This window comes from Nelumbo lutea, chromosome 6 (genome assembly GCF_056320005.1).
Source record: "Nelumbo lutea isolate HS-2025 chromosome 6, American lotus-T2T, whole genome shotgun sequence".
NCBI lineage: Eukaryota > Viridiplantae > Streptophyta > Magnoliopsida > Proteales > Nelumbonaceae > Nelumbo > Nelumbo lutea.
This window is the reverse complement of record NC_142689.1, coordinates 36,867,592-36,939,680: the sequence shown is the minus strand read 5'-3', so window position 1 is coordinate 36,939,680 and position 72,089 is coordinate 36,867,592. Positions and strand designations below refer to the sequence as shown.

Below are 72,089 nucleotides of genomic sequence, written 5' to 3'. Positions count from 1 at the left end.
GGAAGCCTAACTGGGCAGCAGTTAGGAAGGTTAAGTGAGCACATAAGCTTGATGGGCCTGAAGCCCATTTCGAATTGGGCTATTTATTTAGTTAATTAAAGGGGCGAATTTTGAGATGGATTAGCAGATAGGATAGGGCCTTAATCCTATCTACTCAGAGAGTCCAGATCTGAATGTGATTCAGATCTAGAAACCTCCTAATGGGATTAGGATAAAGCTAATCTAATCTGCAGATAAGATAAGGGTTTATCCTTATCACTAGAAGAGAAGGCTAATCCAAATATGATTTGGATAAGCACCTCCTAATGGGATTAGGAGCTGATCTTTTCAAGTTAACAAAAAGAAGGAGGGGGCGGCAGCCTTGAGAGAGACCAAGAAACACATCAGATCCTCTTTAGTACTGAAATCAAGAAGAGAGAATTCTGCACCCTGCGAATACTCTCTTGCCGCCTCCCTGCTCTTGCCGCCCTGTTTGCCAGTTCGATCTCCAGCTGTGGGAGAAGTCAAGATTGGATCTTGACATCAGTTCTTTGAGAAAGGATTGAAAAGGAAGCTGTACTCACGTTCCATCCTACTGTTTCTTGCGAAGGACAGAGTTCTTGGGGAAGAACACTGCTGATTCTGCTCCATCCTGCACTGCGCCATCTTCAGTGGGAGCAGTCTTTGGATCCTTTCTTGGGCGTGAACACCTTCGTTGGGAGATATTACTTCTCCGTATCAGGTATTATTCTCTCCCATTCCTTTTGGTTCAGATCTGGTTCAGTTTAAGGTTCAAAATTGATCCTTGAAAATATGATTTTCTAAATAAGGAATGTGATTCCCAGTTGAAGGGAGAGAAAAATTTTTGAAATTCGCCCCTTATTCCGCAATCTTTGGGCATCCATGGGATGGATCTCTCATCGTTTCAGGTGGATTGTAGTTGCTCCCAGAGCCTAATGGCCAACATGCCGAGCTAACAAAAGACCTCGACACTATAAGACCCAGTCGCCTCTTTGGCATGGGCGAACTCCAGAAGAGGGTGGATTGTAATTGCTCCTAAAGCCTAAGGGCCAACATGCCAAGCTAACAAAAGACCTCGGCCCAATAAGACCCATTCGCGTCTTCGGCATGGGCGAACTCCAAAAGGGGGTGGACTATAGTCTCTCCCAGAGCCTAAGGGCCAATACGCCGAGCAAACAAAAGACCTCGGCACTTTAAGACCCAGTCGACTCTTCGGCATGGGCGAACTCTAGGAGAGTGGAGTATAAGTCACTCCCCCAGCCTAAGGTCTAAAGCGCCGATCTAACAAAGACCTCAGCACCGTATAAAACCTAATCGCTTCATCGGCATTGTCTAAGTATTAATACCAAAGGCGCAAGCAGCTCGAGTGTGAATCCTATGATGCATAGCCCACCCACCCCGGTATACAAGTTGGACCCGTTAGGAACAACCGACTTCAACTTCAGTAACCCAGGTGTAGACAGGTCGGGCATATGCCTTACTATGTTGCTCACCTCGGTGTACCTCATAAAATCACCCCTACTAAGTACGGGGAGACAGCTCGGGGGGAGCTCGAGCAAACAAAGCGATGGCGCAACCTCAAAACTGAAAGCAAGGGAAGTTTATGTAAAAAAATGAGGCCTGGGAACCTCCTATTTATAGCCACTACGCCCGAAAGCCAACGGCTCCAATTAAAGTGAATCCAACAACTCACAATGAAGACGACCACACGTCTTCTGAAACTGAAGGCAGTTTGGCACATTTTTTAGCACCTGAAAAACCTGAAAACCATGCGCGGTCGGTCAAAGTAATTTGAATTACGGGTCAAATCCACCCGTCACTTCATGAACTCCCTGTGCTAGAGCAAGACCCTTAGCACAAGGAGTGGGGGGCAATTGATGGGGGGTGATTTGACCCGACCTCCTAACCAGGTGAGACATAGACTTGACTCGACGTAAGTGACAGCTCAGCATGACAGCTTGGCTACAACTCGGCATAATGAGCCCACTAAAACCCAGCATGAATAACTTGCCAAAAGACAGCTCACTACAGCTCACTACAGAATGGCTTGCTGCAAGGCAGCTCACTATTGGATATCGCTATGAAGGAGTTCGCTACAAGCGAGCTCGCTACAAAGGAGCTCTCTATTAAGTAACCCAGAGTCTTCGGGAAACTTTTTATTCGACAAGACCGTGCCTGTCAAACTGCTCCCACGTCCCTTGTCTGGCGACGTAGCACCTGCCAGTCTAGAGGACTACGCCCACGTCTCACGTCAGGCGGCATCATGCACGCCAGATCTGCATAACGTCTCTGAACTGATAGGACCATCCTCTGCGATGGATACCTGCACTAATCAAATCAGCTTGGCAAATAATGGCTGTAGCAGAGAATCGGAGGCGGTTACACCCGATTTGACAGAGCATCAGTATATAAAGGCCCCGATTTCCAAGGGGGATAGAGGTAATTTTTTAAGTAAGTGCGCATCTCCACTCTTAGCACATTTTCCTTTACAACTCTCTAAGCTCTCTACCGAGTTCTAACTTAAGCAATGGAGTGTTCCCGTTGGGCGAGCTCCCCGAAAATCCTTCATCTTCTTCTCCTTCTCAGGTGTTGTCAGTTGCCAGCTAGGCGTGACCAGATCGCGCTACACCAATAGTGATATACATCATCATAAATATTTTTAAAATATAAATATTACAAATAGTTCATTCTAATATTTCAAAATATTAGAATTTTAAAATATAAATATTTTATATTTTTCAAAATATATTAAATCCATGTTTATCAAGTGTTCCAAGGTGTGATATACATATTTTGGAACATAAAAGAACGCATATTTGTTATGACATGCTCAGGAATTAAGGCTGAGTTTGGAAATATGTATCGTGCAGATACATACAAAATAATGTGAAATATAAGTTATGAAGGGTGATTTGGCCCAACCTCCTAACCAGGTGACACGTGTGCGTGACTCAGCATTTACAACAGCTCAGCGAAGGCGGACCGGCACGTGGACATGACTCGACGCAGGTGACAGCTCAACAAGTATCAGCTCGCCACAGAGCGAACTCGAGCATGCCGATGTCCCGAGCTACACTCCGAGTTAAGTTCATCCCAGTTCCCAAACTAAAACAACAAGTTCACTCCAGGCCTAAGCATGTGGGCCACCTCGAAGACAACTCGCCTTAGACAGAATCACCTCACCATGCCACCAATAGCTCATCACAAAGTAGCTCGCTACTCTTTAGCTCGCTATGGGGCGGCTCGGCATTTCACGGGAACTTTCTCACCTAACAAAGTTGTACCTACCAGACTACTCCCGCGTCCCTCGCGTGACGGTGCAACGTCTACCAATTCAGAAGGCTGCGACCCTGTCTCCCACTTGGCGGCAGCATGCCTGCAGGTTGTCCCCCAGCTGGCGGGGTCGTACCATGCAACGGTCACTGTAGCTCGCCTGCTCTCGGCCCTGACAATAACGGCTAGCCACTCCGAGGTATGACCTAATAGCGGATCGTCACAGCAGGGATTCTGGATCAACCCCACCAAACCTGTCAGATGCCAGTATATAGGCACTCCGACCACTCAAAAGCAAAGGAATCGCATATTCACCACTCTCTAGCTTTCTCATCTTCTTGCAACACTTACTCTCTCTCAGCTCGCTACCGAGTTCTAACTTAAGCATCGAAGAGTCTCCGCCGGGTATTCAACCCCAGGTCCCTTCGTCCTTCTTGTAGGTATCTCTTGCCCATCGCTAGCTAGAAGCCTCGTTACTTCCAGTTAGGAGTGGCCGGATTGCGCATCATCAATTGGTCCCTTCTGTGGGATTATGTTTCAAAAGGCTTCTCTACCAAACTTTCACCAGCATCAATGGCGTCTTCTAGGAACGTCGGGCTAAACAACGGAACAAACACCTCTAGGGAGCACCTCCTAGCTTCCATTGTACATATCAGACAGTTTACTATACCCCTCAACACCTTTGGAGTACCCACACTGGACCTACCCTAGGTCACCATAGCTGTGAACGCCCCACTCCCTTCTGCAGTAAACACCACCTTCATTGAACTCGCCGTGTTCACCCCTCGATGGGGCAGAGCCAGCTTGGTGACTTAGTGCAGTGCGTATGAGTCATGCAAGCCCAGATGTAGCAAGTCCAGCAACTTCAACATTACCAACAACAAGTCTTGTTTCACTTCTACTAGCAGCTTTCCAACGCTGCAACAAAACCAGCAGCCAGCCTAACCACGGTGCCCCATAACAACACTGAACCAACAGTCGTTCGATCACCACTGAAGTAGCCAACCTCTCTACAGGGGGGAGACCTCGTAGGCCTCATCCCACGGCAGGAGAGGACCAATAGCCCCCGCCGCCTCGCAACAACAAGGCAGGTCGGGGAGCACCCGTCCCACCAAGGCTGGTCCATCCCAAAATGTGCAATCGGAAGCCTCATTGACGGGCAATCAGTTCGAAGTTCTGGCATTGAACTCTAGGTGAAATCCTTCAGCTCACGAAAGCCAGTTCCAGTCTGACTCTCACCAAGCCAAGGCCCGACCTAGTAGCACCGAAACAACCAACACTAGCACGAACTCCGCCAAAAGGCAATGGAGGCGGCATTCCAAAGCATGTCATGCACTAATCCCTGAATAGCTCACGGAGTTCAACCAGCCCGAGTAGCCCGAAGGTAAGGCAGGAGCGGACCCGGGAGTCACAAAGGCCGCGCCCCTCCTTTTGGTACCATCTCTCCTCTCTCCTGACCTCCTAACGGATCCCATGCCAAAAGGCTTTAAAATTCCCCCTCTGGACAAGTATGATGGGTTGTTCGATCCGAATGACCATGTGGACTCCTTTCAGTCCCAGATGCACCTTGCTGGATCTAGCAAAGCCTACATGTGCATCGCCTTCTCCATGATCTTCAAAGGAGTAGCGTGCATATGGTATAGAAATCTCCCATCTGGGACAATCCGGAGCTGGGTGCAGTTCATGCAAGCGTTCACCTTGCGCTTCATCACTAGCAAGAAGTGTCCGAGGTTGCAAGAAAGCCTTCTCAGCATCTCCATCCGGAACTTGGACCCTGCGATGAAAATCATTGCGGCCAAAAGAGGAGTCACTCACAGGGAGTTCAAGTGGCATGTGGTAGCGAACAAGCCTAAAGACATCACTGCCTTCCTCAAGCTCACCGACCAGTTCATCGAGACTGAAGAGGAAATAAACCAGAAGACCGGAGCCCCAGCGGAGAAGAGGAGGAGAGATGATGACAAGTCATACCATGGAAACAGTAAGAGGAGGAAGAGAAAGTCCTCGACCAAGGGAGACAAGTCAGGTTGGCACCCCCGAGCTCCTCCAATTGAGAGGACGAACTACACCCCTCTCAACGCAAGGCGAGGGGAAATCTTAATAACAATTATAGATGCAGCATTTGTGAGGTGGCCACCCCAGCTAAAGGGGGACCCCACCACCAGGAATAAGAATGTATATTGCCATTTCCATAAAGACCACGGTCATAGTACCGAAACTGTAAAAGTCTCCATGACGAGATTGAAGAACTCATCCATCATGGGTACTTAAAGAATTTTGTACAGAAAAATAATAAAAACTAGGCAGATCGGTAGGGGGAGCAAAGGAGAGACACCCCCGAGTCCAGTAACAGGCGAAACGAGCAGCAAGAACTGCCTGAAGAAAGACCAGTCTACGGGGTGATAAACACAATTATCGGCAGATTCATCGTCACGGGCTGCACCTCGGTGGCAGGGAGGACTTCGGTCCATCAACTGGAGCATGAAGAACAGAACCCGCCAAAGCGCCCACGGCCTGCAGACCCTATATCTTTCACCGAGGATGATCCGCGATGAGTCCAGTACCCCCATGACGACGCGCTGGTTATAAGGATGAAGATCAATGACTTCGAGGTCAGACGTGTCTTGGTAGACTCAGGAAGGTCAGCCGATATCCTTGTTCAGAAGCACCCTTGACAAGTTACAACTCTGGGAGAATGACCTCCAGCCCACGAGCACCCCCCTAGTGGGCTTCAGTGGAGAGGAAGTTAGGCCCCTCGGTCGAATATCGTTGCTAGTAGAGATTGGGAAGTGGCCCAGCGTCGCAAGATTTGAGCACACCTTCCTGGTGGTAGCCACACCTTCCCCGTACAATGCCCTTATAGAAAGGCCCATCACCCACTACTTAACGATGAAGTTCCCCATGGACTTCAGCATAGGAGTAGCCCGAGGTTATCAACTCGAGTCCCAAAGGTGTTACGTGGCAGCCCTCAAAGGGAAAGCCAAGCAAACGGAAGGTGTTGAGCTCAAGCGGCCCGTGGAATACCCTAAAGAATGAGCCACGCCGATCGAGGAAGCAGTCTCCATCCCAACTTCAAAGGAAGACCCGACCAGGACCCTCCAAATTGCAGCAACAGTAGTGGAACCCCTTTGAACATGAATGGTAAGTTTCCTACTCCAAAATTTAGACATATTTTCATGGTCTGCAGCAGAAATGCCCAGCATAGACTCAAAAATAATTACTCACAAGCTAAATATTAATCCCCTAGTCAGGCCCGTTAGGCAAAAGAAACGCAACCGCACCCCAGAGCATTGGAAGATAGTCGACGAGGAGGTAAAAAAACTTCTTGCAGCCGATTTCATTATGGAAACCCATTACCCGAACTGGGTGGCTAACCCCATTCTAGTTAAAAAGGACAACGGTAAATGGCGCATGTGCATCGACTATACCGACCTAAATCGGGCTTGCCCAAAGGACTATTTTCCACTCCCCAAAATTGACTGTCTGGTGGACACGACCTTGGGTCATGAGTTGCTGAGTTTCCTAGATGCGTACTTAGGCTACAACCAAATCAAAATGGACCCCACAAATGAAGAGAAAACCGCTTTCATTACTGAATTGGGCCTGTACTGCTAAAAGGCCATGCCCTTCGGGCTAAAAAATGTAAGGGCAACCTACCAGAGACTCGTAAATCAAATTTTTGAGCCACTGATTGGTGACAAAGTTGAATGTTATGTAGACGACATGGTCGTCAAGACCCGACTTTCAAGCTATTTAATAAGTGACCATGCAATACGTGTTTGAAATCTTGTGCAAGTATAATATGAAACTAAACCCGAACAACTGTGTCTTCGGTGTCACCTCGGGAAAATTCCTGGGCTACATAGTTCGGCGTGGCATCGAAGCCAACCCTGAAAAAATAAAGGCCATCCTAGATATGACCCCACCTCGCAAATTAAAGGAGGTTCATAGACTGAATGGTCATATAACCACCCTGAGCCGCTTCATGTCGAAGTCGGCAGGTCGCTGCTTGCCTTTCTTCAAGGACATTAAGAAAAGTAAAGACTTCAAGTGGACTGAGGAATGCCAGTCTGCCTTTGACAAACTAAAAAATTACCTAAACAGCATCCTGGTTTTAACCCGACCCAAGGAGGATGATGTTTCCAAGCTATACCTCTCTGCAAGCGATGAGGTAATCAGCTCGGTACTGATGAAAGAAGTAGATCGGGTCCAATGACCTATCTACTATGTGAGCAAAGTTTTGCAAGATGCCAAAACTAGGTACCCAGAGATCGAGAAGCTGGCATATGCATTGATCACAGCAGCTTGGAAATCCGGCCGTACTTTCAAGCCCACATGATCGTTGTCCTTACCAATCAGCCTCTGAGGCAAGTACTGCTCAAGCCCGAGGTATCTGCGAGGTTGACAAAATGGGCTATAGAGCTCAGCGAATATGGCATTCGGTACGAACCCCGAACAGCAATTAAGGCCCAAGCCTTGGCCGACTTCGTGGCAGAATGCACTTTCAGCACCACAACACTCGAGCTTATGGAAATCAAGTACATGAAGGAAGCCTACACCAGTGCAGAACCAGCCCCAATTAGAACAAAGTCAACTTGAGACGAAGAGCCTTGGATCCTCCACGTAGATGGTTCATCGAATGAGCAAGGAAGCGGTGCCGGAGCCATCCTATACGGATCAGGCAGAGCAAAGCTAGAGTATGCGCTCCGCTTCGAGTTCACAACATCCAACAAAGCTGAATACGAGGCACTAATAGCCAGACTCATGATAGCAAATGAAGTACAAGAGAAGCACCTCGTCATCTGCAGGGACTCACAACTTGTGGTTAACCAGGTAACCGGCGATTATGAAGCTCACGACCCCACGATGGCCGCTTACCTTGCCAAAGCCAGAAGGTTCTACGCGGCTTCCAATAGTACTTCATCAGGCAAATTCCAAGATCTGAGAATTCTAAGGCTGATGCATTATCTCAGTTGGCCAGCACAAGTAGCAATTCCATAAGGACCGTGTTTATAGAGAACCTGCCTTGGCCTAGCATTCTCGGGGGGGCAGAGGAGGTATCTCCTATTACGCAACCGGAGCCGAGCTAGATTGATCCATTCGCGAGCTACACACTACACGGGACCCTCCCTAAAGATCGCAATGCAGCCAGAAGGGTAGAGTGACAGGCAGCCAAGTACGTCATTATAAACAGATGGTTATACAGAAGATCCTAACGCTCCCCTACTTGTGTTGTTTACAGCCCTCAGAGGTCGAGTTCGTTCTCCATGACACTTATGAAGGGTTATGCGGCAGACACCTGGGGGGCAGGGCCCTCACCTAGAAAGCATTACGACAAGGATATAGTTATCCAACAGTGAAAGTAGATGCACTCGAGCTCGTCAAGAAATGCGATAAATGCCAAAGGCACGCGAATATCCATCACCAACCCATTGTTGATCTAAAATACCTCACCAACCCATGGCCCTTCGCACAGTGGGGAATCAACATTCTTGGACCATTCCCACCAACGACAGGACAAAGAAAATTCTTGGTAGTAGCAGTGGATTACTTCACAAATAGGTAGAGGCGGAACCCCTAGCAACAATTATAGCTCGAACTGGTGCGTCAAGATGGGGATACAATAGAACTTCACCTCGGTAGCACACCCTCAAGCGAACGAGCAAGCAGAAATCATGAACAGAACTATACTCCGTGGACTGAAGGCCTGCTTAGCCCGAGCTAAAGGGTTATGGGGGGACGAACTACCCAGTGTACTATGGGCCTACCAAACTACTACCAAGACTGCCACGGGTGAAACCCCCTTTAACCTCACCTAGGGCACAGAAGCAATAATCCCGGCTGAAATCGAAGTACCCACGTTACGCTTAGAAGCGTATGACAAAGAGGCCAACAATGACGACCTCCTCACCAACCTCGACCTAATAGAAGAGGTACTGGACCTCGCGTATATCCAGACTGCAACATACTAGCAAAAGGTGGCTCTGTACTATAACAACGTGGTCAGGAAGCGGCACTTCCGTGTAGGCATCCTGGTCCTTCGGAAAGTAATGTACCTGAGCCCAGAGTGGGCAAACTGAGGCCGAACTGGGAAGGTCCCTACCGGGTAAAACAAATACTCGGGGAAGGCACATACGAGCTCGAAACATTGGAAGGAAAGCAAGTACCCCAAGCCTGGAACGTTAGCAATCTAAGGCAGTTCTACTTGTGACCGTTGGCCTAGAGTGGACACCAAGTCGCTCCGCATGAGTGAACTAAGTCCCAGTCGCCTATATGGCATGGGCGAACTAAGTCCCAAACGCCTTTACGGCATGGGCGAACTAAGTCCTAGTCATCTCTACGGCATGGGCAAACTAAGTCTTAGTCGCCTCTACGGCTTGGGCAAACTAAGTCTCAGTCGCCTCCACGGCATGGGTGAACTAAGTCCTAGTTGCCCCTACGGCATGGGCAAAGCTTAGCAGTGGACTCTGAGTCGCTCACAGAGCCTAAGGGCCAATATGTCGAACTGATAAGGACCTCAGCACCAACCAAGCCCCAATCGCCTCTACGGCATGGGCAAAGCTTAGGAGTGGACTCCGAGTCAATCCCCGAGCCTAAGAGCTATGAAACTGAACTAACGGAGGCTCCAAGCAGTGCGTAGGACCTCACCCCCTCGCCCGCTAGAGTCAAAAGTGCAGACAGCTCGGGCATCAACCCTACGATGCCTACACCACCTCGACAACGATCATGGTTCGGGTCCATCAGAGGACATACATTCAGACAGATAGTCCACGCAGATGAAGCCGATCTCTGCCTAGGACTGTAGCATTTCCCACACCCTAATATCCAAGCTAACGCCCAGATCCTAAATGTTAGCCCTCTAGTGGGTCGAAAAGGGCCACCCTTTGGGATTACGAACTACAAAATAGCCTTGCTTCTAGGTCGTGATCCTATTGGGCAACTCGTGAAGAAGCTTGAAGCCAGGACAGGGGGAAAATAATAAGAGTGCTTGTTCATAGGAGCTCCAGGGGAAGCATTCTTGATTGACAGGATGGAGGCGAAGGTATCGAGATAAAGGGGATCTGGTGTTGGACAATTTTGTGTGCCCTTAGCTTCAATCAGAATGATGTACATTATGAGTTTATTGTAAATGAATAAAAGTACATATTTGATTCATGTTCCCTTGGTATGTTTCTGTGTAATACCCTTAAACTAGACACTTAATGAGACTCATGTTGGTTTAGAATGTTCACAGCCAGTGGGTCGGTCTGGGGAGACCTATCCTGATAAGGCTGACACTGATGTGCCACCAAGTCGGTTAGGGTGGCCTGTCTCAGCCGCCAGGGTGAGACCCTAGGCACATACAGTGTAGGATCAATTGAATCTTTGAACCGGACCATATTTCCAGTATTGCCCTGGACCTTGGAGATTAATGGGAAAAACTGGAAATTTACACCCAACCCCTAGACTCGATTATGATAATGCACTAGGTGTCGGATTGGGCTGTCTTTGATGTACCAATCAGTGAGATCCTTAGCGGGGGTCAAAACCTAGGTATGTTGGGATAGTCTGATAATTCATCTGAGTGGGTGATCATAGTGACAGGATCAGCCCCTTTGTCAAACAAAGGTAATGATCGGGGATGCACTCTCTCTGATGGAAACCAAGACTATCGGTAGCCGATTTCAATCGTTGTGATTTGTCTTGCAAAATATATTTTATATGAGATATAAAAGTATATATACATTATGGTTTCTAAAATGTTTGCAAAAGGTTTTAATTCTCAGGATCCAAATAAGCAGAGAGTGCAACACTGTTCCTTGCAGCCGAGGGAGAGGTCCTCTCTTGTCGGACAGTGTTTGATCGTTATGGGCTGAGAGGTTAAGTGTAAGACCATTAAGGATAATAGCTAACGGGCTAATCTTGCATCTGCCCACAGTCCCTGGGTGTTACAAGGTGGCTTGGCCCAGGGACCACTTAGGGTAAGTGTTGGGCCCATAGAGCCCATTTGATGGGTTTCAGGGGTGCACTGTACATAACAGTGTATTCAGCCAAGCCTTGTTACAGAGGCTGGGCTGAACCCATGTGGCTGATGTGTAGATTAATGCTTGGGTCCCATGCCATACAAGGATGCCCAACTGGGTAGCAATTAAGAAGGCTAAGTGAGCACATAACCTTAATGGGCTTAAAGCCCATTCTGAACTAGGCTGTTTTAAGTAGTTAAATATGGGGCGAATTCTGGGATGGATTAGCGGATAGGATAGGGTCTTAACCCTATCCACTCAGAAAGTCCAAATCTGAATGTGATTCAGATCTGGAAACCTCCTAATGTGATTAGGAGGAGGCTGATCTAATCTGCAGATAAGATAAGGGGTTTATCCTTATCACCTAAAGGGATGTTTGATCCAAATAAGATTTGGATCAGCAACTCCTAATGGGATTAGGAGCTGATCCTTTAGGGTAACAAAAGAAGGAAGGGGCGGCAGCCTTTATAAGACAATTGGTCACATCCTCTTTAGAGCTGAAATCACAGAAGGAAGAATTAAGCAACCCTGCGAAATTCTTTCTTGCCGCCTACCTTGCCAGTTCGCTCTCCAAAATCAGTGGGATAAGTCAGTATTAGATCTTGATATCAGTTCCTTGTGAAGGGACTAATAGGAAGTTGCGCTCACGTGCCATCCTACTATTTCTTGCGAAGGACTAGGTTCTTGGAGAAGAACACTACTGATTCTGCTCCATCTTGCACTGCGCCATCTTCAGTGGAAGCAGTTTTTGGATCCTTCCTTGGGCGTGAACATCTCCATTGCGAGATATTACTTCTACGTATCAGGTATAATCCTCTCCTACTGCTCTTGTTCAGATCTGGTTCAGTTTATGGTTCAAGATTGATCCTTGAAAATATGATTTTCTAAATAGGGAATGTGATTCCCTGTTGAAAGGGAGAGAAATTTTTTTGAAATTCGCCCACCTTATTACGCAAGATTTGGGCATCCATACGATGGACTTCTCATCCCTTCAACTGGTCTATGGTAACATTAAAGTGAGTGAGGACCTCTACTATAAAAGGGTGCAGGGGAGGCGAAGACCAGCCACGAGCAGCTCCTTGAAGATCATGATTTCATCATGGTCATGCTCCCAAGGATAATTGCCAGTCGGAAGGCTGTAGGTAAGCTCCCTTGGGAGGTCATATTGGAAGACCAGGGCCCGGAGTCTCTCCATCGACATGGAAGAAGGGCCAAAATTGTCCGACTCTCGACTTCGGGAGGTGGAAACCAGGTTACCAGAGGGTTCCCAAGCCTCTAAAGACCGCCCCTCGGGAAGTCCTCGAGCTCCCGCTGAGCTCGAGGGGGCTTCGCCCCGACTACCAGCTGGGGAAGGGACACCGTATGGATACCCAGGCATAATTGGATAAGGTAGAAAAGACTTACGAAAGAGGATGGGCTGAAAAGAATGACGCGAATGTGGAGAGCTCGAGCAAGCAAGGCGAAGCGCGATCTCAGAGCCAAAAGCAAGGCTGGTTGGTATAAAAAAATGAGGGCTAGGGCCCTCCTATTTATAGCCACTATGCTCGAAAAATAATGGCCCCGATTAAAACAATCCAATGGCTCACAGTAAAACCGGTTGCATGTCCTCTGAGACCGAATATAGTTTATCGCATTTTTTGGTGCCTGCAGAATCTATAAATCATGTGACGTCCGCGCATGCACCTCACGCGGTCTGACAAGGTAGTTTGAATTATGGGCCAAATCCACCCGTCAGTTCATGAACTCCCTGCACTAGGGTAAGACCCCTAGCTCGAGGAGTGGGGGGCAATTGATGAAGGGTGATTTCACCCGACCTCCTAACCAGGTGACACGTGTGTGTGACTCAGCATTTACAATAGCTCGGCAGAGGTGGACCGGCACGTGGACATGACTCGATGCAGGTGACAGCTCAACAAGTATCAGCTCGCCACAGAGTGAGATCGAGCACGCCGATGTCCCGAGCTACACTTTGAGTTAAGTTCATCCCAGTTTGCGAACTAAAACAACAAGTTCGCTCCAGGCCCAAGCAAGTCGGCCACCTCAAAGACAACTTGCCTCGGACAGAATCACTTCGCCATGCCACCAGTAGCTCCTCACAAAGAAGTTCACTACTCTGTAGCTCGCTACGAGGCGGCTCGGTGTTTCACGGGAATTTCTCACCTGACAAAGCCGTACCTGCCAAACTGCTCCCGCGTCCCTCACCTGATGGCGCAGCGCCTGGAAATTCAAAAGGCTGCGCCCCTGTCTCCCACTTGGCGGCATCGTGCCTGCAAGTTGTCCCCCGGCTGGCGGGACTTTACCATGTAATGGTCACTATAGCCCGCCACTCCGAGGTACGACCTGATAGCGGATCATCACAGCAGGGATTCAGGATCAACCCACCGAACCTATCAGACGCCAGTATATAGGCACTCCGACCCCTCAGAAGCAAAGCTATCGCATATTCGCCACTCTCTAGCTTTCTCATCTTCTTGAAACACTTACTCTCTCAGGTCGCTACCAAGTTCTAACTTAAGCATCGGAGAGTCCCCACCGGGTCCCTTCGTCCTTCTTGCAGGTATCTCTTGCCTATTGCCAGCTAGAAGTCTCGTCATTTGCAGCTAGGAGTGGCGGGATTACGCATCATCAATAAGGTTTTGTACTCTACATATTTGCATTTGTACTTTATCCAAACTGAGCCCAAACAAAATAAAAGAAAATGAAAATTGGTCACAATACCAAACACCACATCAATATGCTGATTGAGTGCTAATCGTTTTTTCGGTAAACCTGTTTATGGATGGACGAGGGTCGGACTTGGTTTTTATCAAAATTTAAATGCATCCATCCCGAAAACCCAAGCCTGAAACAGTGTAAAGTTGGGCCTAAAATCCAGCATGTGAACAGGTCTAATGGTCGGGGACAAAGCAAGGAACACATGAGGTCCACTAACTTCACGATAAAGAATCTATGAGAAAGATGCCAAATGACCCGCTGAGCTACTAGGTCATTAGAACTCAACCCATGATCACCAAAAGACGGGAGGCTTGTTAAGGGAAGATGGAATTATGATCCCAAAATAGGTATTTTATGAAAATGTTTTTAACAAATTTTTCTCCAATATATGTTTTGAATTTGATAAAAATACCTTTATTTATAAGCACTAGATTTAATTTTAATTTATGTTTTTTTATATTAACTTTTTCATTTATCAACTTATCCATTTTAATACTTTATCACATCTAGATTCCACCCGCCAAAGTCATTTCAAATTTATTTTTTAATACAAAAAAAAGAAAAAAAAATCCTTAAACCTCCTCCCAATATAATGTATACCATTATAAAGTTGATACATACCTTGATTTTGGTGCAGGTCATAAAAGTTATGTCTAATTTATGTCTTTATCCTGTATTAAGCATATACTAGTACTATATAAAGTAAATACTTGTTTCGGAGTTCTATGCAGGTCATAGTGGTTAAATCCAAATACCATATATCATATATATAGGTAATACTTGCACTCATCTCTTACATTAGTTTTAATAAATATTAAAACCTCCATATCATTATCCTTGAACATCCCCTATAAATCCAATACCTAAAATGCCCAACTTGTGGGTTTGCAGCTTGATTTTTGCCATGGCCAAAGGTTAGAAACGTACTCAGTCTACCCCTCCCAAGACCCCAGATATATAAAGCTGGACTAACATTGGATTGGATGATGGCTTTATGATAGATCAAAACCATTAATATCGAGTTTTGGGCCCAATCCAAGGTTCGCATGTAATATAAAGTTTGATGTTTACTTTTACAAAATTTCAATAATGAACAAAAAAAAAATCATTGGATGGCATGTGGCTAATGGGATTAATTTCTGAAGGTATATTTGGCGATCGATCTTCCAAGTTAAGAAAAATAATTTGCAAGTTCACTTTCTCTTGACTTGAGAAGTCGGATTTTTCAATGAACATTTAAACTATGCATGTTTTCTTTTCGGTAAGTTACTTACCTGGGTAAATGCACTTACCTGGGTAAGTACTCCCTAAGAAAGACTTATCCGAGTAAGTGCATTTATCCATGTTCTTTTATTTCCAAAGTAAAAAAGGCAATGACCATTTTAGCCATAAAAAATCCATTACTTTTTTTCAAAATCGGTTCAGGGGGCGGTTTAAGGCTCCTCCTCCCCCTGAACCGGTCATAACCCCAATGCACCCTCTATAGGGGCATATTGGGGTGCTCCCGATACATGTTAATACTTTGAACCATGCTTATCCAGGCAAGTGATGCCCAAGAAAATAAACTTTCCCTATTCCCTGCATAAATCTAAAAAAAGAACATGAATTTCTTGGTCAATGAGAATCAAAATCCCATTTGACCAACTTTCCCCTCTCAAAATCCGAAAAAAGAACACCCCCTTAGAAATATTAAAAGTAAGTCACAATAGGCATTTTGGTCCATTTGATAGCAACTAATAGTGGAACAAGTGAAAGGTGAACTTTGCCTGGCCAATGCGATGTCATTCAACAACTTGAGATGTCTTAGTATTTATAAGAAACGTTTAGAGAAGAAGCCCAACTACAATACCAAAATACATGAAATCTAAAACAATTGATAACCCATCACTAGACCTGTTCACGGGCTGGTTTTTGTGCCCAACTTTACACTGTTTTGGGCTTGGCCTTTGGGCCAGGCTCATTCAAAAATTTTGGCAAAAAACAAATCCAAACCCATCCCATGAAGAGCTCTCTGTTCATCACCCATTATCATAAAAGTGGTAACCACTAACCAATCAGCTGGTATTTATCGAAATCCACACATGGGGTTTTGATTGGTCTATGTTCTTCCATATATACCCTTCTAAGTTCCAGCATGTTGCTCAAGGGAAGTTTAAAGATTTCCCCGTTTTAATAATTGGATTTAATTTGAATTCAAATATTAATGATCAAATTTTTGGAATCTTATTTTTGGTAATAAATTACAAACAGCAACCTTGTACTTTGGATGTAGTGACACTTAATCCCTCCCCCCAAACTTTCATTTATAACAAAGACGTACCCTAAACTTTCAAATTCCAACACTTTGCCCCTATCTCGTTGATACTCTTGATGTTAAAGGTAAAATTACTAAAATGTCCATTTAAAGTCCAGGAATGAGAGAACAAAATATCAAAATAACAAAAATAAGTATGTTAAAGAATTATCTTTTTGTAATTTTTAGTTGTTTTTCTATTTTTAATTTGTTTTATTTTTTATATTTTCCATTTTTCTTTATTTCGTTCTTTTTTCTCTTTTGCTTCATTTTTTCTTGCACTTGTATTATCTACAATATCCTATTCCTATTTTTTCTTTTTTTCTTTTTTTGCATTTTACCAATTTTCCAGCAAAATGGTCTCATAAAATGCCAAGGGTGGTTCGAAGTTTTAGAAATGTTTAAATATACACAACAATCACATGGGGATATTTTTACAGTTAATGTTGATGGAAGGGACAAAATGCTGAAATCTGAAAGTTCAGGGAGGTATTTGTTGCAAATGAAAGCTCTGGAGGCTAAGTATCAATACCCCAAAGTACCGAGTGGTAGTCTCTAATTTATACTCGGCAAATAACAAAATATATTATAAAACAACATCAAAGCTCCTACATGAATACTTTCGATATTTATGGAATACTAGCAGAAGGGCACATGCTATGCACGTGTATATATATTGTGAAATATATATAATAGTAATAATTATTAATATGAAAGATAATTTCTTAAAATAAAACTATGAAAAAAAGTCACATTATATGATTTTTTTTTCATAATCCTAATGTACATTAGATTAATACAACTTCAAAGAGTAATTGATTACATAATAATTATCTATCTTGATTAATAATTGCCAATAATATATAAAAATACAAAATCTAGAGAGTAGAAAATCACTTTTGTTACATTAAAAAATAATGTTATAATAAAGAAAAAATAAAATGTAAGCATGAGTTGGGTAAGCACTATTTGCGTGTCTTTCACTTTCTATTCCTTTCATAGAGTTTTCTCTTGGCAATAAAACAGTAGAAATGGGGTGAGGTGTGAATAAATAAGAATAGCAATATACACAATGAGAAATATGGTGTTGGTACATTGACTCCTTTGAACATAGATTGGAATCTCATAAGTAGATCAGTTTTGGATTAGATTCAGCAAAATCCAAATCTGATTCAATTATTAAAAACTTGCATCAGAATCTGATCCAAATTTCGATTGGTTTAGAAGACTTCATATTCAAATTCAAATCCGATCAGTTTTGGATTTAATCCGATTTCACTTTAATTTTTAAAATGCAAAAAAGATATAAAAGTTACTTACTTTCAACATTTTATATTTAATAAATTAATGTAAATATAATATACTGAATTTATTATATATATATATAGAGAGAGAGAGAGAGAAATATATTTGTATATAATATAATATATAAACCATTCCAAGTCAAATGGACCAATCCATGTTGTCACAACTAAACAATACAATTAAAAATAGATAAAATAAAAAATATATATAGAAATTAAAAAATTTAGGAACATTTTTAACATTATTTATTTGACATATTAAACAATAATAAGTATAATAAATAAGAAATGTTTTTATTAATGATGGAAATGGAATATAAATTTAAAACCAATCAGAATTAAAACTATTTTCCTATTCTCTCTCATTAAATCTCATATTAAGGTATATTCTCTTATTAAATCCAAAAAATTAATTTTAATATTATAAAAATAAATTTTTTGAAAAAAAAAAACTATTTCCTTCCCTCCCAATGGTGAGTAAGAAATTCAACCATTTTGGGCTAAATGGGTTAATAAATAATGTCATAATTAAATAATAAAAATTTAAACTATATAATACAAAAAATAAAAAGGATTAGACATATATCTAATATTGCATATGAAATGTAAGAAGTAATTTTGTTAATGATGAAAATGGAATGACAAAGTTAAAATCAACCTATAAATGAAATAATGTCATAGTCAAATAATAAAACTTTAAAAAATAGGAAAATAAATAATAAAAAAATAAAAATAGAAAAAATTTGGACACATATCTAATGTTGTATATTTATAAAAATAAATATTAGGTACATCTCTAATAATATACATTCATTATCAATGATGGAATTGTAATATAAAATTTAGTGTCAACATAGAAATCAAATTATTTTCCTTTTTGGGTTGTGGATTAGTGGTTTGGGTCAAATGCATTCACCGATGATATGATAGTTAAACAATAAATCTTTAAAAATATAACAAAGTACAAGTAATCAAAAGAATATATAAAAAATTATTTATTAATTATGTCAAACAAAAATTAAGTATGATAAGTAAAAGTTATTTATATAATGTAGATGATATATAATTTAAAACAAATCCGAAAGTAAAGCTATTTTATTATCTAGATGGTAGATCAATGATCCAACTTTTCAAAGAAACACATGTTGTCATAATTGAATAATAAATATAAAAAAAAAAGATAGAACACAAATAATGAAAAAGTAAAAAAATTCTATCGCATTTGGGAACATTTATAAGGTTATATATTCATCATAATAAATAAAAATAATTATTAAAATAAATTTTATTTTTATTTATGTTTATTATTGTAATTTAAAATTTTCACATGCAATAAATGTGCACATTTACTATAAGGATTTGAGTTTATTTTTAATCATATTGTTACTTTTGTTAATTTTCAATTTTTATCTTAATTATGAAATATCTAAAATTCAAGTAATTAATATGAAAAAAAAAATTCTCACATCCAACCCACGTGCTTAATTACTAGTTAAATAAAATATATGATGGTAAATAATGATTAAAGGAACAAAATCCCGATTTGATCAGTTATATAATATTTATAGCAGTTATTTTTTTAGAAGTTTTTCTAAAGCATGATATCCTTTTTAAATTGCTTTTAATTTAGTTATTGAAACAAAAAGCAGTTCTAGTTCCATGGAATTGGACTTCATAATTAAGGGACTTCTCCAAGTCCGCTGAATTTGTGACAAGTGGACAAGTGGACTGTTAGAGGCTGGTCTATTTTTGTAAAATAGAAGAGAAAAAGATAGAAGCAAGTATGTGGGTGTGTCCAATGTGGAGCTCGACACCCTAGGAGAGAAATTTATATTAAAAAAAGCAAAAGGACCAAATTGTCCTTAGAGTACAAGAGAAGATAGTGTACAAGAAGAAAATAAAATACAACAAGATGTAAATTATAGAAATAGCCCTCTCAGCCAACTCTCTTTATCACTACATTCCCCCTCAAATTGATGCTTAGGAATCAACATCAGTTTGTCCATAAAGAAAAAGTGGTGTGCCCACATCATAGCTTTTGTCAAGAGATCTGCAATTTGAAGCCAAAAGACACATGGGGAAGAGAAATAGTGCTAGCTTGAAGATCACAAGTAAAGTGGCAATCAACTTCAATGTGCTTTGTGCATTCATGGAAAAAAGGATTAGAGGCAATCTTGATGGCATTGACATTATTTGCAAAGAGGGGAGCTGATGGTGGTGACTCCTGTACTATGTCATGTAGCAGAGCCCTAAGCCATATAATTCACTACATACAGAAGACATGGCTCTATATTCAACTTTAGTAGAAGATTTTGAAACTGTAGATTGTTTCTTACACTTCCAGGCAATGAAAGAGTTACCAAGAAAGACACACCATGCCGTAGTAGATCATCTAGTGTCTACACAACCAACCCAATCAGCATCAACAAAGGTAGTAAGGCTGGTGGATGATGACGAGGAGAAGTATAAGCCATGAGATAGGGTTTCCCTTAGATACCTAATAATCCGATGAACTACAGACATGTGAGGTTGTCGTGGAGATGAGACCAATTGGCTCACTAGTTGGATTGTATATGATATATCCAACTGAGTCATCATGAGATATATTAAGCTACCCACCAGCTATCGGTTCAGAGTAGGATCTTGAAGAGGAGAGCCCTTATCCTTAGTTAATTTCAAATTAACCTCCAAGAGAGTATCAAAAGTCTTGGAATCACTGAGATTAGCCATTTTGACAATATTCATTGCATACTTATGATGGTTAACAAAATAGCCATGGGAATTATGACTGACCTCAAGTCCCAAGAAATAGGTTAAAGGTCCCAAATCGTTCATCTTAAAAGAGTTTTTTCAGACCAGTGATTCCCTCCACATCATTCCCCATAATAATTATATCATCAACATATAGGAATAGAAGGGTCATACCCTGAATCCAATGCAAAGTGAAAAGAGAGTGATTAAAAGAGCTTTGAATAAATCCTGCATCAATAATCACAGATCTATATCTCTCAAACCAGGTTGTGAGTACTTGTTTTAGGCCATGTAGAGACTTCTTGAGACAACTAACAAGCTCTGGATATGTGCCATATCCAGGGGAGGTTTCATGTAAATCGTTTCCTTCAATTCTCCATGAAGAAAAACATTTTTCACATCTATCTGATGAATTGTCCAATCTTTAATTGTAGAGATGCCTAATAGGATTCTGGCTGTAATCATTTTTACCACAAGAGCAAACGTCTCTTCATAGTCTATCTCATATTCCTATTTATAGCCTTGCACAAGAAGTCTAGCCTTGTACCTATCTAGGCTTCCATTTGACTCCAACTTTATTGAGTAGACCCAGTGGCTTCCAATGAGACAAGCTTCAAATGGAGCCTTGACCAATTCCCAAGTGTCATCTTTCCAATATGGGATAACTACAGCCTATTGATAAGTCTTGGGAATGTATGTGGTGGATAAGATATTAGAAAAGGAACTATGATCTAGAGAGTAACCATAGTGGTTAGGTGGGCGAATAATTCTAGAAGAGCGGCACAATGTGGGGGCAATGGGTTCAAGTGGTAGGTTAGGAGAACTTACAAAAGTGAATGGTGTAATTGGATCAGCAACTAATGTTGGAGAATGCAGAAGGGGCATAGGAGCTGATGTAGACTTTTGTCTTCTGAAGTAGGTCTAAAGTTGTTGTGCATGTGATGTTGGAGCATTTGGAGGATCTATGGAACCCAAGATATGCAACAAAAAGACAAAAGGAGCAGGAAATTTAACAATATGCTCAAAGAAAGATATGTGCTCAAGAAAGATGACATTATGAGAGATCCTAATATGATGAGCTTCGGGATCGTAACACAAGAATCCCTTGTGGTCAGGGCTGTACCCACAAAAGCACATAATGTTGCCTATGCAATCAACTTGGTGTGTTCATGGGGTGGAAGATAAGTAAAGCAAACACAACCAAAAACTTTGAGCAATGATAGGTTAGGAGATTTGTGAAACAAAGACTATAATGGAAAGGTACTTTTCAAAATAGAATATGGAAGATGATTTATTAGATACACAGCAATGCTGGCCGTCTCCACCCAAAACCAAAAAGGAATATGAGAATCCCATAGAAGGGTCCGAACTACACTCAAGATGTTTCTATTCTTTCTTTCTACTACTCCGTTTTGTTGTGGAATACTAAGACATGATTTTGGGGATTGGATTCCCTGTTTTTTAAAATAAGCCTAAAAATCCCCATCAAAGTCTCTTGACTTTTCCAAACAAGATAAAGACGAAAAGTATACAAGAAAAAAAACCCAAAATACATAATTCTTCGTATATATTCAAATAGGACTCATAAGCTGAATAAGGCAGGCCAAGCCTTACACTTTAAACAAAAAACACTATAAAATTTTGTCTTCGAATTTTTTTCAACTTAATTCGTTGCAGATTCAAAAAAACTAAAAATGAGTAATATCCTTAAAAGATTAGAAAAATGAAAAGCAGCATAGTACAAATTAATGGCACAAAGAGTTGTGAGAGCACATGAACTTCTCCACTTTATTTTTGATCAGTGAATTGAAGTTGGGTCTAAACCTTCCAAATAAAGTTAAAAGGATGATGGTTCCTTACGATTAAAGAATAGGCCAGAAGGTCCACCATCAGGGAGCAAAGCCAACCTCACTGCACTTTCTGCACCTTCTTCAACAGTTAAGACACCGGTATTGTTGTTGATATCCGTTTTCACAAAACCAGGACAGACACAGTTTATGCAGAAATTGGGAAGCTTCTTTGCTAGAATCCGTGTATATGCATTGAGAGCCGCCTTAGAGATTATATAGGCAGAAAAAGAAGGCCAGCCTCTAGATTCCAAAGAACCTTCCCTGAAATCCTTTAGAAACTCATTTATCACTTCATCCACTTTCTCTTCCGTGATGCCATCAATATCACTCAACACCTCTTTAGCTCTTTCATGGGAGATATGCTGCAACATTGAGAAAACCAGCGTCAATTATTGGGTAATGCATGCACAGCCTTCCACTCATTTAAATTCATGTAAATGCAATAGTGCAAATAATAACGAGTGTAAATTTCTGATTTACTTTTGCTTTAAATTTGACTAGTTTATCAGAAGTAAAATCATGGAGTATGAAGCAAAATGATATGATCTCCATATATATAGAATTGTGGTAGGAAAGAAGGATAGGTGGTGCAAATTTTGCATCAGCTTTTTGAATGCAAGATTTATACTGCTAACAGGTGCAAATGAGGCAAAAGATAACACTTTTGTATGAAATAATAATACAAATCTTAGTTGCAAACAAATATAAAACTGAACTAGATCAAAATTGCATTCGATAAGATTTGTACTGCAAGCCAAGGTTTTTAAAAACCAATTTAGAATCTGAACCATTTTGGCCACCAGTTTTTGGGTCGACAATTCGATCATCTGGTTCGAATGCCCAGGTTGGTAGGTCACTGACCAAATCAACAGTATTTTACCAAGGATCAGGTTAAAGGTGAAACGAAACCGATTGCCTTGACGGTTCCCAGGCCGAACACCCCGACCATATGAGTGAAGGGAATGAGAGATCCATCATATGGATGCCCAAATCTTGTGGAATAAGGGGGTGAATTTCAAAAGTTTTCTCTCCCTTCAACTGGGAACCGCATTCCCTATTTAGAAAATCATATTTTCAATGATCAATCTTGAACCAAAAACTGAACTAGATCTAAACCAAAAGGAGTAGGAGAGGATTATACCTGATACGGAGAAATAATATCTCCCAACGAAGGTGTTCACGCCCAATGAAGGATCCAAAGACTGCTCCCAATGAAGATGGCGCAATGTAGGATGGAGCACAATCAGTAGTGGTCTTCTCCAAGAACTCTGTCCTTTGCAAGAAACAACAGGACAGCACATGAGCACAGCTTCCTATCAATTTTTTCTTAAAGAACTGATGTCAAGATCGAATCTTGACTTCTCCCACAACTGGAGATCGAACTGGCAAACAGGGCAGCAAGAATGAATTCTGCAGGGTTGCTTAATTCTTTCTTCTGTGTTTTTTAGCACTAAAGAGGATGTGAGTATCTCATTCATCTAAAGGTTGCCGCCCCTTCCTTCTTTTGTAAACCCAAATGATCAGCTTTTAATCCAATTAGGAGTTGCTTATCCAAATCATATTTGGATCAGCCCTCTCTTTAGGTGATAAGTATAAACCCTTATCTTATCTGCAGATTAGATTAGCTTTCTCCTAATCTCACTAGGAGGTTTCTAGATCTGAATCACATTCAGATCTAGACTCTCCGATTGGATAGGGTCAAGACCCTATCCTATCTGCTAATCCATCTTAGATTTCGCCCCATAATTAACTAATTAAATAGCCCAGTTCGAAGTGGGCCTAAGCCCATTAAGCTTATGTGCTCACTTAACATTCCTAACTGCTACCCATTTGGGCTTCCTTGTATGGCGTGGGACCCAAGCATTGATATACGCATCTGCCACATGGGTGTGGCCCAGCCTTTGTTACAAGGCCTAGCCGAATACACTGTTATGGGCAGTGCACCCCCTGAAAACCCATCAAATGGGCTCTATGGGCCCGACACTTACCCTAAGTGGTCCCTCGGCCAAGCCACCTTGTAACACACAGGGACTGTGGGCAGATGCAAGATTAGCCCATCTGGTATTATCCTCAATGGTCTTACACTTAACCTCTCAGCCCATAATGATCATACGCTGCCGGAAAAGAGAATACCTCTCCCTCGGCTGCAAAGAACAGTGTTGCACTCACTACTTATATGGATCCCGAGAATTTAAACTTTTTTGCAAACATTTTAGAAACCATAATATATATTTTTATATCTCATATAAAATATACTTTGCAAAACAAATCTCAACAATTAAAATTGGTTACCAGCAGTCTTGGTTTCTATCAGTGAGAGTGCATCCCCGATCATTACCTTTGTCCGACAAAGGGGCTGATCCTATCACTACGATCACCCACTCAGATGAATTCTCAGACTGTCCCAACATGCCCAGGTTTTGACCCCCGCTAAGGACCTCACTGATTGGTTCATCAAAGACAGCCCAATTCGACACCTAGTGCAATATCATAATCGAGTTTAGGGGTCGGGTGTAACTTTATAGTTTTGCCCATCAATCTCCAAGGTCCAGGGCAATATTGAAAATCTAGTCCAGTTCAAAGATTCAATTAATCCTACACTGTACGTGCCTAGGGTCTCACCCTGGCAGCTGAGACAGGCCACCCCAACCGACTTGGTGGCACAACAGTGTCAATCTTATCAGGATAGATCTCCCCAGACCAACCCACTGGCTGTGAACATTCTAAACTAATACGAGTCTCATTAAGTGTTCATTTTAAGGGTTTTACACAAAAACATACCAAGGGAACATGAATCAAATATGCACTTTTATTCATTTACAATAAACTCATAAAGTACACAATTCTGATTGAAGCTAAGGGCATACAAAACTGTCCAACAATGGGTCAATGGGAAAACACTGCTACAGACAAACATAGCCTTACTAAAAGTAAAATATATACAAAGTAAAATTCAGTTAATGGGGTAAAAGTAATAATTTGCTTCATTTGATAGTAGAGAAACCACCAAGACGCATGGGTCAGCTAGAATCTAAGAGTAGGAATGGCAACGGGGCGGGGATCATATTCCTCATCTCCGCCTCCGATTTTGAAATTAGTCTCCATCCCCGATCCCTGACGGAGATGATTCCCCACAGGGACCCGAATCTTCGAAATTTTTTAAATAACAGTATTTTTTTTTGAAAAATGAATTTACTTATTATAAATAATGTTTTAAATATGGTTTAATATACATACATATATATATATATATATATAAATATAATAATATATATTTAATATAAATAGCATTTTATACGGAAATTCCTATTAATCCCCATCCCCATTCCCAGTACCCCACCAAAACAATCCCAATCCCCGACCCTATGTCGGGGATAGGAAAAATTGCCATCCCTATCTGAGAGAAGCTAAATTGTCGTTGCCTTCACATGCCACACGCAATTTCTTTCGTATAATACAAGTAAGGATTTCCAATTGTTTTGATTCGAAGGAAGATTTTATACCTGAAGTTTCCCCATGGAAGAGGAAACATTAACAATTCTTGCTGAACCAGATAGCTGAAGGAGGGGAATAAGTGCTTCACTCAGTCTTTTAGCTCCATAGTAGTTTGTTTGCAGGCATTCTTCTGTCAATTCGTAAGTTTCGCTTATTACTACTTCTTTCCAATTTGGTTTCTCATCTTTTCTCTGCATCAATGTAACAACCTCAGTCTGTTTGGCAGCTAATAACACTATGGCACCCACATCCTCCACAATAATAAAATTTTCTCTTTGACCCAATAATTGTTTATCTATACAACAATTCTGGTTAGCAACTCTGCTAACAAGTTATATGGCTCACTAGGTTCAGCCGTTGAGATAAAGTTAACAATCGTTAATATGTTAAATAATAGATTCAGCTATCGCCTTGTGAGAAGCTTGATGAAAGGACTAGGTTGCAGAAAAAATAAGTAGGTTGATAAATGGCGAGATTATACTCTACCTCAATAGTCAGAAGTTTCAGGAAAGCATCAAGGTCTACTATCGCTCCACTTATCCCAGCGTTGTTCACCTGCAAAGGATTCGATTTCTCTTTCATGTATTCATTTCATTTTGAAGATTTAAAAAACATGTATTATAGGGCTGCAAATGGATCGGATTGAATCGAAATCAGATATAGGTATATTCGAATTTAATTTGTTATATTTAGAATCGGATCATATCCATCAGATATCTAGCGACTTCAAATTGAATTGGGATTCTAATTGGATCATGTTATGAACAAAATGAATCGAAATTTATTTATACAAAACTTGAGCCTATGACATCAATTTAGTGAAAATAAAACATGCATTGAGACCAACTTCAGTGAAAGATATAATATAATTTTTAAGTTATACATGAACATATATATTTAAATCGAATTGAATCAGAGTATATCGGATCAGAGGGGTAAATCCATATTTGATCCAATTCTAAATGGGTCAAATTCATATCACCCCTAATAGGATCAAATTCAAATTCAGATAATATCAGATAATGTTTGCAGCTAGCCCTAATGTATTTTTTGTTTTTTTAACAAAAACCAACTCGTCTCTGCTTTTCAATGCAAGGACACAGTTAAATGCAATTTTTTTTCCAAGGTGGCAATTTAAAAAAACAAACGAAAACAAAAACATTCATGTTGTAATTTGAAAAATACTCCCTTTTCAGGGGTGTTCTACAACATGTTCATGCATATTCCATAAATCATATAACTTTTATACTAAAAACATTGTTTTTGTTTTAAAAACCAATATAAAAAACATATAATATTTTTTAATTTGAAACAAAACCAACTTATCTTTGCCTTGGAAAACAAAAACAGATACATTCATGTTTTTGTTCTAAAATAATGTTACCAAGATATCAAGCTTCCCAAAATGGGATTTGACAAAATCTCCCACAGAAGCAATACTAGAGGGATCCATCACATCTAGCTGATGAAAAATCACATTACAGAGTCCGGTGGCTTTGAGATTTTCAACAGCCTGGAGACCCTTCTTCTCATCTCTAGCTGTTAACACCACCAGTACACCTTTAGATGCTAACTGTCGACAGATCTCCAGTCCAATCCCTTTATTGGCTCCTGTAACTACTGCACACCTGCAAAACAGATCCACAATCGGAGATGTTGGAGGATTCGATCAGAACGTTTACAGGAATGATTTGATTAATCTTAAGTAGCAAACATATCAACTACCTCTTTGTGGCAACAGTAGGACTTTCGATTGTTTCCGCCATTCCGATGAATTTGTCCGGAGGATTATAGCCAAAGATCTCTTCTTTTTGGTCTGCAAGCGAAGGAGATGAGATATAGATCCTTACTGTCTCGTATAACCGCCGGATGTAGGAACCAGAAATATCCGTCGCCACGTCATGCCTCATATTTTCCACATACTTTCCTCTCTATCTTCTAGAACTCACCATCGTTTGGAACTTAAAAGAACGCATATTTGTTACGACATGTTCATGAATTAAGGCTGAGTTTGAAAATATGTACTATGAAGATACAAACAAAACCCAGCATGTGAACAGGTCTAATGGTCGGGGACAAAGCAAGGAACACATGAGGTCCACTAACTTTACGATAATGAATCTATGAGAAAGATGCCAAATGACCATCTGAGCTACTAGGTCATTAGAACTCAACCCATGATTATGAAGTAAAATATGTGAGACATGTGTTCATTGTTTCACTCTTATTTACCTATTGACTTGTACCACCACCTTTGATCACCAAAAGACAGGAGGTTTGTTAAGGGAAGATTGAATTATGATCCCTGATGTAGTGCGATCTGGTCATTCCTATCTAGTAGGGGCCTCACTTTTAACTAGCAACAGAAAGCACCTGAGAAGGAGAAGAAGACGAAGGATTCCCGACGAGCTCGTCCGGCGGGAACACTCTGATGCTTAAGTTAGAACTCGGCAGAAAATTGAGAGAGTTACGAAGAAATAAATGCCAAGAGTGAAGATTTGTCATTTCCAATTACCTTGCCCTTTGGAAATCGGGGCCTTTATATACTGATGCTCTGTCAAATCGGGTGTAACCGCCTCTAATTCTCTACTACAATCGTTATTTGCCAGGCTGATTCAACTGGTGTAGTTAACCGTCGCAGAGTACAGCCCCGTCAGTTGAGAGATGTTACACAGAGCTGGCGTGCACAACGCCGTCTGATGTGAGACGTGGGCGTAGTCCTTTAGATCGATCGCCAGACAAGAGAAGTGAGAGCTATTCATGTCGAGTTTTTAGCAAGCTCATTACGCCGAGTTGTGGCCAAACTGTCATGCTGAACTGTCATTTACGTCGAGTCATGTCCACGTATCCCCTGGTTAGGAGGTCAGGTCAAATCACCCTCCATCAATCCCAAAATAAGTATTTTATGAAAATGATTTTAACAATTTTTCCTCCAATATATGTCTTGAATTTGATAAAAATACCTTTATTTATAAGATTTTAATTTATGTTTTTCTATATTAACTTTTTCATTTATCAACTTATCCATTTTAATACTTTATCACATCTAAATTTCACCCTTCAAAGTCATTTCAATTTTATTTTTTAATACCAAAAAAAAATTCTTGAACCTCCTCCCAAGATAATGTATACCATTATAAAGTTGATACGTGCCTTAATTTTAATGCAAGTCATAAAAGTTATGTTTAATTTATGGCTTTATCCTGTACTAAACATATCTACATAACATGTGCCCTTATACAAGTATTATATAAATTAAATACTTGTCTCGGAGTTCTATGCAGATCATAGTGGTTAGATCCAAATGTCATATATCATATATATAGGTAATACTTGCACATCTCTTACATTAGTTTTAATAAATATTAAAACCTCCACATCATTATCCTAGAACATCCCCTATAGATAATTTTACTGCTAAATGAGAGAAATATCAATGGTACCCTTACAGGATTTCGGATGTTTAAATCCAATGGACTAACATTGGATTGGATGATGGCTTTATGATAGATCAAAACCATTAATATCGAGTCTCATCCTCTAAATACTACCTATAAAATTTGGGCCCAATCCAAGGTTCGCATGTAATCTAAAGTTTGATCTTTACTTTTACAAAATGTCAATAACGAACAAAAAAAAAATCATTGGATGGCATGTGGCTAATGGGATTAATTTCGGTGATCGATTTTCCAAGTTAAGAAAAATAGTTTGCAAGTTCTCTTGACTTGAATTTTAGTGCTTATTTCCATTAGTTTCATTTTTAGATTTTGGTGTTCCATTTTATTCCCAGTGAAATTGCCAAAAATTAGAAAATAAAAGAAAGTTTTTCACCTATAACCTTCCATGTCGAATATGTTGTCCCTCTTGCCACAAGAGAAGCCGAAACAATTAATGTAGCAATGACGAAAGACTCAAAGTTCTATTTTGGATTTGCCAATCATCCATATCCATATGACATGGTCTGCAAATTGCAATGCATTGCATTGAATGCCGAATGCTTGCCTCTCCAATTATTAGAATTTTAGCTAAGGAAACTTCAGAGAAAAAAGGTCATCCATCTACACAATCCTACAAACAGTCATAACATACTTCTTAAGGTCTCATGGTCATGGTTGTTTCCGGCAACATTGAAGACTTTCCATCTTCACCAGTTGATTTCTACAGTCTATTAAATATTCTCAATGATAATAGTTTCATTGAAAATTATGGTACTTTGCAATAGACACATTAAGATCACCTCAGATAATTGTTTTCCATTTCAAATTATTACAATAGCAGAAGAATTGTGCACAGGTGTCAGTTTTAGATGAAATATGTAGCTTATTCAAATTACAAAGAATGCTTTAGGTGCTTAATTTGCTTACTCCGTGCACTCCTTGATTCCATTCCAATAAACACCTTAATACAGGCAGTGGAAGCTGCTACAAAAGTCTATACCCATTGGCCAATTGGCCTTCAACATAGAATATATTCAATGCTGGTAACCAATGGCACTTTCATAGTTTTGATCCCTAAACAACGTGGTGCTTGTCGCCCTAAGGACTTTTGACGAATTAGTTTGGTGACAAACCAATACAAGATATTGTCCAAGGTTCTATCCTATCAGGTAAAAAAGGTTCTTCCCACAATTATCTCTCAACGTCAAGAGACGTTCATCCAAGAGGGACAAATATCATATATATCAAGTGCTAATAGCTAATGAGTGTATGGACTTAGAAGATCAAAGGGAAAGGGCATTGTATGTAAGTTGGATCTAGAAAAATCTTATAATTTAATAGATTAGGGGTTTTTCATTGAGATCTTGAGGAAATGTGGGTTTGGTGAAAAATGGTGTAAGTGGGTAAAAGGGTGCTTACAATCTTGCCATTTCTCAGTGTTATTAAATGGGGTGGTCAAAGGCTTCATTGGAGCTTTAAGAGGAGTTAGACAAGGCAACCCCTTATCTCCTTTTCTCTTTACTATCATAGTGAAGGTTTTTAGTAGATTGATATTGAAAGCAAATGAAGTGGGCCTAACAAAAGGGTGGAGAGTAGGAGGGGATGGGATAGTGATAACTCACCTATAGTTTGCAAATGATCATATTATACTCTTTTGTGAGAATGAGGGAGATGAAGGAGCTACTTTTGAGTGTGTAACAAATTTTAAGATTAATCTAATCAAAAGTGTAGTGACTGGGGGTCAATTTAGACCAAGAAGTGATTGAGATGTGGGCAAGGGAATTGGGATGTTTAACAAGTGGCTGGCATTTGAAATATTTAGGACTTCCGCTAGGTGCAAACCCTAGATCTCTCAACTTTTGGGCTCCAATAGTGGAGAGATTTGAAAGGAAACTAGCAAGGTAGAAAAGAAATTGCATTTCATTAAGAGGGAAGATCACACCAATCAAATCTACTTTAGCAAACCTCCTTGCATATTACCTCTTGGTGTTTAGCATACCTTTAGTCATTGCTAAAAAATTAGCAAAGATAATGAGGAATTTTCTGTGAGAACTGGGAGAAGCCAAGAAAAATAATCTAATTAGATGGAAAATAGTGTGCAAGAGGAAGGAATGTGGTGGACTGGGATTAGAGAAACTAAAAGAAAAGAACTTAACTCTATTAGGAAAATGGATGTAGAGAAATGCCAAAAATTCTTGTTGCTTTAGATAACATCTTTTTGTATGGCAACAAGAAATGATGTAAAAATCCCATAAATTACTTTTGCTACAGATAATACTTTCTTCATTGATAATAAGAAATGATGCTAACATAATGAAAACGAAACTCTACTTTCTGGAGAGAAAAAACAAAAGCAAAATGAGTGAGATAAGATGGACGAAAAAAGACGTGAAACTCTCTTTTATTTTGAAAAAATTCCCAATTAGTACCCTTCACTTTGAGTCTAATGCCACTTTAGTCCCCAAGCTTTAAAATGCGACAATTCAGTACCCGAACTTTCAAAACATGACAATCCAATATCTATCGTTAACTAGCTGTTAACCAGCTGTTAAGTGGCATTTGAAAAATACACAAATGCCCTTTGAGTGTCATCTAATTTTCTTTATCAACTATCCAAACATTGACAAAAAATTAACAGTCTCAAATCATTGCCTCTTTTATTCAAAAAAGTTGGGACCACCAGAATACCCATACAAACATGACCCTAACTTGTTTGAATGGAACAGGTAAGGATTTGAGACTATTAATTTTTTTGCCAATGTTTGGATGATTGATAAAGAAAATTAGATGACACTCAAAGAGCATTTGTCTTTTTTAAATGCCACTTAACGACTGGTTAGCAACTAGTTAATGGCAGGTACTAGATTGTCATATAAAGTTTGGAGACCAAAATGGCACTAGACTCAAAGTAGAGGATACTAATCAAGAATTTTCCGTTTATTTTAACTATATAGTTATGCAACTGCTATGCACAACTAATGGATAAAATATAAGTTTGATATCATAAAATTAGATTTGACTTTTAAAATCAAGGTAAGTATCAGCTTTACAATAGTTTTAGATGCTCAAAATGATACAAGATCAAAATATTTACAAATTACAATTGCATCACCCCCCCCCCTCAAAAAACAAAAACAAGGCAAAATAAAACAAAAATAAAAACTACAAAACAAGAAGAAAATAAAGCAAAAAGGTAAAGGAAGACGCAATACTCTTTCACTCCAAACACTGAAACACGTTTCAATCACGGAAGCCAGGGAGGTTTTCCTTTTTATTAGCTATAAATAAACTCAGCTCTCTTTCTTCATCCTCATTTTCTAGAGATGAGGTATCAGTTTCTGAGTCACTCAAACAAATTACATCAATCTGTCGTTCTATAACCTCTTGACGCTTGCCTGCTTTGACAGGAGAAGGGCTTAAGAGATCAATGACTTCTGGTTTGTTGATTTGTAATAGATCAATTACTTCTGGTTGGGTGCTTCCTGAGAGATCAATGACTTCTGGTAGGACGTTGCTCGTACACCCTTGGGGATAATAAACGATAGCATTACAGATATCATTTCTCCCTGGTTCTGCATCAAGCAACAAATTTTGCAGCTTTTGATCAATTTCACTCACAGCAGTGTTATTTCCTGCTTTCTTTGACCTTGGTTTATGGTTCTTTTTCTTCCCTAGGGCTCTTCTGTTCTCAAACTCCACTAACTTTTCAGGGCAAGCACTGGAAGATTAAAACAAGGAAAGATATTTTCATGCTTAAAGAATCAAATTCTATAATAAATCATTCGACCATAAAGAAACTTTTTGGTAAGAAAAAAAATGATTAGTAGAGGTTAGAAGAAACAGTTAGACACACTTCAATCGGAATTATCAACAAATATGAAGTAAAGCATTCTTTTAATAGATTAAAATCATAGCTGCCTCATCTGTATCACTAAAAATAGAGAGGGTTTTAACAGCTAACAGAAAACAACATTTTCAAACTTCAATTACCTTTCTACAAGATCAGCAGGGACTATAGAAGTTTGTAGCCCATCCCGTTCTTCCCAGGTTACTTCGTAATAGTCTCTTCCCCGCATTCTTCTGTGCTTGATAATTGCAGAGATAGGGCAGATAACTGGTAACTGTGAAACCAAAAAAGAATATAAATCAATCTCTGTAAAAGCTAAGACTGATCCAAAATGGAATTTGTCCAGAAAGAAAGCAAATCAACTTCAGAGTCGTTACAAATAGAAATTAAAATATTATAAGAAACGTTAAGGAAACTAAACCATAGCATGTTCATAAGATGGGTTTACACTATGTATGAAGTCATTGCCCAAGATTGATCATTTTCTAAGCAAAAAAATAACTCAATTTGGACAAAGAAAATATGAATAAATATATCATGGCCCATATCAGAATAGGATTAGTGCTGCAAATGAATTGGATATTAATCTGATCCAATTTGAATCCAATTTGTTTATACTGGATCCGGATATCCAATTGATATTAACAAATTGAATTAGAAGCCTTATATATGATTCGATTATAAATTGGGTTGAATTCAGATATACCCTGATTTGATCCTTTATAATCCAATTCGATTCGATTAAATAAAATATATAATATTTATAATATATAATAGATAGCATAATAATTACATATAAGTATACAAATATTCCCTTCATAGAAATTTAAATGGCCATAAATTTATGAAAGAATTTTTTATTAAATAAAGGGTATTTAAGTCTTAATGGTTAACATAAAAGACAAAAGCATTAAATGGATGTTGCCTATTCGGTGACTTAATGATTAACATAAAAGACAAAATTGAACAAAAGTAGCCAATCAACTTTCATCTCTCCTCGTTAACTAACCATTAACTCATTAATCCATTCCATTAAAACTCTCCTCCAATAACTCACTCCACTTATTCTCTCTCCTCTCAATTATTCCATTAAATTGCTTAAAATTAATGTAGTCTTAATTCATCAAAAAATAATAATTTATTTTTTTCCTTTTTATTTTTCTTTCTTTCCCTTTTTATTTTTCTTTTTTCCTTTTTCCTTTTTTATTTCATTCTCTCTCCTCTCCTCATTAATCTAATAAATCAAAAGCAATTTGCTTAGGGGCAATCATTTCAGTCTGGCCCAGGCCCGGGTTCGCATCAGGCCCACAAATTTCAAGGCCCGCATGGACTCAACCCAGCCTGTAAACAAATAATAGCTTAAAAATTAGTTAATAAAAAATCATAAAAAGTTAAATCACCTAAAAATAATGAGATAATTCTAAGACATAAGTCCCACCCCATCTATCATTAACCTATTTTAGCATAATTCTATAGTCCTCTTCCATTATTAGCCTATTGTATTCCAAAGAGAGAATTTTACTCTCATCCAAATTCCATTTATTTCATATTCAAATCCTTTTTAATTGGTTAATTGTCAAGAAACTGTAATTTGAAACCTAATAACAATAATTATTAAAAAATTATTAAAATTAATAAAAAAATTAAATTTTAGTAAGTTTTTATCTAGCAACTATTAAAAATGAAGTAATTAATAAATTGTTCATAAATTAAAAATTAAAACACATTTGAATTCTATTTAAAAATAAATAAAAGTAATAGGGTAATTAAAATTAAAAAATATTTAAAATAATATAGTAAACCATTTTCATTCCATATAAAAATTATAAGAATTAATAAAAATAATAAAACTAATAGTGGCCCAATTAGAAATGCCTTAAAACTAATAGCGGCCCAATTAGTTAGCCCAACCCAACTAGACCCATAAATTTCCAGGATCAAGCAACTATTTTCTTCTAACCTAGGTCTAGCTTAGATTTGTACCAAGCTCACACATAATGCAGGCAATAAGACTATAAACGTATTGGATCTTTTGCATCCACATTCGATTATGAAATCTCGAGATTTGTATCTGCATCCGATTGTTATGTTGGATTTTGGATCGGATTCAAATTTAATCCACACCATTGTATCATGTTTAAAATGACCAAAAAATTAAAAAAGTTTTAAGAACTTAATTATTTTTAAAGTATATATGTATAATAGATGTATATAAATATAAAATATCAATTTTATCAATTATCAACTTTATATAATTATACATAATATATATACTTAATTATATATATAATTATTTTTAAAGTATATATGTATAATAAATGTATATAAATATAAAATATTAATTTTATCAATTATCAACTTTATATAATTATACATAATATATATACACTTAATTATACTACATATATACATAAAATAATAATTTTTATTGCGCTTGGATTTAGTCAGATTGGATAGGGTTAAATCCGCATCTAATCCAATTATTAATCCGATGCACGTTCTAACATTCGAATCCAATATCGAACTTTCGAAGTCCATTGATAGCCCTAGCGACTAAGGCCCAAGCTAAGCTAAGCAAACCCTAAGCTTTAGCTAGAACCTAGAAGTTATACACATATATATTTAGATAACAAGTTTTATGTTAATACATAGACAAAAAAATTTATACATTTTTATAATAGACTAAAATTAAATAAAAATTTTAATTTGTAAAAAAAATCAAAGTTTTATAATTAACGCGGGCAAGCCTATCCTAGTTCCAGGCATAGATAAATATTATTATGCTTAGGTTGTGGTCCAAGCTATAGGCCAGGTAACCTTAAAAACTCTTAATACAGTATCAAAATCTGACCCAAGATCCTTTTTTATTTTTTTGTTCATTAGGCTACACAATGGGGTAGCCCATACCCTGTAGTTCCTTCAACAACAATATATATAATTTTCATCTAAAAAAATAGTTAAAAATAATGCATGCATGGGTTGTATTCAGTTTGGTTGAATCTAATCATGAGTATCATAGCACTCTTATGGATGCAACTTAGGGGGGTGGGTTAGGTTGAGGATTAACCAAAGCCCAACCCAAAGTCTTAAAACTCAAGCCTCAGCTTACATTAATTTAATTACGACTAAAAATGTTAATCTATAGATTAATTTAGTTATAACTACAACCTAGTTTTATATATTAACTAATATTGAAGTATTTTAAATATTTAAGTAATATTTACAAAAAACAATTGTAACATTTATTCATTAATATAGTAAAATAAATAAAATAGAACACTAATAAATAATATGAAAAATTTTATTTTATTAAGTAATTAGTAGTAATTTATTATTTTTGTTAAAAAGTATTAATGTAATTAATCCAAATTACTAAATTAATTTTGTAACAAATTAATAAAATAAAAATGAATTATTTTAAACAATATTGCATTTCTTCCTTATAATAGTTATCAGCTTCTATAGTTCCACTTTCCCTTGATAAATCTCTCCTCACTCCTAATGAATTCTCCATTAACTTTCTCTTCTCTTTTTCATTAACTCTTTCAATTATCTCTTATTAATCATTCCATTAACTCTCCCTCCTCCAATAACTCACTCTACTAATTCTCTCTCCTCTCAATTACTCCATTAAATTACTTAAAAGTTATCGACTTTTTTTTCCTTTTTTTTCTTTTTCTTTTTTATTTTTATTTTATTCTCTCTCCTCTCTTCATTAATCTAATAAATCAAAAGTAATTTGCTTAGGAGTGACCATTTCAGTCCAGCTCAGGCTCGAGCCCATATCAGGCCCACAAATTTTAGGCCCAAGCATGGGCCTAATACTTCAAGGACAACACAGGCCAAGCCCAATCTGTAAACAAATAACAGTTTAAAATTTAGTTAATAAAAATATCAAAAATGGTTAAATCACCTAAAAATAATGAGAGGATACTAAGACATAGGTCTCACCCTACCATCATTAACCTATTTTAGCATATTTCTATAGGCCTCTTCCATTATTAGTCTATTGTATACAAAAGACAGAGAGAGAATAGGCTAGGCAACCATGGGGCACCCAGGCACCTAGGCGACGGAAACTATAAATATGTTAATCTATGGATTTCTATACTTCGACCTAAACTATTTTATAAGTTTAGGAACTAGGAAGGGAGTAGGTTCGGCTGTTAAAAATAATAAGTGCAAGAAGAAGAAGAAGAAGAAGAAGAAGAAGAAGAAGTGGCTGAGTTGCTGTAACTGCTCAAAAAAATGGGGCGGAGCCCCTGTTTTCTCAGCGGCACTGCCACAGAAATATACATACCTGATATCTGTAGCCCCTGTTTTTTCAAAAAAAAAAAAGCATTGAATCTGGGCTGGAAGAAGAAGAAGAAGAAGAAGAAGAAGGGAGGAGTATAGGGGCAGAGCCCCTATTTTTTTGAAGAAAAAAAGAACTGACGCTGGGAAGAAGAAGAAGGGAGGTTTATAGGGGTGGAGCCCCTGTTTTTTCGGAAAAAAAAAAAAAGCACTGAAGCAGGATTTAGGTGCCCACCTTGTGTTTAGGCGCCTACCTAAGTCTCTGGGTGGTCGCCTAATATACAAAACTATAGGCATTTGGGCGAGGCATAACTGGAAAACTGCCTAGTCGCCTTGACAACTATGCTCTCATCCAAATTCCATTTATTTGTTTCATATTCAAATTCTTTTAATCGGTTAATTATCAAAAATTATAATTTGAAACCTAGTAACTAAAATTAATAAAAAATTATAATTAACACGGGCAAGCCTGTCCTTGTCCTAAGACCAAACAAATATTATTACGCTTAGGGTGTGGGTCGGGTTGGGCCAAGTAACTTTAAAAACTGTTAATGCACTCAAAATCTTATTGAATTGAATTGAATTCAAACTGGGAAATTAATATTTGTCAGATCCGAAACAAATTAAAACTGGAATATTAACATCTATAGGATTCAAATCACCTATAATTCTGATATTTGCATATTCGAAATGAATCTTGAATTGATTCAGAATTTGCAGCCCCTAACAAGGACCTAGTAATTACAGAAAAAAAAAATACCTCACAAAGTGGAAGCTGAACTCCAAGTTCTGATGAAGTTGCACGCAGGTTGGCAAAACGCCGCAAGTCTCTCTCGGCAATCTTAGGTAAGATATACTCATCTGGAATTATAAAAAGAAATCATGAATAAACTGAAGCAATAGCAAAGGGCAAAAGCCACTGCAACCAATATGTAAGAACATGAAATAAGTAAGCATTACAGGGGATCTCTCATTTTGTAGTTCATTTTAGAAAATTTTTGTATCCACCCTTCACCCAATACAACATTATTGTATATCTGGCTTCCAAAATGGATCACTTAACAACTGTAAAATTCCAAGGATTTTGGACAGTTAAGATCATTTCAGTTATTTGATGGTTGGATCATTGAGAGGACACTAGATAACAGCTGAAGTGGCTGAACTGGATGACTTATTGATTTTTCTTTTAGTGGATAAAATAGTTAAATAACAAAATAATTGGTGGTATAACAACAATAAAAACCACAAATTTAGCAGTTGGAATATGTTTTCCAAGAGAGAAAAGAGGAAGTTTGGGGAAAACTGGAATAGGTTACTTGGCTGCCTATTCCCATATTTTATTCAATACAAAAAAGATAACACAATAACCATACATTGCCAACGGTAACCGACCCAACATTCCATCGAGCCATTAAGGAGCTTACAACCTACTTAATGACTCATTTGTTAAAAGGCAGAGCAACAAGTTATTTAGTTCAGCCCATAGTTTTCAAGGTGCCAAGGTGAGGCTAGGTGACAGGCAAGCACCTTGTCACCTAACTGCCTAGGCAGACACCTAGGTGCCACTTAGGCAATGGATTTTTTTAAGTAAAAGACATATATACTAGGGTAGCTCCCTAGGTTCCATAACCATACTTCCTTAATAATATCATGTTAAAGTATAAACTTATAAGAAAAGGTTATACTTTCCTCATAAGAAAAGTATAAACTTCATGTTCAAGTATGGAAAATCAACATATTCATGAAAAGAAAAAGAAGAAAGAAAAAAAAATAAAAAAATATAGGCACTGAACCCCTATTTTTGTTATAGGAAAAGAAGAAAAGAAAAGGCTGAAGAAGAAAAAGAAGACAAACATGTCTTGATTAGACAAAAGTTTAAGTTCTTCCTTGTTGGTTCAGGTTTTGAAGTCTGAGGGTTCAATACAGTATTTAGCAATGTCTGTGTTGATTAAACCCAAACAAATAAGAAAATAATAAAAACAAATTAGTATAAAAATAAATAAAATGAATATTTTAGTTTAATAATGTCTACTTTGTAATTATAATCTCAAAAAATTAAGAATTACAAAAATATTTTATAACACAATATACAAAACTGCTGGTGATTAGGCAAGGCGAGCCTCCAAGGGAGCCTTGTCGCCTAGGTGTTGCCTTGACAACTATGGTTCAGCCACTTCAGCTGATATCAAACAGCCCCTGATACTTTGGGATAGCCACCATTTATGGCAGAATGAGCTTTTATAGCATGGAACATTATATACTGCCTGTATAATAAGTACACATGCATCCATGTTCACTTACGCATACATATCCCACATATATATCTAAGATCCCATTTATGTGCATGCAAGTGCATATAAACAACTGAATCTGCTAGTTTGTAAGGGGAGGAAAATACACCTGTTTTCTCAGGAGTCCAGCAAAAGAATTGGGCACATATCTCATGGAGCTTAAAGCGCTGAAATGGATATTGACCAAGAACCCTACAGATAAAGACAAACCTTCCTTTATATTTTGTATCTACTAATAGGTAAGTTAGATATGCAACCAGGTGTAAATCCAATTCAAGCCTATTTCCTGAAACCTCATTTACTCCCCCCCCCCCCCCCGCCTTCTGCTTTACTTTAAAAGTACGAAATTACTTCACCTATGAACAGCCTCTGAATCCGCTGAGTGGCATTTTGGTTTTAGATATGCATCAATCACTTGCAAGAACTGATTATCCCATTGTTGGTTTTTCTCACTTGCTACAATATTACCAAGCATTCATAAAAGAGTTAGCTGGATCATGATCATCATTTCAAATAACGAAGTAGCTGATGACAAATAAATACAGAAAGCTACATTTTCCTAACATTGGTCGATACATTACTGCAAACAATGGGATAACAATTTTATACATAACACAAATACACAAAACAATCCAGCAAGCCCCATTGATGGGAACCAGCTAACCCAAATCATTTGATAAGACAGCCAATTATTATACAGCTGTTGCTACTGCTACTGTTATTAAAGTTGTCAATGGCTTGGCTCTACCAAATATAACCGAACCGACCTAATCGATTATGTCATTTCTGGTTCTGTGGTTTGCATCCCAAGTAATAATTAGGTTGATACCAGTTCTCACTGTTCTAAATCAATTAAGACCCAAACTAATTACATAGTAATATATAAAGGTCTCCTGGTTTTCTTGTAATTTTTGTTATATTTTATGTCTAGAATGGTATTTTTTTTACAGTAAGCATGAATTTATTTAAATTTCAGATTGGGAATAGTTTACACAACTTGGTAATGGGATTGATTATCCCATTTAATCATTCTTTTATGTCCCTCATTACAAAGCATCCCAAAATAGTTGTTGTCTCAATGCCCCTTGTTTTGCTAGATAATCAACTAAACCATTTGCACTCCTTCGAACCCACTTAAATTCAGCCTCAACCTCCTTTGCAATCTTTTCCACTTCCCTAATTGCATGTTCAAACGTCCACGGGGTACGGCTACTGTTTGCAGCCCAGGAAATTATCACTTTTGAGTCCCCTTCAACTTCAATATGCCTGCATCCTATCTGTTTAGCTAGCTTCAGACCTTGTAGTAATGCTTCAGCCTTCAGTGAATTCCCCATACCAATCGGTCCTGAGAATATAGCTACTATCCTCCTTTCAGAATTTCACTCCAGCCCTACTTTATCTCTCACTCTCGAGGACTGTGCTACTTCAGACCAGGTTCTTAGAATGTCCGTGATTGAGAAGACTTGAAAGCTGTCCAAGGATTTTACCCAATGAGCTACTTTCACCTAGATGCTGTCAATCACTTCCCCTACTGCTCTGTTTTTTACTCCAAGAAGATCCTCTTATTCCTTTCTTCCCTTACTACCCAGCATAGTGCTGCCTTTGTTGCTTTCCACATTACCATCCCTCCTTTCTTCCGTTTTCCTAAGAAGTCACGGTTGAAAAGTCCTGCCACATCTTGAGGGGAACCCACCTACAGCCAAAGAGAGTACAAAAGAAACCCCAAATTCGAAGCACAAAAGAACAGGATATCATTAAAGAGTCTCGTCACTTTCCTTACACAAAGAACACACATAAGGAGAAAGGCAAGTGTAATGCCTTCTTCTTTGCAGCACATCACAAGTGTTTACCTTGCCAAGAAAAATATTGCTTGAATTTTGGGGGGGATAGGCTTGCACCAAATTTCTTTAACGGGGAAATCCCCAGCTAGAGAGTTAGGGGATGCAAGTACTTTGAAGAAGAGGCCATCTGAAGAGCCTACCCAAATCCTAGAATCTTTCGGCAACAAGTCCAAGTGGATTTGCCATAAAAGGTCCAACAAACGAATTAAAGACTCACACTCATTTTCCCTTAGTCCCCTTCTGAAGCCCAAGTTCCAGTTCACACCATTTGGACACGGTGTTCCCAAATTGGAAACAACTTCCTCCTTGAGGTTTGAGAGCGCAAAGAGATCAGGAAATTGGTCTTTAAGTGGGGTTTCCCCTACCTAAAGAAGAAAGATCTTCCTAAAAACGAACTTTAGTACCTTGACCCGCATCAAATCGTGGAATTGAGGAAAATAGGGTAGATTTCATGAATTGCTTTCCACGAAGAAGTTGTAGTACTGTGAGGGGTGACTTTTGCATCCCAACCGTTTCCAAAGCCCAAACTTTCTAGTGTTTTTAGGAGGACTTCCCAATTGACCAAGTCATAGACTTTTCCTAGATCTACTTTACAAACCAACCCCTTATCTCTATCCTTTCTTTTTTCAACGACGCATTCATTGGCCACCAGGATTTGATCCTCAATCTGCCTTCCTTCCACAAAAGCACCTTGGAAAGAAGAAATGATCAAAGGTTACACCTTTTTTAGTCTTTCCGTTAAGACCTTAAAAATAATTTTGTAAACACTCCCAATAAGGCTTATTGGTCTAAAATCTTGAGGAGTCTTGGCCTCCCTCTTCTTTTGGATCAAAGTGATAAAGTGGCATTTACTCCTAGTGAAACCTCCTCTTTGGAAAAGAACTTGTTAAAGACTTCCAAGATGTCTGATTTCAGCATATCCCAATACTCTTGGTAGAAGGCCGTTGAGAACCCATCCGGCCAAGGGCTTTAGACCTATCCATTGAAAAAATTGCTACCTTGATTTCATCCATGGAGAACCTCCTTTCTAGAAAGAGAGATTGCTCTTCTAAAAGCACATCCCCTTCCAGCTCTGGCAAGTCTGACACCACTCCATTTGGTCTTGAGAAGATTTCCTTAAAGTGATTAACAAAAATCCTTGTCATCTCTTGACTCTCTCTTACCACTTGGCCCTCCACACTGAAGATTAAATTCTTCTTTCTCCTTCCGTTTGCAAGAGAGTGAAAAGACATAGTGTTACCATCCCCCTCTATCAACCACTAACACCTTGACTTCTGCTTCTAGCAAATATCTTCCTTTCGTAAAATCTCTTCTAGATTTTGCTTTTGATTCCATCTTTCCCCTCTTTCTTCTTCTGAAATAATTCTAAGGGCCTCTTTCCTATCAAGAACCTCAATCCTCCCCACCAATTTCTCTTTTACTTCTTCTAACCTTCCAAAATGGGCTTTATTCCATTCTTTTATTTTTTTTTCTTCTAGCCTCTTTAGTTTCCTGGCAAAGCCTTGCATTTTCAACCTCCCCAAAGGTCTAAGTTCCTCCCACCATTCCTTCAACCCGATCTTAAATGTGGAGTCTTCAAACCACATATTCTCAAACCTGAACGGAGAGGGACCTCCCCCTGAGATTTCTTTCTCAATGCAAATAGGACGCCTAAAATGGTAAATTTCATGCACAGTACATAAGAAAATTTTGGTTAAAAAACACTTTTTATCAGCATATAAAGGGTTTAGTATGTACTATCATTTTATTAAGGTTTGGTTCTGGGTCTACACATAAAACCAATTAATAATCTATTTGAAACTGGTCCACCCTGCCCCAAACCAAAACCAGCCCATTGACAGCCTATGTTGTTGTTGTTAAAGAATAACATCACATTTAATCTTGTGAGAAATTAATCTTTGACAAAAGAAAAAAGGATTTCAGAAAAACCTTACTTAAGAACTCGTTTCAAACCCTATGTTGTTAATTCCAATATCTGCCTCGTCTGAATGATGGTCCCTTCATTAATTATCAAAAAAAAAAATGATAGTCCTTCATTTAAAGGATTCCTGAGATAGAAAAATATATCTCAATATTTTTTCCTTGAAATGCATGAATAGGAGCGTGTTACCTGAATATAATCTTCTTAATCGTATACCTTATCTGCTAAACCCGTAGACCGTAGTAATATATTATATCATTTCTGTTTGTGTAAATAAAATCCAACAGCCTTTGAAAAGATGTGAAAAAGATAACTTGGGAGGTGTGCATAACCTAGATTGTCAGTGTTGTTATAATTAACCATAAATCAAATGTTGAAAACGAAGTTTACTATATTTTTGGGTCATTAGTATAATGTTTAAATTTTAAACAGTTTACTTGATCCCATACAGGACTCAACATACAAGGCTACAACCTTCATGTTAGTAAAACAAAGCTCTAACCAATTGAGCTAAAAGAAATTTTTGAAATATTTTATTTCTTTCGGAATTTAGATTTGCACTTCTTGTATATTAATTTTTCTTTTGAATCTTTTACCAAAAGTGGTCTCACTTTGTTCAAGTATTCACCTTGCCTTGCGTCTTGCACCTCAGGCTTTAAGAACCCGTTGGACTTTAATTGTTCTTCTTGCTTCTAAGACACTCCTCTAGTGAACTTCCTATATTGCATAGTTTAGCATAGATTATCGTCATGGTAACACCATTACTTTCAAAACTTCTTTTAAGCACTAAATGCTTATCTATTTAATACAACTTTGTGTATCTTAAAAGTGCATTAAACTTTCAAACATATTTTAATGTCAATATGGTGCTATATATCTCAATTCATGTTTATGGAAGTGCTATTATAACAAGAATTTCCATATTCCTACACACCAAGAAGAGTTCATGCAAATCCCTATAGTTAACAAGCATCAGATCAATAGAACCCATTAGAATTAAAATAAAAAGAAAAGGTAAAGGTTAAACTATTTTTGCTTCTTGAGTAATGAATTCATTCCATAAATTGCTTTGATGATCTAATAATGCAGGACCTATGATACCCAGGTTCTTGTACAAGGGTGCCAATATTGTATTAGATGCTTCAATTTTTAGTGCGAATCCCATACCTGATACTGTATCCAGCTGTGTCCATTCCATATCCAGGTAACACAGTACAAGACTAAACCTAGGTTCAATGAGACTTCCTAGATTCAGTCAGCTACTCAACTGGCCTTTCTGTGTTCAAGTACTGGTAGATACAGTTTATCAAGTACCTGATCTTTTCAAGTTTTTGAATATTCAATGGTTCAATCCTAACACAAACCAAGTCATTTCCTCAATCCAACAGGGTTCCTGACTAAAACACATTGATACTGATAAAAGGAACCAAACATGGTTCTGATCTAACAAGGATCACTAATGGAAGGTATGTATAGTTACTACCAATATTCACATTATGAACCAAATCATTCTCTTGATTCGTGTTGCATTTTAAAGCTTGACTCTGTTTCTTTGGCCCTCTCATCTTCTTTGCAAATGCCAATCCCTCTGATGCAATACTCTGAAGAACACTATCATCCCCAACTGATTTAACAATCTGGCATGCTGTCTCCTATATTCAATTCAAATGCAAAATGTGTGAGAAAGAAAGAGGGCAAAGGTATCCAACTTGATACACCCACTACATTTCATGATGAACATAAAGCTTCTAATACATATGAGATGAATCAGACTGGAAAATTAAACAAAACAAAAAAAGTTAAGAATCCATTCTTTCTGTAAAATTGAGTCAAATAGCCTTTGTACATGTTTTACCATTTAGCCTCCAAAAATTAAATAACAATAATAAGTAAGAGCTTACACGGCCAAACCCATGAACTCCCTGAGAATAGTCACTTCCAAGAAGAAGGGCCAGTGTAATCTGAGAATTGAAAGACATCAAAGTTGTTAAGCTAAAAACAAACCCAGTTCCAGTAACATTAAACGTCCATAAAGCTCAGAATATGAGATAGTCTCATGGGAGTTCTGTTCAGGAACCATGACTAATACTTGTGGTAGTACCATATATTGTATAAGTTGAAAATTAAAAAATCATACAATTTTTGTACAAATCTGCAGTTTATGTTTCAATAATAAAATTAGAAATAGGCCTGCCTTCAAAGAATAAAAAAACTAGAATTCAACAATCAAGATTTATTTTAAGTATCCTGAGATTCTATCAAAACTCATCTTACAAAGGAACGAATATTAAGGAGACATTATTTTGGAAATCAGAACACCGTTGCTTGTTAGATAAAGCAACTACCAATTGCTGGGAAGTTTTGACCAAAACCAACTTTGTGTTCAAAATATTGGTAAATTAGAAGGAAACACAAATGCAGAAAAGAACCGAGAGAAAATTAAAAGTAAAATAGAAAAAGCAACATGTTTCTCCATCAACAAATAGTGTTAAGAACAAAAGAGAAACTTACCAATGAGTTTCTTCCAAATCCAAGTTTTCTTTCTATGTCCACCATTTCATAACAAACAACATAACCACCTTCCCCTAATTCACAAGCAAAGAGTTTTCAACAGAACATAAGATAATTGAGTTAAAAATATCCAAAGATACACTTAGAATTTGGTACAGAATAGAAAGTCAAGAAATTAGAGAACTTCAGAATGGATCAACTCACCTAGGCAGATATCTCTGTAAACTGTCCTCGCACCAAAGAGGAAGATATCTGAATCTGTGCTGAAACATCCATCCTGGAAATGATGGTATAGCACATTATGATTCTCTCAGTGGTGGGTATCAGAAAATCCAAATAGAATTCAAGAAAAACAGTTTCTACTCACACATAATGATTCTGCGTCCAGTAAGGCACACTGTGCTTCAGCTTCCTCAAGCCTAGTTAAAGAAAAAGTTTTTTTTAACAAAAAAAAAGGAGAAGAAAAGGAGTGTTCACTATTATAGTATTATGTCAATAATCTGGATTGTCTACCTTCTCATTAATACATGCATGCATGTACGCATGCATGCATACATTCATACATACATATATACATACATACATCCATTCATTCATTCATACATAGAACTTTCTGCAAATTTGGCAAGACAATAGTACAATACTACTAAGAACTCAGAAATAATCAAGAGTAGCTTCTTTAGAAAACTTAAAGGCTTTTATCTATTTCACTGATACATATACTTTCACTTGGATTGTTGTTTTATTTTTTTTTTTCTTTTTTTTTTTTTTTTGTCAAATTGGACAAATCTTATCAAACTAATTTTTCATGGCATCTAAGTTTCAAGTCATTCTAAGCAACAAAGCCCTTAAATCATGCTAAATCCATCAACTGACCAAGTTACAATGACATAAAAAGTTAATGTAGTAAACAATAAAAGAGGATCTAGCTTTTAAGAGTGTATCAACTTTACTTCAATCATTTTCTCTGTAAACTAAATGTGCTCCATAGAAAACAGCAAAAGAAATCTACCACTGTAGTCAAACTTACTGATGTAGGACCAACTAAACTCTGGTCCTTAAAGAATGCTGAATGGTCTTCTTAGATCAGAAATTTAAGGCTGTTCATGGCTGAATTACTTCTTGAACGAATAAAGAAATAGAAAGAGAAAGAAGAGACAGAATACCCAGAATCACTCACGGGGTACCTAGAATCACTCTAGAGTATAGGAATCACTCACCATAACTAGCATAACAAAAACTCAAATTTCATTGATCTTTTGTAAAATGTCATACATATTTATAGACTCTAAACTCATGATAATCCTAGGAGCCAAACTGTCAGAGTCATAATAATCCTAGCAGGACTCAACTAAACTGTCATATCCTATTTCAATTCAAAGAAGACTCAATAACTCTAACCCTACTTATTCAATGACTCAAATTAAAAATAAACAAACTATAACTAGACAAATTAAACCCTATAATTGGACTCCACAGAAAATTGCAAAATGACAAAAACACCCTACTGTCCAAAAATACAGAAATACATAAAATTTCATAAATTTCCAATTTTGACTCTTCAGCTCCTGCATCATTCTCCCCTAGTTCAAAAAAACTTGTCCTCAAGTTTTGAAGAACTTGAGGATGAAAAGTTGATATGCCCCAGCAACAAAAGTTGAACTTCACACAGCTACATGCTTGGACTGTACAATAGATGCCACATGCATAACTTGAAAAGGATCTGGAAAGAAATGTATTTCTAAAACATTTCCTTTCATAACCATCTTTGTTAAATCACCAATAACATCAGCTTCTTGAACACTTAAATCATCAACATGCAAGAAATCGTCTACTTGATCTTCAACTTCATACCTTCTGCCCATTGGCTTTAAATTCTTTGTTGTAATTTGTTGCTTCTCTACATTGAAAGCCAATTCAAAAGCATGATTTAAGTCATAAATCTGAACTGTAGTCCATTCTTCAAATGAGCTAATTTGTGTATTTCATTTTTTGTGGTGTCACATCTAATAGATAATTCATCAAACTTATGCACATGTCGAACTATGGATAGTATACCCGCTTAAGATTAATGAACTTCATATATAGATCATCATGGAAGTCTAATGGAGTATACTTTTCTTGCAAACACCTCTTCATCTTTGCCTGTGTAGCAATAGGATCATCACCTCTATTTATTAGGCATTGCTAAAGAATTCTCCACCATACTTTAGCACGACCTATGAGCCTTATGCATGCAAATCTAATCCTTCGTTTATCATACATATCATGCCAATCAAAATACTCTTCTAGTTCAGCAATCCAATCAAAGAATACTTCTAAGTGATCATCTCCTCTGAAATCTGGGTATTTCCTTTTTTTCTTCTAACATTCTTAAAAACTTTACTCCTATAGTCATCATTATTAGATCTATTTTCCTCCATCTTCTCAAACAAGTCAACCAAAGACCCTTCATATGGTTCAAAAACTCAATTATCATGGATTCTAGATCTGTGATATTGTTTAGAAATTACCCTAGGCCTATAGAACCGGTCACTTAGTGATAAAATAGTGAATAACCATTAGCTCTGATACCAAACTAATGTAGGACCAACTAAGTTCCAGTCCTTAGAGAATGTTGAAGGATTTTCCTAGATCAGATATTTATGGTTGTTGATGGCTGCAATGGCTTCTTGAAGGAATAAGAAGGAAATAGAAAGAGAAAAAGAAGAGACAGACTACCCAGAATCACTCACAGGGTACCTAGAATCTCTAGGGTATGGGGATCACTTACCATAATAATCCTAGAAGTCAAACTGTTAGATTCATAATCATCCTAGTAGGACTTGAACTAAACTGTCATATCCTATGTCAATTCAAAAAGGCTCAATAACTCTAATCCTACTTATTCAATGACTCTGAAATTTTAAACATCAACAAACTACAACTAGACAAATTAAATCCTATCATTGGACCCCACAGAAAACTGTAAAATGAAAAAAATACCCCTACTGTCCAAAAATACAGAAATACATAAAATAACAATCTTGACTCTAAAGCTCCTGCATCACTTACCCATCTAAGCATGGGATTCCAAGTACCATGCCAAGGACCTTTGCCTCCTTTATCATACAAGAAAACTCAGATCCCATATTTCGAGGAAGTGAAGAAACCTTCTGTAAGTTCATCTCATCTCGATTAGCCTGCCTTAATCATGTAACAATGTTAACAGAAAAAGAAATAGGGAAGGAGAAACAGCAAGGACAGAAATTGATCAAAAAAAAAAACAAACAGCAAGGACAGGAAGACTACAGAGAAAGTTTTACCTCATTTTCTGACCCCAAACGCCGTCTGTAAGTAGACATTTTGATGGCAGGAATTGATCCATCTATCAAATAACAAAGGTCACTCACAACTTAATATCTCTCCATCTAATTGAAAACATAAAAGGGAGGATTTACTAATTAAAACATAGAGTCAAAAGGAAATAAAAAACACCTTGAACAAAAGAAATATCATAGGGAATATTTAAAATATTCCAACTACTTGCATAATGCAGGACTACTTAAAACAAAGACCACAAGAACATATGAAAATCATCCTACTACCAATATAACTAGTGAAAATCATCCTACTACCAATTTAACTAGTGAAAAGACTCAAAAACAAAAGTAGTGTCATCTACGACTAACCAATATCAGGACAAACTTTAAACAAATATAACCCCTTTTGCTTATTTTGTTATTGTCAACCCAGTTCTCGTTCATTGAGTAGAAAATAGCATATCCACATCTAATCCCATTAATGAATTTTATGCCATATCAGCACGTTAGTATGCACCCGCAAGAAGTGATCTGTTGCAAGTTGAAGAGGATAGAAGGGCTAGGGGTAGACCAAAAGGGACTTGGCTCAGAGTAGTAAGAAATGATTTATGCACTCATAATTTAACAATGGATATGGCACTAAACAGAAGGGAATGGCAAAACAGGATTCACATAGCCAACCCCCACATAGTTGGCACTTGGTACAAGGCTTGGATTATGATGATGATGATCAGGAACCTTTATTTTCCTATCCATAGGTCCACCAATGTGAAAAGACCTGATTTCTCAACATAATTAGCACCATCTATGGATACAGCCATGGGTATTCTAAAAAGAAATTTTGACCGAATTTCCTCAAACCACCTAGAAAAATGACGCTGAAAAGACCACCAAAAATTTTAAAATCCTATAGTTCACATATTTAGATGAACAAATTTTATAAAAGACTTCAAAACATCACAACTATCTTATTTTAATCTTCTGTTTCTTATTTAGAAATTAGAGTTCATCACCAAAAAAAAATGGCATAGGCTTATGGAGCAAGGGCTGCATTTCAACAAGGTAAAGTATGCGGAACTATGAAATCAATATTTTACATGCAATATAATGACAAAAAGAAAAGTACCTATCGGCAATAAATACAAAGAATTACCAAGATCATATGAACGAAACATCATTTTTACCTCTCAAACCGGCTATTTCAAGAAAAAAAAAAAAAGAACGCAAACCCCTAACCTAAACTTCCTTGAAGCTAAATAAACAAGCTACAGTATAAATTGGAACTAATCCTCCATATACAATTACAACACCAAAAGACAATATGATATGATATGATATGAGTAACGAGAGAGAGACGAGAGGATGACCTGTTACAAATATAAGGCTACAATTCAAGGCAATGAGGGCTTTAAGGCGATGGAATAGAGCGCTCAGATAAACCTTATCCTTAATGCAGGAGTGAGATTTGCAGACGTTATGAAGCTGAACTATCCAGCATGAAAGATCAATGCAGACCCTCTTGTTCCTATTCCCATTAAAACGTGAAAAAAATAAAAACAACAAGTAATTAGTAATTAAGAAATTGTTCAAAAAAGTAGTAATATTGGGAACAAAAGAAAAAACGGAGTATTAGACTTGAGAGAAATTACTGGAGGTGGTGAAGAGGAAGAATCTTCTTGCAGGATTCCAAGATATCCCATAGGTTTTTTACTCCCATTTTGTTCTGAAAAGGGAAAAAAATAAAATAAACAAAATCTCTCACATTGGCTGCATCCAAGAAACAATATCAGACAAGGAGCAAAGGAGGGAGGGAAAGGAAGTTCCAGAACTTGAATTTAAACTTCACGAAAAAGATAAATCTATGCTTCGAATCTCGGATTATCATTTACAGATTATCACCCTGTACTTTCGAGGTAGTGATACTTGGTCCACCGTCAAGCATTCATTCGCGACAAAGACCCCTGAACTTTCAGATTTCAACACCTTTGGCCCTGTTCGGGGAAAGTAAATTTACTAAAACACCCTTTAACTTTGCTTCAAGGGTGCATTATTCATCATCCTCTCCGTTGGAATGCCGCATACGCGCAAACCAAAGAAGAGAGGCAGTCATCCATCCAACAACTCAAAAGAGGAATGGATGGGCCTCTTCGTTGCCTTGAGAGGAATCTTATAAATTTAAGATAAGAGGAAAATGGGTATTCATTTTCTCTTCAAAGAAGAATCTTACACTTTTTATTTTCTAATAATATCCCAAAAGGCGAAAAAAATTCTCATGTAAGGGGTTAAAATGAACATTTGACAATTTTCAAAATTCAAAATAACATTTTCTGCATTCAAGCTCAAAGAAAAGAATAACATCAGAGCAAATGAACAAGCTTAATATCTCTCTCCCTAAAACCTCTAACTTTTTTTTTATTTCTTTTGAAGTTCTACGCAACGGGGGTAGCCCATCCCCCAACCCATAACCCCCTACCCCCAATGAATTCGGATTAGCTAAACACTTTAGTTGCTCAACAAGCTATGGAACCAATGACGAGGTTCCACGCCAATAGGGCTGCCGATGGGTAGGGTTTGGGTTAGAATCAACTAGAATCGGAATTGACCCAACATGAAATGTTGAGGACCCAAACCTAATAGGTTCTGTAAACCGATTGATTCTTGGGACAATCGGGTCGAACCTGATAGACCCGATTATAATAAATAAAAAATAAATATTTATATTTAATATATATTAAATGTTCTATATATTATATTATATATTATAGGGTAAATCTCTTAAACTATCCCTATTGTTTGTAAAATTGGCTAATTGTACCCTTACTATTTACATATTGTCTAACGCTATCCCGACTGTTTCTAACAATTGACTACCCCTACCATTAGCATCCCTTAATGCTCCATCACGATCTACGCACATGTGACCCCACGTGACCTATAAATTTTTTCGACGACCATCACAAGTACCCTTATTTCTCCCACACGGAATCCACTTCTCAAGTAGAATTGGAATCTTCACCTCCACCACTTCCACTACCACTAGGACTTGCCGGTCGAAGAGCTTCCAAGCCCGTAATCTCAGAAGAATATATCTCCACTGTAGAAGACCATCTCTCTTTTTTTTCTCCAGAACAATCTTCTCGCCATCTTTCAGATTCCAATTCCGAACTGTCCCTAGGAGTGACGGTCACCGAGATCCCATATAACAATTCAAAAGATGAATCTTCTTGTTCACCTGTACAATTCGAAAGATGAATCACAAAACATTTGCAGAAATCCATTAGCCACTTGAGAAGGACTATTACAGTCTCTGGTGATTGTTTGTTTGCTCACAAAAACGACAACAAAAAATTTCAGTTTTCTTTTCATCTACAAATTTTGCTGTAAGATCTCTGCTAAAGCTTCCATGGTTTTGGGTTTGAGCACCAAGGCTTGGACCTTGTAAGATATCAGCTAGGTGCAACAAAATCCTCCATTATCCTCTAAAATACAAAAATGATTCTGGTTGAACGACAACAGCCACCAGGACTTAGACCTTGTAAGATATCAGTTGGAAGCAATCAAATCCTCTCAAGCATGAAGTTAGAGGCAAACCAGATGCTAAGATATCAGTTGGAAAGCAAACGCATTACTGCAGCAGCAAGACAAGCAAGAAGATGTCTAGGCTCTGTTTTCTTTCCAAAACCATCCCCTTTTCCATCTTTCACGAGGGATTGTCATTAATGAATTGTGTGCATTTTTTGGGAGCCAAAAGATCTATTATTTCCTCATTGTATAGATAGAAATATAACCTTCATACTATACTCGGCATTTTGAGCTTTACATAGGTGCAAAATTTGTTGAATAGCTCTAGTGATAACACCCACATCACTTGCTAAATCCCCATTCTCCAAAGACAGAAAAAGCAAGCAGAAAGAGGATCTCAAATTCACATAAAATGTAGAAAGTATTCAGATTGAAAGGCTTTCGATTAGTCTTTTCAAGGCATGACCGTTAGATGTATCTACTGTTTGGCCACCATTGTAGCTGGCTCCGTACTTGCAGGGGAGCTCTCTCTCCTGTCTGCCTTGCAACAAGTTCTGAAACCAGTCGATGAGGACAAAGAATGGTAGTTAGTTTTTGGGTTTGCATTTCAGTCGGAGACCAATTTGATCCATCTCCGAAACATCATTTTGTTTCTTTCAGTTGGATTTTATTTTAACATTTGAGGAATAGTGGAGGGCAAATTCAATATTTCGTTTCTTTCCATTAGTACTTTACGACAATGTCAATTTTTAGAATCAGTAAGGGTAGTTATATATATATATATATATATATATATATATATATATATATATATATATATATATATATATATATTAGGTTGAGTCTAAATTGGTTCGGAACTAGGTGGAACCGGTTCCAAACCGATAGTAATCGGGACCCTATATCAGGACCTGGAACCAACCTGTTGATTCTAGTTCCTAAAACTAAAACCAGCCCAATCAGTTTGGGTCCATCGTGTCGGCCCCGACCAACTGACAGCTCTACACGCCAATAATAAATCCATGGCCCCATTGTAAACAATGTGGGGCCATGTATTTAAATACTGGCGTGGAACCTTATCATTGGTACCACAACCCACTAAACAACTAAAGCATTCAGCTAAACCTTGCTCCACCCTAACCAGGTGCAAGCGGGATTAGATCCCAAGTTTCCGCTATGACCAGGAAGAGACCTTACCAACCAATTGGTTTGCACCTTGCTCTTTTATTTTTCTTGTCTATGCACTTTTAAAAATTTGAGATGACAACAAAAACCATAGTTGCTTGTTATAGAACCTCCAACAATCACTCTTCTATCAACTCAATTTTTTCCAGTATAGCATGTTCAATATGTTCTACCTTTAGTCCAACAACACCCTATGTTCCCATGATCTATGAATCCTAGCCATACAATTGGAAGTCATGTGACACCAGCATTAATACCTTGCAACCCTAATAAAACTACCCTCTTCTAGTGTCTTAGCTTAAAGAGTAGAGCCACCAACATTATCTCCTTCATTAATATCCTTATAACCCCAATCGACAAAGGGTTCCTTATCCATGTAGTTCATCCATTTTTCTAAAATACTCAATGCCACTACAACTCTAGTGATTCCATACAACAACTCATTGTTCATCTATCAAACCAAACATGTGTAAAAGGTAAAATAACCATTCATATATTATATAAGGTGAAATGAATATAATGGGGTTTCACTAACAAATGAACAAAAAAAATCATACCATAAAATTAGGATAACAAACCATTTAGCAAAAAAAACAAGATCTATATTTCAATCTAATTTTGAAACAAGGAATAATGATGTACAACAAATAGCTAGGGAACTAATAACTCAGGATTGGAATAAAGAATTCTATTTTGTTAAACAACAAAGAACAATGGAACCAATTAAGGTTGAATGGCTGAATTTTGTAGTTATAACAAAAATGAGTGGGGTATAGAACTATAAACCCATTAAAAATGTAATGTATTATATTGATTAAAAGAGAATGGAAATCCTTGTACAATTAGGGTTTGTACATGGGAATATACAAGAAGTGACAAGTATTCACTATTATATTAGTTCAAAACTGTTTACAAAAAAGATCTTCATATTAAAAAAATGTAGTTTTTCCCAAAAAAGATTTTGAAAGATGATGTAAGAAGATCAACATAATTACAATTTTAATTTGTTTTTCATATGTTTTGTTTAACATTATCAAACCATATATGATGATGTAAGATGATCAAACTTCTTGTAAGCCACACCAATTTCGATATTAAATCCATATCAACAACTAATCAAATTCTCATAAAAGATTTAATTTAAAGCAAATACAAAGTAATAATTGCAAACACAAGATTCTTAGGTTTAATTTGGGGTTCTTCAATTTAGTTTATATCTTTTAATTTGTTCAACTACATGCACTATGATACTTTCATAATAAACCCTTACAACTATTTCATTCAAAATAAAAAATACATGCACAACCTTTAACACCAAACAACAACAGTTACTACAACTACTACAATAAAAGTAGTAGAAAATGACTTAATAAACTAAAAAGACACACTTTAATCATTGTTAATGTTGTTACAACTACACATAACAAAATATACATGAATAGGACAAACCACACACATAACACATATGCTTGGTTCCACCATCATACTTTTTCCTTCAAGCATGTTTGCTATTAAACACTTTTTAAGAGTGGCTATCATTCATAAAATGAAAAACTTCAGATCTTATTTTTTGTTAACTCACTTATAAACATAAAATTGATAGAATCTCTTGCTATTGGTGTATCAAATAAGATGAAATTATGTAACAAAATTTATGATGGTAATAAAGTGACAGTGGATTTATCAGCCACATGGACAGACTTAAAGGAGAAAACATTTATCAAATTAATGGTGAAGATGGTGAAGGCCAATAATAGGCCTATATTAAGCTTTAACAATGAGGGTTGGGCTCACATTAGGGACAATTTCAAGAAAGTCCATTATAAGAGCTATGCCCATTTATAATTCAAGAACAAATACAATCATTTATACCAATGTATGGAACAATACCATAAAATTTGTTCCCACATCGATGTCATGGTAGACTTAATAACTAAGAAGCCAATTGCTAATGAGGATGTATGGTTGAACATATATAGGGTAAGTATATTACTATATCTAATATAATATCCATGTTTTATTGGTATAAATCTTGATTATAAATTAATATATAGAAATACAAATGGGCAAAGAAATTCAGGATGCAGAATTACCGGTTTTGGGATGAGTTAGAATATGTCTTTAATGCAACGCAAGCAACTAGTAATAGGCACTATTCAACCATCAAGGACCTTAAGCAAGTGTTTGATTCCACCCAACAAATGAATAGTGATCATATTGATATTCTTGATGATTATGACATGCCATACATTGGAGATTCACTAACAAATCCCTATTTTTTTATCGTATTTAAGGCACTGAATATGCCATTAGTTCATGGGTGGAGTTAAAGAAGTTATGTATAGATGATGCTATCAAGATCAAAGAGAATGCAAGGGATATGCAAAAATAGATGGAGATAGAGAAAGAACAAATAGAGATGATTAAGGAAAAGGAGAGGGAGAGAGAGAGGAGAGGATGGTAGCTAGGGATAGGGGAGGAAACAAAGAGAACTTTCAAGTATTCAACGATGTATTTTGATTCTCAATGAAGTTTTTGAAGCTTCACAATTCCCCTATTATTGTTATTTTAAGGCGATTGAACTATTCCATAATATGAAGATGTGGGAGTCTTTCCTCATAATGACACCAAAACTAAGGCTTGCTCAGTTGCATGTTTTAATGGGCAATGGACAACTAAGCAATTAATTTGACTAACTGACTTATTCCCTCCTTTGTTAGATTGTACTATAGTTGTATTAGTTTAGGTCTCTATGTTAAACTTTAATGTTTGATCACTTTACTTTATGGTTTATGTGCCACCACATATATTAAACCAAGGTTTTTAAAACTGACCTAGAGAACGAATCAGTTAGGGGTCCGACTAATGTGTCGAACGGTCTAACCGTTTGAATCGAATGGTCGGCCTGTCCTGACAAAAAAATTTTAAGAAAATAAAAAAAAAATAAAAAATGGTAAAATTGTTCGAACGGTTAACCGCCTAGGTCAGCGGTTTGTTGACCAAAACCAATGGTTTTTGGGAAAAATCCAGTTTTAGGGAAAAACAGAACTGATCACCTGATCGGTTCTTGATTCTTTTGATTCAACCGTTCGGTCCGGCTCGGTTTTGAAAATCATGCTTTAAACAAATTTTAGGTTAAGATATTTATGTTAGCGTTAACTTGATAGTTTGTATATGCAGAATAGATGTATTCAACTAATGATAGTTATAAAAAATCATCTTCATCGGATAAAGAAATGATGATGTATTACGTATTCCCTCTAGTATCAAAGTTATATAGTACATGAATTACTAAACAACCATGTATGACAATTCTTTAAGTGGATACACATATGCTTGGAATGATGTTCTAAATGACTTAGAACACGTGAATAGATATTATAATTCATTTAGGATGGAGAGATATGTATTCAAAAAATTTAGCAAATCTTATTAGGCGGATGGAATATCTAAACGATATACAAAAGACCAAAATTAATGAATCTTTTGCATTCTTCTTGTTGACGATTGGTCAGAATGAGAGAAATCGTATGATGGATGAGTGCTTCCAACATTCTTCTTGGACAATCAACACACATTTCAAGAAGGTATTATTGCAATTTGCAAGTTAAGGAGAGAGCTTGTAAATCTACCATCATTCAATGAAATTTCAACATTTATTAGGACTTTAGAAGATATATTATCCGATGATTAAGGTAATTTTTCCATTTGAGATTGGTTAGTTGGTTCATTATTAAATTTTTTTCATATTGTACTATAGTTATATTGGGTTATGGTATTAGGATTGCTTGGGGCTATGATGGATGGCACACACACATTTTAGCTATTGTGCTAGTTATAGAGAAAATTCCTTATATAGGAAGAAGAATTGCGGTTCAAATGTATTAGCAATATGTGATTTTGGCATACTATTCACATTTGTATACATGGGTTGGGAAGGCTCACACAAGGTTCAAAATTTCATAACACATCAGGCTATATCAGCCAATACATATCATTCCAACAAGAGCCCAATATGTGGAATGTGTAGAAATCATCGGTTCCGTTTCTTTCCATATGTATTGTTGATACAGGCTCATATTAGGTTACTTTTGGCTTTGTATTGGTTGATACGGGCCCAAAACAATTTGATATATCCCAGTACACTTGATTAGTCAATCCTAACTTTTCTTTCATTAATTAGTCAATTACTCCTACTTTAAATTTAAATTTGAATTTTAACACCTAATTCGAATGACTTTAAACAATAGCAAGATTCAAACCTCGGTCACTAGTTTTTAACAACCGTAAGTCACCATTAGACCATGCCCATTTATTTGTTATGGTCATATGCATTATTATTTTTAAGTAAAACTTCTCTTTTCTTAATGGATATTTACTAATAAATGCTAGAATTAATTATTAAAATTTATATACTAATAAACATTAATATAAATTGATGTACATACATAACATTTATATTGGTTATTTGAAAATTGATGTATACACATTCATATTTTAGTTTTTTTGTTTTCTCACATTTTTTATTCCATCATTTTCAACACTTATTAATTATAATTATTTATAATTAAATGATTATAAATATGGATTTTTACATTTAGATATCTTATTTACAATCATTTGAATTTCCTAACATATTTATATGTATCTTAATTTTTTAGCCATATTTATACGTATCCAAAGCGTATGTTGATACATTTCTTAAAATTGTCTTTTCAATACACCTTGCATTTTCGATACTTTGAACTTTGGGCTCAACACATGACTCTAAGGTCTTTGTAGAAGCCATTGATAAGCCAAACGTAGGGCTTCTAGTGCCCCCACCAGGTGATTGTAATTGCAAGTTTGTGTCATTTTCACTTATTTCATTATTCTCACCACTAGAATAAAATGAAGGTAAGTATTACCTTGTTGATGCCGATTTTGTTAGCGCACTTGGTTTTCTTATTCTTTATATTGATTACAAGTTATCATTTATCTAATTTTTGAGGGCACAATAGTAGGTTCAGGTCAAAGGAGGATTTGTTTAACTACACACACCCATTACACAATGTAATCGAGCGTTGCTTTAGGGAAGTAAAAGGCAAATTCTCCATTTTGAATAACATGTGCTATGACCTGGATATGCAATGGCTCATTGTTGCAATATGTCATTGTATTATGAGCGTAATGAGGAATTTGTGAGCCAACGATATGTTGCTTAATCTTCCAATTTTACACAGAAATAAATGCAATCAGAGATAACAATGCTAATGCTTTATGGAAGAGACACTTGAGCCATAAACTTTATTTTGATACAAAATTTCATTATTGCATTATTATGATATGACAATGATTGAGAAATTATTGTTTTTTTACAAAATTCTATTATGTTCAATAGTTTTCCTATAAAAATATACTATTTTCTACAAAATTTTGGTTTTTGTGCATTTTATGCTATTTTCTACATTTTCTTGCTATCTAATCAATACCAAACATCTTCAAAATTGATTTCTAAAAAATCACTTGTCATGGAGAAAATGATACCAAATAACCAAAAAGGGTGATTTTTGAAAAATAATTGATTTTTTCAAAAATCAGGTGTGAGGAATCATCATTGATGCCAAACATCACGTAGTTAGATTGAATTCAGATTTGACTCCATTTGATCTTATCAAAATCTGAATTCAATATATATATTTACACTAATTTATTATATAAAACTTGAGTCTTCGAATTCAATCGAATTTTAGATTGGATTCAAATGCAATTTTTTGGATTCAGATTCAAATTCACTGCCTTCATTACCAAGAGTTGTCGCCAATTAGGGCATCGGTAAGTGAAACACATTATTTATTTGATGGTTCTATTATCTCTATTGTATACAAAATGCCCCTAGTAACCAAAGTAGCAAACTCTTTTTAGATTTATCAGTGAAGTTAAACATTGTTGGGTGAAAAGATAGGTATGACCCAAATCTTTAGCATTTTGGGTTGTTTAATGATATCTGTTCGATAGCTCTTTAGGATTAAAGCTTAACATTGAAGTGCTATCATAATTTTTTAGAACTATTAAGAGCGTTCGTTATCAATTTTTTGCTTAGCCTTAACTTTGCGTTTACTTTTTATTTTTTCCATTTTCACGTTAAGACTGTAATAACAACAACAACAACAACAACAACAACAACAACAATAATAATAATAAGAATGAGGGAATATTTAGAAATTATTACTATTAATCTATGTATTATTTAATTATTTATTTACTTATTTTATTATTTTAATTAATTAATTATTAAATACACAATTATTAATTATAAGTTAATTCATTAATTAAAAATTATGTAATTATGTATTTTTAAACATATTAGTTGATAATTAATTATTAAATGCTTGATTTAAAAATGATTATGTAATTATTATCATTATTATAATTATTTATTCAATTAATTAATTGATAATTAGTTTGTTAAAAGTCTAACAAGCTTTCTCATATCTAGGGCTGAAATAGTCAATGTCATTTTTTAGAACTTAACATTTAAATTTTAGAGCAACATTCTCTACATTTAGACTTTTAAGCCAAGAGAAATTCATCAACTCCAATACACCTCTAAAAGTAATTATTACAATTTAAGAGGTATTCAAATGTCGAACTTTAATGCAAACGAATAGGCCCCAAAAAGTAGAAAAATGAACGTAAGCTATAAAAGAATAGAACTAATAACGAAGAAGACCCTACAAGTGTTTAAGATGCTAATCACTTAGCCAACCATTAGCCAGCCACCAAAAACATAGGAACTTGAAGGGGTAGGTTCAACCTTGGTACTGACTCAATTGTTTTGTCTCCATCCAAAGAAAGAAAAAGCGAAATAAGAGAGTCATTACTATTATTATGAATTGTAATGGAACTAAACCATGAGTCAAAGGTAATGATGTTGGTGGGTACACTTAAGAGAATTGAAATCAAAGTGGACAAGAGTGGGAAGTGAAAAAGGAATAATTTGGTTAAAAAATTAAACCTTTTTGTTGGCTCATTGTCTTTGCAATTTACTTCTAAATATATTTGTTATTGTTAATCTATAAAATTTTTATTAATTTTTTGTAAAAAGTCCTAATAATATTCTATTTTTTTACAAATTTTATATCTTTTTGTATAAAAGTAAACCTTGATTATCACACTCATTTTTGTTTGAAATGATAAATATATGATATTAGAGATGTGCTCAAATATTTTCTACAATTTATTTTTTATATTTTTTCTAATTTGTATTTTTTGTTTTTTTAATTTTACTATTTCATTATGACATCAGGGTTAACACATTTGACCCAAAAGTTGAACTATTGACCCACTACAAAATAGGAAAAAAATTTTCATTTTTGGCCAATTTTAACTTTTGTATTTTATTTTCATCAACAATAAAAACAATTATTCTTTATTACACTTATATTTTTAATATAATTCATTTAAAGTATTAGATATGTGCAAATTTTTCTTTAATTTTTATTTTTTTGTATTTTTTGATATGGTGAATATATAATATTAGAAATTTGCCCTTAATTATTTATTTATTATTTTTTTTAAACTTTTTTATTTAACTATAACATCATGGGTTGGCCCATTTGGCTCAAATGGTTGAATTGCTTACTTACCACCAAAAGAATGCAATTGTTTTTGAAAATAAAGTCCATGAAATTAAAGGAATTATATATGTAGGTTTGCTAACCTTATGAAATAGACTCATCAAGCCGCCTACCTTTATAAAAAAAAAAAAACTATTTTGTCCACTAATTACTAAATAAGATTGTCCACTAATTACTAGGGGTGAGCAAAAAAAACCGAAAATTTGAATCAAACCAAAAAATCGGTTAATCAAATCGGTCGGTTCAATTTTGGTTCGGTATTTTCAAAAAACCAACAGTTTTGGTTAACCATTTAAAAAAACCGGCGGTTAACCAAACCGACTAATATATATACAATAATATATATATTTATATCATATTATATATATTATATTATATTTTTATTTTTTTTGAAAATCGAATAAAAAAGTTCGACAGTCTGAGACTTTCAACCTTTCTCTTCGAACCTTGCAATTGAAAATTGAAATATATTATATTTTATTTCAATTGAAAACCAAACACTACATCACTACCTGCCAGTCTCTCAGTCTAACAGTCTCTTCAAAAATCGAAACCTTTCAACTTTCTCTGTTTGTCTCTTAAACCTAATACCTTCTCTTAGTTCTCTGTTTCTCATTCTCTCAATCTCTCAATTCTCTGTTTCCTAGTCTCTCAGTCTCTCTTGTCTCTTAAACCACCAGCACCAAGCAACAACACCAGTTGCCACCTCACTGGCAAGCAAGCACCAACTCCATCTCTGATCTCTATATCTCTCTCTCTTCTCTGCAGCTCTGCCAAGCACCACCTCTCAAGCTCTCACTTCAAGCAACAACCAACAACAACCACTGACACCAACCAGTTCAGCACCGACAACAACCACCAACAGTTTTAGGTACTTTTTTTAAATGTATAAAAAACCGAAAAACTGAACCGTGGTTAACCGGTTGTATCGATTCAGTTTCGGTTTGGATATTTAAAAAATTGAATAGGTCGGTTTGGTTTGAAAAAATACCCCACGGTTCGGTAGCACCCCTACTAATTACTAAATAAAATTAAAGGCAACCTATTTTGTTATTTCTATAGATAGATGATGCTTTGTTTTTATCGTTAACAAGATCAAAGGAACTTTGAAAGAATAGAGAGGTAAGTGCAATCCTATTTTTGCAATATCTTAGGAAAAGAAACATGTTACTTATTAATACATGGTATGTCCAAGGAGAGTAGCCCAAAATAGGTTGATGTGACTTTTCAATTCACCCTCTATCCATAGAGAAAAGTTCTAATGACTATAAAAAGTAGGGGTATTCACATTAAATGTCAAGCCGACCAAACTGACCCAAATCGACCCAATCCGAGTTGGTCGGTTTTTCAAAACCATCGATCGATTTCGATTTGTATGAGAAAATAAACTGACAACTCAATTCGGTTTCAGTTTTCATACAAACCGAACTGAACCGATCCTATATGTTTAAGTAATTATTAATTAATCCCTACCCTATATGTTAAATGTTGATATATTTTATTTGTGTTTTGTTTGAACTTTGAAAAAAATTAGTTATTTATGATAAAAACTAAAAAGTAAAACCAATACAAATCTAATACAATGGTACAATATTTAATTCAGTTGTGTATAAATTTAAATATAGACAAAAAAATCAGTTTTGCATAAAAAACTAATCAATTTAAAAATATATTTTGATTTTGCATAAAAACTAAAAGGAAAAAAACTTAAATATAAATAGATATTTTAGTTTAAAATATATATAAAGATCGACTAAATCGACTACGTCGGGTCAATTGGAGAAAATGACTCAAACCGACCCAACACGACCCGTGAACACCCCTCCCTAATAAAAAGTTGAGCAATTTGGTATAAAATAAGTAAGGTTTGTAATAAATTGACCGAATTCATGACAATATGCCTATATTTGAAAGCCTAAAAATAGTAAATAAATAATAGAAAGAGAAAACAAAAGTTTGGATCTAAAACATTGAATAAAGATATCAAACGAAATCTCTAAAGAGAGAATTGAACCAAAAATCTTATACAACCCAAAACTTTTATTATTATCAAATGTGAGTCAGTTGGACTTGGCAAAGAATTTAAGCCCTAATAATTTTATTATTATTTTTAATGAGAACTTTTCTTTATCCATCAACTATTCAACTTGAAATCTCACCAACAATGCTTAATCAACACCATTTGCTTCTTTGTGTGCGTTGTTGCTGAAATAATTGAACTCTATATTTTGATATTACACTACTTCCAAGCATACTAAAAATAAAAGGTAAACTACTGAAACCTCCCCTAAAGTTTGGTAATTGCAATCACCTTCCTTGAACTTTCTACTGTAGTTGCAAGTGGACCCCCTCTGTTAGAATTCTCTAAAAAGAGGCATCAAAATGTCCAAAACACCCATGCAGTCTTTTGACCAAAGTGTTTATTTTCCAAATTTTCTCTTCATATGAATTGTTATCTCAAATCCTTTCTATCTCTTTTCTGAAATTGATTTATTTTTCAAATTTGCCTTTCATATGAATGGTTCAAAGGTAAAACTGCAAATTTAAATTCTCTCTTTTTCTTTTGCTGTTCATGAAACTTGCATTTTTCTTTTTTACGAACTTCAAAGGACGTTTTGGCAATGGTCAAAAACTTTAGGGGAGGTTTCAGAAATTTACCCTAAAATAAATAACGGGGTATCTAAAGACCACATAAAAGGAGATGGTGTTGGTATAATTTTCCGTTATATTTAAGAATAGAAATTCACCAATTAGAGCGTAGGGGCCATTTCAGGATTCCTATGATTAGACTCATTTCTATTTCTTTATTACAATGGTAAATGGCTCCATTTTAGACAAGGATTGTGGAATTAAATGATAATGAAACTAGATCATTTCATGTGGCATGGGATGGGAACACTCAAAATTCCAAAACAAAGTTTTCCACTCTTCTAAGGGTGCACATGTCTCCCTTGTTCTAGCACCCACGTCAGCTTTACTAAATAGCTCAAAAACATGGAATGACCACAACACAAGTGGTCCAACATATGTAACTTTTTCAGTTCAACATTGATCATTTCCTCGGTCAGAGCCCATGTCGATGGATAATGAAGATGGACAACCATCCAATTTACTGTTTTCTTTTGGAGATCGAAAAGATCCAACCAATTTACTGGAGAAAGACCTCAAGCCTTTTTTTGGGCGGTGAGAATGGTTTCTGATCATCCTATCAAATTTAAGTTGGGGAGATTGACAATAATATCTGTGCACAGACCACTAGCATCTTACCATGAAATACAAGGAAGCAGAGGAGGAACTAAAAGACCATTACGCAATGTTAGTTCCAGTTATCTGGGGTCTTGGGAAAGGTAGATTGATTACATACCTAAACTTTGGCATTTTTCTGCACAAATTGGCTGCTCTTGCCTCTCAGACTCAAACCCACATTCTCAAACTTGTTAGCCCAAGATTCTACCATTATACTAAGCAGTGGCCCCTAGGCAGGTTAGGAACTAAATAAGACAAAAGGTTTTGAAAAAAAGTAAATGCATTGTATCTTTTCCAGAAAAGCATAAATTTAATCATTCAGTATTTTTTGGTACACTGATATTGTAGGCTAGTGGTGATGTAGCCCCTTTTGGTAGCAAAGGAATTATGGAAAAGAGAAAGAAAGAAGACCAATTTACAGGTCATTTTCTCATAATATCAAGAACCAGCTACAGGTCCAAGAGTTAATTTTACACCATCAATGAATGGAATAGGAGTAATATTAAGCGTCTGAACCAATCTACTAATATCCATAGATATGTCAGCTGGGGACCTCACACCACGGTTTACCTGAAAACAGGCATTCCAGTTTTAAGCAAAGTGCAAAAATTAAAAAAAATGGAAAAAATAAAGGCTAACTTCCATATATGTAGCCATTTAATTGATCTTAATCATTCATCTGATGCTAAAACTTGGGCACAGAAAAGGTAGTTAATAGCTGACAAAATCATGCAAATCACATTGGGACAAACTGAAGAATTAGTGGGTCATGTGTACTGTATGAAATGAAGCAGCAAGTTTTCTAACCATTGCCAACATCAAACATTATTTTAAATACCAAAACCCAGTGTTTCCCCTAGATACCACACATTGGAGAACATGCTTTGACTTATAGCATGCGTCTGAACATAATTTTAGAAAAGCAACACGTACCGATGATGAAGATACAGATTTGATTAAAGAGATATCATATCCTCTAACAGCCACTACTGTCTCAGCCATTTGAAAACGTGATACCCTATCTGGTCCACCAACATTCAAAACTAATTGTATTTGCCTACCATCTGTAATAAGCAGAAATAGTACCATAAATCATTAAGATGTTAAGGTAGCAAAAAATGGGAAAAAGATCAAGCAAACCCCGTGATTGAATGCATGATGTAATTATCACCGACACCAGTATGGTATGTATTTTAGGTATAATTCAAAAGATAATAAAAATGAGCATTTCTCCAGAAAAAGGTGCATAGCAGATAGAGTTTTTCTTGACAAGTAGGCCTTATGTGAATTCTATATCAAAACAAGAGCATTTCTGGTCATTTTTAATAGTTTAAATGTGAATTCTATATCAAACGCCTTATGTTTTCCATACCCTTGCCATATATAATGGTAGCAAGTGAAAATAATACCTAGATCACATCCTCCATACACTGATAAATAATCTTAAGAGTTAAAAGTTAAGATGTTACTATTTATCAAAAAAAAAAAAAGTTAAGATGTTACTCTATGTATCAGATTCTAAGATGTGATGCCTATGGTTGGTAGATAGAGTAAGGAGGTCTGAAAAGAGCATGAGAACATAAATGTAACAGTTTACCAACACAAAAGAAATATATTTAGCTGGCACTACTAACAAAAATCAATCATACTAGTGTTTTAAGAGGACTAGTAATGGGAATATAAAGTTGAATGGAAAGTTAGCAAGTCATAATTTCTATATTTATCAGAGATAATGCTAAGAAATTCAGACCTGTGGTCCAGCTCTTTGTCAAAGTCAGTATAGTAGCCACTACATCATTGACATAAACAGGGCAGCGGAATTCATCATGAAAGAACTCCACTTTGTCTCCCCTAGAGAGGACACTGTCAATCCACTGAGCCACAAAGTCATGGATCACTGGTTAAAATCTATGCAGAAAAAGGAATGAACCTTAGGAACAAGATAAATAATTTTCATCTAACTGATAGAGAAAAAACCATCTAAATAAAATCATTTCTCTTTTTTACCCACATTTTTCTGTTCAGTCATGATGTGTTTAAACCTGGATAAATCTGTATATGGATGATTTGTGAAAACTAATTTCACATATGCTGGGGTAAAACCTGCAACATCATGGTAATCTTGCAGTTTGTAAACCAATTAAAATAATGAACTCAATCTTATAGTGTCCCAAGGTTCTCATTTCTGCATCTTAAGCAGAAATCTGTAAGCCAGTAAACAAACACATAAAAGTGCACATACAAATTGGTCAAATCACAGAGATGACTTATTCAACATTTCTTGAAACCAAGCTCATTGACACTAAAGATCCAAAATCAGCAAGTTCAGGAATTTTTTCCTTTACATTCTCATAATCCCAATGTACCAAACCTCTGGACTATAAGAAGCCCTTATTGTGGAGCTTTTGAGAAAGAAAAGATAAATCCTAATGAATTATTAGAAATTCCTGAAACATCATTTTCCAAATAAAACCACAGAATCTAGACACAGAGGAAAAACCTTTGATTGATAAATAGATATATTCATTCTTGCACAAGGAAGCGAATCTATAAAAATCATGCAGGAACTGTTTCACATAATGCATCAAAGTATTTCCTAGAGAACTTTCAAACTGACTCATCTTTCCCAAAGTTAATTCAATTCTTCTATCAAGTCCAAACTCCAACTTTATACAATAAATCAGCTAATCAATTGCCTCTTTGAGCTCCAAAATAAAGTTCACAAAATTAACTCACATGGCAAACCTGTTGAAGTTGACAAGTTAACTCAGCGCTAAGCCTGTACTGGGACATATTTATATGTTTACAATTTGAAAATATGGAACATACAGTGTGTGGCTTTACCTGAATCGGAAGAGACTTTGTAACAGGGGAAATTGTCTGTGGCCCATATATGATACTGCTTCTCAAAATTGCAAAGTTTGAGCAGTTGGACTGAATAAACTGCTCTGCTGCTACTTTTGACTTTCCATAGACATTTACAGGAATAGTTTCATCATCTTCCTTGTAAAAGGATTTTTCTCCTTCATAAACTGAATTGTTGGAGAAATTACATTAGATGTTAGATCTCCCTCGAAAATAACATGAAAATAAAGAAGGAAAGCAATCTGGAAACTTGGAATATTAAAACACATATCAACACATATGGTTAAGAATTTAAAGCATGACATGATGTGCTCTATCCTGGATGGTCACCTCCAACTCCAATATATACCACCTTGCGACATTATAACTGTTCCAGGTTGGCAATAATAATCTTCTATTGTCCAATCCATTAGATGCTGCATCTACTGCTACATAATGTGTTTCCAAATCCTCTTTACTACTGAATCCATGTCATTTTTGTTCTCCCACTTTGATCTTCAAAGCCTTTGAAATATAGCAAAACACTACTTCTAACTGGATGTAAGAAAAACAACTAAATGAAGTCCAAATCTCTATTCATTAATTGTTATTTTGTGCCAAGGTATGACACATGATGCTAACAGTCCTATTTGAACCTGAGATTTAACTCATTTCCCAAGTCAATATTTTTCAATGTTCAGAGTTTGGATAAGGTAACTTGAAAGACTTAACTTACCATATTTCTGGGAGTCATCTATTGTAATGTTTCTTAACTAAGAATCCATTTGAATGCTGCTTCGTTGGATTCTCAAGGTAACATATTTTGAATAATAATTCAGCTGACCTTTCCTGAGTTACTTCAATAGCCCATTAAGATTCATAAACCACAACATTAGACACTCCAATTGCATGGATCAAATACTATAATAATCTAAGATGTAATCTACTCATAATCTATGTCAACTAGCTATATGCATTCACTGCATAAATGGGTGAGAAAAATAGAACTTTGAACTTTGAAGATTCCATTTTTGTTAATCCTCACCTCCCATACCGCAAAAGAATAAACAAAAGAAGTAAAACAAGGCAAAAGTTATTCAACATTTTTTCCCTTTCCTGCAGTTTACTTGAGATGTCTAAAGCTGATAGGTTGGAAAATCTTTGCTCTCTCAGAGAGGACTCTTGCGGATTCCACAATCTGGTCCTCTGCACTTGTAGTAACTTGTAACCTGTTTTTTTGGACCATATGTCGTTCCTAGCACATTTGTTCTTTTATTGTTTAAACTAAATGAAGTATGCTTAAGCAAGTCTTGAATGTTTTGTTTTTGAGAAAAATAAATAAGATTTGCCGTGTTCTACCTTGATCAGTCGATAGGTGAATCAGAAGAGTACTGCCATTACCAGTGCTAGACAACCATTTTACCAGAGAAGAAGGTACATTGGTAGCCATAGCAGCGTTGGGATCCGTTTCACAAGCACGGGGTATGGAAAGTGCAGCGCAATTAATAACCACATCAGGCTGGCAATGCAAGATTAACCATGTATCAGCACCAACAACCAAACTAGACGAAAAGATTGATTCTTTAGGAGTAGTAATATCAGCATGAACAGAGATACAACCCTCCAAAGTATTCGGTGTTTTACCTCAATCAAACACATTGTCATGTGGAATTAATAAAAACGCGGGAAACAAAGAAGAACTAGACGAAAACGCAGAAATTTAACTATTAAGGCGAATACCCAACTGCTAGAGAGGAAATTACAATATAAACTTTTACAAATGAAGCGCAACCAGTATATGATAGCTGAACTGAAGTTTGAACTTCTGACTATAAAAAGAAAAATTATATTCAAAAGAATTCAATACTTAAAACTAAGAAGTCCACAGAAAATCTATAATTATTAACAAAAGATCGGCACATGAATAACAAAAATTCAGAAGAAAAAGCAGAAAGTAAACTCTTTTTCACATTGTTCGAGAACAGACCTGACCAAATGTAGCGGAGATGGTATCGAAGCCTTGCCCTGTCTGCAGATCGACAGGGAAAGCAGGCCAAGGAGAAACTGCGTTAAGCAACTTCTGAGGAGGACTGGAGTGGTGGGTGAATGCAACATCGTATGGCTTTCCCTCCATCTCTAGAAATCCCTGCAACAGATGTTGGCCCAAATATCCTGTTCCTCCCACCACTAAAACTCTCTTCCGATCCATCTCTCTCTCTCTCTCTCCCACACACAATCTCTGAACGAAAGTAGAAACAGTAGCTGCCTTGCGCTCTCTTCTAACAGCTATTTCCTCTTTCACCTCTCCCACAGTCCCACGGGTAAGGCGTCTAGATCTACCGACCGGTTCATGTATTAGTAGTTTGTCGTGATCCAGTGGGGTTTAACATACATATGAGCCTCCTTTTTAACCATGTCGAGGGATGATGCGGACAATCAAGACCGTCCACGCTACAAGGCCACAAATTGGAGCTTGCATGCCGACGTGACCTTAATCCCTCATGAATAAGTCGGGGTCCACCGTCCACGAAGATAAAACGTCATTAGCATTTTAGTAATAATAGGTCACGCGCTACTGGATCGTTCATTGCTACAAACTCCTCCTCCCCAAACAAAACTTTCACTGAATCGTTCATTGCTATTACTTGGCAGTTAGCAGTTGGCACTCTCAAACCTCGAACGTTCTTGAAACTCCTTCCAAACAAAACAAAACTTCTCGTTCGTCGGTTCGTCCGCTCCATCGGCGATAGCCCCGCGCATTTCGGGATGACACCGGAAGCGTTTCTCCGAGAAGCGAGAAAGACCGAAAGAAAAAATAGAGGATAAAGTTTTTAAATTACCCTTATGGCTTAGCTGAGTAAATGTATTCTTACTGTTTAAAAATTAATTAACGCTATCTTTATTATTTTTGATAATTGATTAATACTTTTTTTACTATTAAAAGACGAAAAAGACTATTTTACCTCTTATTCTTCTTCAAAATTTTAAAATAAAACAAAGAAAAAGGAAAAAATGCTAATTCATCAAAACCCTAATCACATTTTATGGGGACACGTTTGGTTTTAAATGACAATAATCTTAGATTTTAAAATAAGAGAAGAGTATGTTTCCCATTTCACCCAATAACAGCTATTTTCAAGAGAAGAAAAGAGCTTGCCTCTAAGCAGCAACAGAACGACAAGAGTGGGAGCCATTCGGAGACGGAATAGTTGCGATAAAAGACCTGAGAAAACCTCTCTCTTGACCTGTACTCTCCCCCCCTCCCCCTTTCTTGTTTCTTATTCATCATGGCGGTCTGTCATTCGGAGATGAAACCGTGGAAAGTCCTGCCATCCCTAAATCCATCAGTTACTTAGAGACCATCTACAAAAATAGCATATGCTTCATAATGCTGCATGATCTGGGCACTCTTAGCTGGCTATGACCTGGGTTCTGACTGGAACGAACGGCACTTGAGAGGAAGGAGAAAGTGAAGGGTTTCCGGGGAGTAATCCCGGTGGAAACACTCCGATGGCTAAGTTAGAACTAGAGGAAATCCCAAAGAGAGAGTAGAGAGTAAGAGTGCTCAAAGTGCTTAAGCTTCAATACCTCCTTGTGACAGTTAGAATTCCTTTTATGTTGGAGTCCGGTCTTACCTGGCATAACTGCCACCACCCTTGTCGTTGCTGCCAGGACAGGTGTAGCAGGCATAGGTTGCCGCAACAAACTATCATCGCCAGGTACGGGCTTGACAGACATGTCATGCTTTCTAGAGGAGGCAAACAAAACGCCGCCCGACAGGCGGAACGCTGCCTGGCAAGGGGTCAGAGCCCTGCCACCTGGTCCGGCGGGTACGGATGTCAAACAGGGCTCCCCACAGCCTACCGGGCTACCGTGCACCGGACTGCCTGGGGCAGGTTTGTCCCGGTACCGAGGTGCCAAGGTGCCTGCACTAGGGGCGGAGCTGCCCCGAGGTGCTCAAGATACTTAGCCTAGAACCGGGGTGATTCCTCCTTGGGAGGAAAGAGCTCTGGGCCCCTTAGGGGGAGTTCGGGCCCTTGGGATAGCTCGGGACCTTCCACACTTGGTGGGAGTAAAAAATTGGCCAGGTCTCTGTCCCCGACAAGTCACTTAACTTGCCGAGTGGCTAGCGTTGGACTCGGTGTGTCTCTCCCGTCGAGTCGCGGTCGTGCTGTCAGGCTGAGCTGTTCATTGGGCAAGGTCACGTAACATGTCCTCGGACTACGAGGTCGGGCCAAATCACCCTTCATCAATTGCCCCCCACTCCCCGTGTTGGGGGTGGTGACCCAGCGCGGGGAGTTCATGATGCGCCGGGTGGATTTGGCTCGATACTCATGCCACCCTATCGGGCAACTCGTTGGCTGGATTGATTTGGCGTTCGGTTCATTTGGAAAGAAAACTTGGGTTGCGTACAGCTTACGCACAGACGTCACGCGACCTGGACTTCGCGGACGCCAAAAATCGCACTAAACTGATTTTGCCTTGAGAGTCTCGTAGTTAGTTTTCTTGAGGACCGTCAGATCGCCTTGATCCTGGCCGTTGGCGTCTG

General features: G+C 37.0%; 3 protein-coding genes across 9 annotated transcripts; all 3 read right to left on the bottom strand.

The window, feature by feature from the left end:
- Positions 1 to 19,367: 19,367 nt before the first annotated feature.
- LOC148848572 (short-chain dehydrogenase/reductase 1-like) lies at positions 19,368 to 27,818 on the bottom strand. 3 transcript variants are annotated; one of them, XM_088948767.1, is made up of 6 exons: positions 27,407 to 27,795; positions 27,066 to 27,309; positions 26,168 to 26,236; positions 25,690 to 25,872; positions 22,197 to 22,548; positions 19,368 to 19,635 (listed from the first exon to the last, which is right to left on the bottom strand). In XM_088948767.1, exons 1-6 carry the CDS (start codon positions 27,589 to 27,591, stop codon positions 19,505 to 19,507), a joined length of 1,164 nt encoding a protein of 387 aa, XP_088804893.1. In that variant the 5' UTR covers positions 27,592 to 27,795; the 3' UTR covers positions 19,368 to 19,504. The 3 variants fall into 3 exon arrangements, with proteins under 3 accessions (XP_088804893.1, XP_088804895.1, XP_088804894.1); XM_088948769.1 differs by lacking the exon at positions 25,690 to 25,872 and having other exon boundaries at positions 27,407 to 27,818; XM_088948768.1 differs by lacking the exon at positions 19,368 to 19,635 and having other exon boundaries at positions 21,887 to 22,548; positions 27,407 to 27,815.
- A 4,294-nt stretch (positions 27,819 to 32,112) lies between these two features.
- Positions 32,113 to 51,273, bottom strand: LOC148848571 (single-stranded DNA endonuclease family protein). 5 transcript variants are annotated; one of them, XM_088952401.1, is made up of 15 exons: positions 51,024 to 51,273; positions 50,774 to 50,847; positions 50,492 to 50,649; positions 49,128 to 49,189; positions 48,877 to 49,004; positions 46,190 to 46,241; positions 46,027 to 46,099; positions 45,823 to 45,896; positions 45,213 to 45,272; positions 44,795 to 44,963; positions 39,906 to 40,005; positions 39,659 to 39,741; positions 38,019 to 38,119; positions 33,109 to 33,239; positions 32,113 to 32,836 (listed from the first exon to the last, which is right to left on the bottom strand). In XM_088952401.1, exons 2-15 carry the CDS (start codon positions 50,839 to 50,841, stop codon positions 32,359 to 32,361), a joined length of 1,737 nt encoding a protein of 578 aa, XP_088808527.1. In that variant the 5' UTR covers positions 50,842 to 50,847; positions 51,024 to 51,273; the 3' UTR covers positions 32,113 to 32,358. The 5 variants fall into 5 exon arrangements, with proteins under 5 accessions (XP_088808527.1, XP_088808531.1, XP_088808530.1 ...); XM_088952405.1 differs by having other exon boundaries at positions 48,877 to 49,008; positions 51,024 to 51,271; XM_088952404.1 differs by having other exon boundaries at positions 48,877 to 48,977; positions 51,024 to 51,263.
- Positions 51,274 to 64,958: 13,685 nt separating this feature from the next.
- LOC148848570 (NAD(P)-binding Rossmann-fold superfamily protein) lies at positions 64,959 to 70,345 on the bottom strand. Its single transcript, XM_088952073.1, has 6 exons — positions 69,528 to 70,345; positions 68,900 to 69,059; positions 67,541 to 67,728; positions 66,447 to 66,570; positions 65,630 to 65,760; positions 64,959 to 65,266 (listed from the first exon to the last, which is right to left on the bottom strand). The coding sequence occupies exons 1-6, from the start codon at positions 69,747 to 69,749 to the stop codon at positions 65,135 to 65,137; spliced, it is 957 nt and encodes a 318-aa protein (XP_088808199.1). The 5' UTR covers positions 69,750 to 70,345; the 3' UTR covers positions 64,959 to 65,134.
- Between the last annotated feature and the right edge of the window lie 1,744 nt (positions 70,346 to 72,089).

Excerpts from the sequence above, each read along its gene's own strand:
- LOC148848572 (XM_088948767.1), bottom strand. The coding sequence starts at position 27,591 with ATGAGGCATGACGTGGCGACGGATATTTCTGGTTCCTACATCCGGCGG. Across the intron at positions 26,237-27,065 it reads TTGGGAAGCTTGATATCTTG|GTGAACAACGCTGGGATAAG; the intron begins GTAACATTATTT and ends AATCCTTTGCAG. Across the intron at positions 25,873-26,167 it reads TGAAACTTCTGACTATTGAG|AGAAAAGATGAGAAACCAAA; the intron begins GTAGAGTATAAT and ends ACATTGATGCAG.
- LOC148848571 (XM_088952401.1), bottom strand. The coding sequence starts at position 50,841 with ATGGGAGTAAAAAACCTATGGGATATCTTGGAATCCTGCAAGAAGATT. Across the intron at positions 50,650-50,773 it reads CTTCCTCTTCACCACCTCCA|GAACAAGAGGGTCTGCATTG; the intron begins GTAATTTCTCTC and ends TAATGGGAATAG. Across the intron at positions 38,120-39,658 it reads CTGGACTCCTGAGAAAACAG|ATGAGTATATCTTACCTAAG; the intron begins GTGTATTTTCCT and ends TTATAATTCCAG.
- LOC148848570 (XM_088952073.1), bottom strand. The coding sequence starts at position 69,749 with ATGGATCGGAAGAGAGTTTTAGTGGTGGGAGGAACAGGATATTTGGGC. Across the intron at positions 66,571-67,540 it reads CAAAGTCTCTTCCGATTCAG|TGGATTGACAGTGTCCTCTC; the intron begins GTAAAGCCACAC and ends TTTGTGGCTCAG. Across the intron at positions 65,761-66,446 it reads GACAAAGAGCTGGACCACAG|ATGGTAGGCAAATACAATTA; the intron begins GTCTGAATTTCT and ends TGCTTATTACAG.